At 36.1% G+C, this 72,089-nt stretch overlaps 3 protein-coding genes across 4 annotated transcripts; 2 read left to right on the top strand and 1 right to left on the bottom strand.

Annotated features, from left to right (window-relative positions):
• The first annotated feature begins 17,084 nt into the window (after positions 1-17,084).
• LOC140165851 (regulator of chromosome condensation-like) lies at positions 17,085-37,149 on the top strand. 2 transcript variants are annotated; one of them, XM_072189181.1, is made up of 9 exons: positions 17,085-17,189; positions 25,058-25,160; positions 25,481-25,668; positions 26,478-26,660; positions 27,620-27,839; positions 30,744-30,899; positions 31,996-32,109; positions 33,847-34,005; positions 34,797-37,148. In XM_072189181.1, exons 2-9 carry the CDS (start codon positions 25,079-25,081, stop codon positions 34,961-34,963), a joined length of 1,269 nt encoding a protein of 422 aa, XP_072045282.1. In that variant the 5' UTR covers positions 17,085-17,189; positions 25,058-25,078; the 3' UTR covers positions 34,964-37,148. The 2 variants fall into 2 exon arrangements, with proteins under 2 accessions (XP_072045282.1, XP_072045283.1); XM_072189182.1 differs by having other exon boundaries at positions 17,099-17,189; positions 25,038-25,160; positions 34,797-37,149.
• A 3,577-nt stretch (positions 37,150-40,726) lies between these two features.
• Positions 40,727-48,319, bottom strand: LOC140165850 (uncharacterized). The gene is made up of 4 exons (XM_072189180.1): positions 48,231-48,319; positions 46,630-46,778; positions 45,984-46,085; positions 40,727-43,486 (listed from the first exon to the last, which is right to left on the bottom strand). The coding sequence occupies exons 2-4, from the start codon at positions 46,712-46,714 to the stop codon at positions 43,014-43,016; spliced, it is 660 nt and encodes a 219-aa protein (XP_072045281.1). The 5' UTR covers positions 46,715-46,778; positions 48,231-48,319; the 3' UTR covers positions 40,727-43,013.
• Positions 48,320-50,113: 1,794 nt separating this feature from the next.
• On the top strand, positions 50,114-61,943 carry LOC140165849 (uncharacterized). The gene is made up of 3 exons (XM_072189178.1): positions 50,114-50,307; positions 59,275-59,473; positions 61,462-61,943. The coding sequence occupies exons 2-3, from the start codon at positions 59,455-59,457 to the stop codon at positions 61,869-61,871; spliced, it is 429 nt and encodes a 142-aa protein (XP_072045279.1). The 5' UTR covers positions 50,114-50,307; positions 59,275-59,454; the 3' UTR covers positions 61,872-61,943.
• Positions 61,944-72,089: the final 10,146 nt, after the last annotated feature.

The raw sequence follows: 72,089 nt of genomic DNA, 5'->3' as shown, positions 1-72,089 counted from the left end.
TATCCTTTGTTGACTCCAATCTTTGATAAAACTGTGAATAGGTCTCTGATGTGTTCTACCGAGTCAAAAGCTTTTTCGTAGTCTATATACCCATCGCATAGCTTCAACTGGTATTCATTTGCCCTTTGTATTAAAGCCATATTATAACATTTGCTGAGGAAGACGCCCTCACTGAATTTTTAAAATTCCTTTTTTACACGATTAAATTGTACTTTATTATACCAATATACCCTGCAAAAATCAAGACTCTAGATGCTGTAGTTTTGTCAAAATCCGAGATTTTGAATAAAACGCCGGATTCGGCGCTTTATTGTTACGATGGAATTATTAGTCGAACGCATACACGATGTTCATAACACACAGTACGTACACGGCGTGCGGGACGGTGATATACACAACAAAGGGTCGTACCACAACATGACCGAAGGAGTGGTACGTATTGGCGACATGTGCGCTGGTAGTAAATTCCAATTTTCTTTGCTTTGCCGTAGTTGTTCGGCTCAAAAATAAAAGGGATATATCTGACAGTAAAAGCTAACATTTTATGGCAAAGAAATGCTAATCTATTTTGTTTGAAAATGTTATAATATGGCTTTAAGATTCAATGCATGAAGGTGATCTGTAGTTAAGCAGCCCTCCCTGAATCCAGCCTGTTTTCTTGGTTGATTATAATCCAGTATTCTCATGATGTGGTTTTGTATTTGTACGCATGGGACAGTAAACCTATAAAACCTATAATTGGTCTGTTGTTTTTGATATCTGCTTTGTCTCCCTTCTTATGGAGCAGTATAACTTTAGCCTCTTTCAAATATTTTGATTTTTTGAAATTCGCAATGTAATGCACATTTTATGGCAAATGATTAAAAATTGATATTTTTGATATTTAACAGTACTCGAAGTAAACTTTATAAATCTGATGATTTATACTTAAAGTGTATGTATGTAGAAAAGCCAACGATCAATTGAAAATTTTGACCTTTCGTATTGAAGATATGGATTTTTTTCCCAAAACACCAAAAACAATTAGGTCTTTTTGGGAAAAATCCATATCTTTAATATGAAAGGTCAAAATTTTCAATCGCTCGTCGGCTTTTCCTCCCAGCTACATACACTTTAAGAATATATCATTAGATTTATAAAATTTACTTCGCAAATAATATAAGAGCATCATATAAATGAACTTATTATAGAATAAAAATGATCTAAATGCTTCTAAAGGCCTATAAAAGGTCCATAAAATTTTGTAACATTGTAACAACTTACCCCGCATGGTGTAACAACTTACCCGGTATGTAGACTATGCCATAGTCGATTTTTGATAAATAAAAAATACGTTATTAATCATGATGAACGCATTCAGTTGAACTCGAAATTATACTGATATTTATTACAGCAAAATACTAGTATAAAATGGTTATGAAAAAGTTTATATAATTATATTTGTGACAGTAAAGGTAAAGTATACGTAGGCTTATTATTGAATGCAACATATCATAATGGCATAACTATACTGGCACTTCAATACTGAACAATTCCAATTTTAGAATCTGCCAGTTTATTACAAGTTAAAAATCGTGGGAAGCTAACATACAGAGGGAGTACGGTGACTGAAAAGATGATCAGTTGTGAAAATCTATCAATTGTGTATAAATTAATTAAATCGGAGTTTTAAGCTTAAATGCAATATCCAGAGTATGCACAATCATGACAATGGGCAAGTGGACTACGGAGTAGTCTACCCGGTATGCGGTGTAAGTTGTTACAAAAAATTACCGTCATTAGTTAATTAGTAGTTAATTAATTGTTTGACCCAAGATGTTTGACCACAGACCCAAGATGGAGAGTTTGAGTTCTTTCATTGGAATTATATAGGGCAAGATGTAAATTTTTAACGTCCATCCCCGGTCTCCCCATATCAAAATGTGAAAAAATATCAAATTTTAATAATTTGTCATAAAATTTGTATTATATCGTGAATTTCAAAAATTATTTGATATCAGAAAGACATTCTTCGTATTCAGAATGCAATTGGATATGTCTGATGCACAGTGTGTGTCTGATGTGCTCTCATGTCCCACAAAAAATACTGTCGAAACGCTCAAAATGCTCATTCCAGATCCCTTAATTAAAAGTAAAATATGATTGAATGATACATGAACAATAAATGTATACAATATAATCACACAATCACAATTTTAACTAACCAGTGTTTATTATAATGCTCTGTTACAATGTTCTGGCCGGCTGATGTCCTTGTTCCCTTATCCTGCGAAGATCGCTGTTCGCGACGTCCCGAAAATCCTCGCACAGTTGACTATCTCCAAAATGTGCCATTTTCACCTTTCACACAATTTCTTCAGGAAAATAGGCCTGCTTTGGATTCTCCTGTATCCACTTACATTGACAGATGTGTTGTTTCATAAACCAGACTTCAGCAAGTCGACAGAAGAATATATATATATATTCCTTTACTGGAAGAGGTACGCACTTTGACGTATTCTAGATCTTCTCCGATATAACTGGATAGTAGTGCATTGACTATATGGACTGTAAGCACACTATTACTAGCCCACAACAACACTATAATACCGTGAAGAATTGTGTTTACATTTGTTTATATACCAAACATCAGAAAAAATACCATTATGAATAGCCAATTTGTACTATCCCAATATGTAACTTGGGAATTATGAACATTAAACTTTCACATTACATCATGTCCTGGGGGAATTCCAATATATATCATATCAATTTCACTTTACATTATCGGTGATTCCCCTAATGGTGCAATACACTGAACGTACGTTCTAGAGAACAGGGGATTCACAACAATCCAAAATTAGATATGATTCAATTTGTTTTGATCAACTTGATGCATGAGAGGGGTTTCCCATCTCTCATGAAATTAGCTTTATATTGTAAACAACGATGAATTATTACATTAAATTACTCAGGGCACATCACAATATGTTTTATATATGCAATATATTTTTTTGTATATGTCTTGTCCTGATTTGATTTTGAACTGTACATATCTTGGTAGAAGCCTGCATACACGTCTAATATTTCTTCTTTATGGTTGTGATGTTGCCATCCTTTTGTTTCATTTTACCTTTTCTTGCTGTTCAGTTTCGAAATCTGTTTTAGTCCGTTTCCGCTCATCAGGATGATTTCAATTTCTTCATTTCTTCCCTTTAACATTCTTTCTGCTTCTCTGCTGTCTCTTCTTTCTCAGTGTTTTAGCAAATTGTATTCAGTTTTTTGTAGGAGCGTTTTGTATGGGCGGCCGTGAGGGCCAAAAGGGTCTCAAAACTACACAAGGGTCTCAAAAGTACAATAAGGTCTCAAAAACACACAAAGGTCTCAGAAATAAACACACAGTAATGTCTCAATAGCACAATACGGTCTCAGAAACAGGGAAAGGTCTCAAATACAGAGAAAGGTCTCAAAAACAGAGAAAGGTCTCAGAAACAGAGAAAGGTCTCAAATACAGAGAAAGGTCTCAAATACAGAGAAAGGTCTCAAAAACAGAGAAAAGTCTCAAAAACAGAGAAAGGTATCAAATACAGAGAAAGGTATCAAAAACAGAGAAAGGTCTCAAAAACAGAGAAAGGTCTCAAAAACAGAGAAAGGTCTCAAACACAGAAAGGTCTCAAAAAAGAAAAGGTCTCAAAAACAGAGAAAGGTCTCAAATACAGAGAAAGGTCTCAAAAACAGAGAAAGGTCTCAAAAAAGCAGAGAAAGGTCTCAAAAACAGAGAAAGGTCTCAAAAACAGAGAAAGGTCTCAACTGAAACAGAAAAAGGTCTCAAAAACACGTTAAGGTCTCAAAAACACGTTATGGTCTCAAAAACACATTATGGTCTCAAAAACACGTTATGGTCTCAAAAACACGTTATGGTCTCAAAACACGTTATGGTCTCAAAAACACGTTATGGTCTCAAAAACACATTATGGTCTCAAAAACACGTCATGGTCCCAAAAACACGTTATGGTCTCAAAAATACGTCAAGGTCTCAAACCAGGTATTACAACCGACCGTTATATGTGCAGTACCGCATGCAGTACTATACTGCAAACATCAGCAAGCGAAACTACACATTCCTTCACGCACTTCCGCATGAGGAACTACATATCCCAACTTGCATTTCCGCATGCGGTGATGCAGGTCGGGATGTGCAGTTCCGCATGGGGGAACTGCAATATTTTTGGTGTATTTCCGCATGGGGAATTTCGGTATATAGGCCTATGGATGGGTCATTTTGTTTTCAAAATGTTCTTAATTTCTTTTGGAAAAAAGACCAACTTTGCATCACTGCAGCCAAAATGTTTCTCAAATTGCTTGCGGTTGTAAGTTGTAAAAACTAAGACAATTTGTGTTAGACAATTTGTGTTAGATTTGGCCAAAACTTTTGTCCAAATTTCTTACAAAATTACAAGTTGGACTTAAAAAGTCTTGTCATATAATGCGATTGAAAAGAAATTTTGCATATTTGAACACGTTCCGAACGTTTTCCTACACCTTTTAGGGTGTAATATAGAAACGTTGCCCAAAATATATGTGCCAAACATTGCTTACTCCCCCCTCCCCCACCCTTTCGACCTGCCAAAAATTACTTGACCCGCCCTTTCGACCTGCCAAAAAATGCTCCCCCCTTTGACATGCCAAAAATCTTTGCGTCCCCTATAATTCACCACCCCGGCCCCGGGGTACAATTTATTGCACCACCCCTGACAAGTTCAGGCGCCTAGAGGTGTAAATTATGAATTGAATAGAAATTTAGTATGAAATGGGTCTATTGAGAAGATTTATCAATTTTGTCCAGGTATTTGGAACATGGGATCACTCAGGGTCCACCCAATATCCATGTTGGTATATCACTGTGGAGGATGAATCTTATTCAAAAATTGAGTTTTATTGGAATTCAGCAGCAGGCATTGCATTCACTAATTTGGACATTTTCAAAACAACTTGCACCTCCCCTCATCAAAACAAAACTTCACTGAAACCCTCAGTTTTTGGCAAAAATCAATGCCTGTTTTACACCACAGAAAAAAAGTCTTCTTTGTGCAAGGGGTAAATGTGAAAGATAAAAAGCATCACAAAGAGAATATTTTGAGGCAGTTTCACCCCTGCCATTAAAAAAGCTCAACAATTAACTTGTTTAATATTGATCAGCCCTTACACCAGTCACCATGAAAACAAACACATAGATAGGCCTACATGTTAAATTGTATTCTTATTTATAGTCACTTTATTTTTCTAAACACACACAAGTATTCCAACATGTGGTCAGTATACATGTATGATTCAAACAAAAATACACAAAGTTGTAAAACCTAAAGCATGTGTTACATTTTTAGAATTATTAATAAATTTGTAGTTTAAAATTATCAAATTTTACTAGCAGTGCCCGTATTATTTTGAATATGCATAATTAACATTAAAAGTTGGGTTGTTTGTCTGTCACTTTTTAATTGATTTAAGGAATATCAACAAGGAATTACAAGAATCATAACAAAGCAGCCATGCTTTTAAATAAGTTATATTTTGGCTTTAGGTTTAGGTATAAACGTTTTAATAACATTAAAATGTCGGGTTATATAAAGGTCATGATAACGTTTTAAAACGTTTTTTTATGAAAACACACTACGACAATATTTTTAAATGTTTTCAAAAAATGTTATTGTAAACTATTTTTTCAAACATTTTTGCCAAATATTGTGTCAATACTTAAATAACATTATGTTAAAATATTTGAACCCAGCAAACACAGAAATGTTCTTAAAATGTTTTTTTTCAAAACCTTTTAATAACATTTAAATGTCGGGTTATATAAAGGTCATGAAAACGTTTTTAAAACGTTATTGAAAATATTTTGGGCAAACATTTTTCGCAAAATATTTTTCAACTAATATAACATTCTGTTTAGAATGTTTTGTATCAAGTTTTCAAGAATGTTTTTGGAATGTTATTAAGGTTGGTCTGAACCCTGGAATTATGGAAACTTTCGGGCCTCATAACTTCTAAATTGTTGGTCTAAATAAAGTATATAAAAGTATACATATTTAGAATGGCAAAGACTTGATAAATTCATCTGTGAGGTCAAATTTGGGCCAAAATGGCACTTTTGGCCCAAAATCCCAAAAATAATGGTTTTGGCACTTCTTTTTGTGCACGGTTTCTTGGGCCAAAATTTTTTTGAAACTAATTTTTAAAAACTAGATCAAAATATCTGGGACCCGTTTTTTCATTTTTTTGAATTTCGACTAACTTTGAGAAATTTGCGCCAAAAATGGTCAAAAATGCTAATTTTTCAAAAAAATCATAAAAAAGCCCGATTTTGGCACAAATTTCAAATATTTTTGGTGAAATTGGTCAAAATTCAAAAAATGAAAAAACGGGTCCTAGATATTTTGATCTAGTTTTAAAAATTAGTTTCAAACAAATTTTGGCCCAAGAATTTTTTTGTTATGGTGCACAAAAAAGATGCAGTTTTGACGTTTCGCGCCGTACTGAATCATCATCTACAACGCGTGCTAGGCAATGGTCTTCTTTTTTTCTTCTTTCTTTTTTTTTTTAAATATTATTATTTTTATTTATTTTTTGCTTGCTATCTTCTGAAGATAGCAATTTTGAATCAACTTCGTCATTTTAACATTTCTTTATAGCTTTGCATTCGGTCTAGTGCCGATTTTTATACCAAAACAAAATGTGGCAAGACATGCCGTAATTTGCTCGATTCTGGTGCCGGTGTCTATAGAGCTCCTGCTTTGATTTACATGGGTAATATTAAAATTGAAATATCTCAAGAACCGAATACCGTATGACGCTGAAAAAAACTTTGAAACAAAGCTTTTACATTTCTTTATCTGTTTTATGTCATTTTGGTGTTTGTCGGATTCGTGTGATTTTGCTATCAACTGCAGAAAGCTCAAATTTAAATGCTCGTTGGTTGTCGTTTTTGTCTGCTAAACGAGATAAAGGGTACATACCACAAAAAAGCTTTCCAGAGATTTTACGTGCTAAATAGGGGTCGCGTTTTGGCCATAAGTCGAGTTACGTCCAACTTTGAAATATATATATTTGATATCATCTTAACTAGAACAAAATCTGCATAACATATCTGAAAATGACAACACATGTTAGGTCCGACTAATTTTTGAGAAAATTAGTACTATATAAAAAGGCCACATTTCCCCGTGTTTACATCATATAACTGCGTTCTGACCTTGTTCGTAAATATCACTCAAATTTTAGCATTTTCTTTTTAAATTTGTAGAGATCACATTCACAAGTTCTTGTAAAACACGATTTTCAACACTAAAATTGTTAATATTGTACCAATTTGCTAGAATTTGTATGCGAAGTTTGGGACTATAGGCGTTAATTTGGGACTATATGAGATTCTAAATGCTAGGCCTATCTTCAGTAGATATAGCGAAAAAAAATCCTAAAACGCGCACGGTTACTCTGCGCGAATAAAAAAAGAAATCGGCATTCGGCCTATATGCCGCGCTATTTAAAAAAAAAAAAAAGGGGGGGCAAGAGGTAAAAATAGAGAAACAGGCAGATGCGGAAAGTGATGAGTCTGTAATATCGCTTTAAACTTTCTGATCGGGACTGATGTATTAGAAAAAAACAACTCGCCGCTACATGATGAAGTACACATTTAGAAAATAATGTAAAACATTACTTCTAGAGTAGAAAGATGCAATGAATCGGGATGAGATTCTAAATGCTATCTTCAGTAGATATAGCGAAAAAATCCTAAAACGCGCACGGTTACTCTGCCCGAATTAAAAATCGGCATTCGGTCTATATGCCGCGCTATTAATTTAAAAAAAAAGGGGGGGGGGGTGAGTTAAAAATAGAGAAACAGGCAGATAATAATCTCTGCTTTATAAGTGCCGTTTTAAATTTTGGTCAGCTTCGTCATTTTTACATTTCTTTATAGCTCTGCAGTCGGCCTAATGCCGATTTTCTCTGAGCGCGCAACCCCGTTCAATGCAGTTTTGCCGTTTCTCGCCGTACTGAATCATCATCTACAACGCGTGCTAGGCAATGGGTTACAAAACGTGTTAGGTATTTTTTTTTTTATTTTTATTATTATTTTATTTTTTTTTGGTTGCTATCTTCTGAAGATAGCAATTTTGGTCAGCTTCGTCATTTTAACATTTCTTTATAGCTTTGCATTCGGTCTAGTGCCGATTTTTATACCAAAAGAAAATGTGGCGAGACATGCCGTAATTTGCTCGATTCTGGTGCCGGTGTCTATAGAGCTCCTGCTTTGATTTACATGGGTAATATTAAAATTGAAATATCTCAAGAACCGAATACCGTATGACGCTGAAAAAACTTTGAAACAAAGCTTTTACATTTCTTTATCTGTTTTATGTCATTTTGGTGTTTGTCGGATTCGTGTGATTTTGCTATCAACTGCAGAAAGCTCAAATTTAAATGCTCGTTGGTTGTCGTTTTGTCTGCTAAACGAGATAAAGGGTACATACCACAAAAAGCTTTCCATAGACTTTACGTGCTAAATAGGGATCGCGTTTTGGCCATAAGTCGAGTTACGTCCAACTTTGAAATATATATGGTCATTTTCACGGTAAAGGGTGTAACTTTGGATTTTTAACATTTTGATCCGTAGTGTTCTAATAAAGCCACAGAATTCCATGATTTTTGGCCACATAAGTCATCTAGTTAGCAGCTACCTTGGGTAGCATAATCATCTTTGGGAGTTACTGCGTTGAGTTTTAGTAGGCTTAAATGTACTTAATATTGCCATTTTGAAAAACTATAAAAAAACAGTAACATTTTTGTAAAACCCTGTGTTTTCTTCAGTTAGTTCATGGATACTTTTTCTTATCCTGAAAGTATGGTCATATGTTCAGTAAACACTGCCACATTAGATTTAATTGTGTACAGCCCTGTATTTTTGAGAACCGGACTTCGATATTTGTCGTTTCGGAGGCTTCATTTTCCGTTAACAATTGTTAACAAACTTTGTGGGTATAGCTTTGGTTCATAATTCTTGATTATTTCTTCACTTCTTCTTGATTCATAACAGTTGATATCTTTAAACTTGAAATGGGTAACAAATATTAGTCGATTTGCAAGCTTTTAAAATTTTTATAAAATCTTGACTTCAAAGAGCCGTTTTTTTCCGTTAACTTTTTTGAAGCCTCCGAAACAAACTGTTCAGCTAGCTTGGGCAAATATAAATAAAAGAGCTCATCCAATCTATTTATCAAAATGTAGCAAAGTAGATCCTCAAGTCACTTGTTTTTAAATCGTGGAGATATATATCACCGTTTGAAAATGGGACCCAATACAAACTTTCCGTTAACACTTGAAGCCTCCGAAACAAATGAAGCCTCCGAAACAACAATAAGATTAATTATCATCTTTGCACGTCTAAATGGTGTGTTCCATATTGATATCTGCATTGTTATTGTTACTTGATATGTGCAGAATGTCATAAATTTATAAAAAAATGATATTATGGTTAATGTTTGAAAACCTGTTTCGGAGGCTTCACATGCAAGTTAACACCATACTTAACAAATGGGTGAAAAAAAATAATGTGTGATTAATCTACAATATCTGCTGCATAGAATCATTAATTCAATACACACAAGAAAATAACAGCTTAGATGATCCCAACAGTGTTGTTTTCAAAAAAACTACTTCTGCAATGTTTAACCATTGTTAACATGAAGCCTCGAAACAAAAAAATGACTTGCTGTGATAATTTAAATTTTGTCACAACTGAAATTCAATACTTAGATGCAAAGCATGAAAATTAGTAATTGTGATATTTTTAAACTATTTTTTCATGTCAACTTGTAGTAGTTAGCCAAATATTTTACTTTTATGATCACCAGTGTTGTTAACTGAAGCCTCCGAAACACAAATCGCTTGAATTGCCAATTCTAAAAATAACTCCAATTTCTGTGAAACTTGGCTGGCAGGTTCCTTTCATCAAGTAGTATTTGTACATGAAGTTAGACATTCAAATTATTTTAGGAACCCAATTAAAACTTAAAAAATATGTTTAAGGTTGGGAAATTTCCATTGTAAATGACACTTGATGTTAAAATTTTTCAAAACTGCAATTACAAACATAGCAAAACCTGGTATAATATTTAACTTATATCTGTAGACTTACTTTGGAATGGAATTTCACATGTATTCCAGCTTTCATGTCATAATTTTCTGAGCATATGTAAAATACATTTTTTCTTAGATTTTAACCAAAATGTTAAGGAAATGTCAAATTTTTATTAGAAATCAAAAGGTTTAAGCCTTGAAACATTATTTTACTGGAATTTAAGTTGCTTCTATGCATGATTTCAGTAAACAGAAACATATTTAAGTGGTTTGAAATTTTGACCCTAAAAATCAAAAGTTACACCCTTTACTGTGAAAATGACCATATTTGATATCATCTTAACTAGAACAAAATCTGCATAACATTTATGAAAATGACTACACATTTTAGGTCCGACTAATTTTTGAGAAAATTAGTGCTATATAAAAAGGCTACATTTTCCGTGTTTACATCATATCCGACTGCTAACCGCGTTCTGACCTCGTTCGTAAATATCGCTCAAATTTTAGCATTTTCTTTTTAAATTTGTAGAGATCACATTCACAAGTTCTTGTAAAACACGATTTTCAACACTAAAATTGTTAATATTGTACCAATTTGCTAGAATTTTTATTCGAAGTTTGGGACTATAATAGGCGTTAATTTGGGACTATATGAGATTATAAATGCTAGGCCTATCTAAGTAGATAGCCTATCTTCAGTAGATATAGCGAAAAAATCCTAAAACGCGCACGGTTACTCTGCGGGAATAAAAAAAAAGAAATCGGCATTCGGCCTATATGCCGCGCTATTTAAAAGAAAGGGGGAGAAAATGTAAAGTGTTAGAGAAATATGCAGATGTGTATATTTATGAGTCTTTAATATCGCTTTAAACTTTCTGATCGGGACTGATGTATTAGAAAGAAACAACTCGCCGCTACATGATGAAGTACAAATTTAGAAAATAATTTAAAACATTACTTCTAGAGTAGAAAGATGCAATGAATCGGGATGAGATTCTAAATGCTATCTTCAGTAGATATAGCGAAAAAATCCTAAAACGCGCACGGTTACTCTGCCCGAATTAAAAATCGGCATTCGGCCTATATGCCGCGCTATTAATAAAAAAAAAAAGGGGGGGAGAGTTAAAAATAGAGAAACAGGCAGATAATAATCTCTGCTTTATAAGTGCCGTTTTAAATTTTGGTAAGCTTCGTCATTTTTACATTTCTTTATAGCTCTGCAGTCGGCCTAATGCCGATTTTCTCTGAGCGCGCAACCCCGTTCAATGCAGTTTTGCCGTTTCTCGCCGTACTGAATCATCATCTACAACGCGTGCTAGACAATGGGTTTTTTTTTCTTCTTCCTTTAAAAATTTTTTTTTTTTAATATTATTATTTTTTATTTATTTTTTTTGGTTGCTATCTTCTGAAGATAGCAATTTTGGTCAGCTTCGTCATTTTAACATTTCTTTATAGCTTTGCATTCGGTCTAGTGCCGATGTTTATACCAAAAGAAAATGTGGCGAGACATGCCGTAATTTGCTCGATTCTGGTACCGTTGTCTATAGAGCTCCTGCTTTGATTTACATGGGTAATATTAAAATTGAAATATCTCAAGAACCGAATACCGTATGACGCTGAAAAAAACTTTGAAACAAAGCTTTTACATTTCTTTATCTGTTTTATGTCATTTTGGTGTTTGTCGGATTCGTGTGATTTTGCTATCAACTGCAGAAAGCTCAAATTTAAATGCTCGTTGGTTGTCGTTTTTGTCTGCTAAACGAGATAAAGGGTACATACCACAAAAAAGCTTTCCATAGACTTTACGTGCTAAATAGGGATCGCGTTTTGGCCATAAGTCGAGTTACGTCCAACTTTGAAATATATATTTGATATCATCTTAACTAGAACAAAATCTGCATAACATTTCTGAAAATGACTACACATTTTAGGTCCGACTAATTTTTGAGAAAATTAGTGCTATATAAAAAGGCTACATTTTCCGTGTTTACATCATATCCGACTGCTAACCGCGTTCTGACCTCGTTCGTAAATATCGCTCAAATTTTAGCATTTTCTTTTTAAATTTGTAGAGATCACATTCACAAGTTCTTGTAAAACACGATTTTCAACACTAAAATTGTTAATATTGTACCAATTTGCTAGAATTTTTATGCGAAGTTTGGGACTATAATAGGCGTTAATTTGGGACTATATGAGATTCTAAATGCTAGGCCTATCTAAGTAGATAGCCTATCTTCAGTAGATATAGCGAAAAAAATCCTAAAACGCGCACGGTTACTCTGCGGGAATAAAAAAAGAAATCGGCATTCGGCCTATATGCCGCGCTATTTAAAAAAAAAAAAGGGGGCAAGAGGTAAAAATAGAGAAACAGGCAGATGCGGAAAGTGATGAGTCTTTAATATCGCTTTAAACTTTCTGATCGGGACTGATGTATTAGAAAGAAACAACTCGCCGCTACATGATGAAGTACAAATTTAGAGAAAATAATTTAAAACATTACTTCTAGAGTAGAAAGATGCAATGAATCGGGATGAGATTCTAAATGCTATCTTCAGTAGATATAGCGAAAAAATCCTAAAACGCGCACGGTTACTCTGCCCGAATTAAAATCGGCATTCGGCCTATATGCCGCGCTATTAATAAAAAAAAGGGGGAGAGTTAAAAATAGAGAAACAGGCAGATAATAATCTCTGCTTTATAAGTGCCGTTTTAAATTTTGGTCAGCTTCGTCATTTTTACATTTCTTTATAGCTCTGCAGTCGGCCTAATGCCGATTTTCTCTGAGCGCGCAACCCCGTTCAATGCAGTTTTGCCGTTTCTCGCCGTACTGAATCATCATCTACAACGCGTGCTAGACAATGGGTTTTTTTTTCTTCTTCCTTTTTAAATTTTTTTTTTTTAAATATTATTATTTTTTATTTATTTTTTTTGGTTGCTATCTTCTGAAGATAGCAATTTTGAGTCAACTTCGTCATTTTAACATTTCTTTATAGCTTTGCATTCGGTCTAGTGCCGATGTTTATACCAAAAGAAAATGTGGCGAGACATGCTGTAATTTGCTCGATTCTGGTGCCGGTGTCTATAGAGCTCCTGCTTTGATTTACATGGGTAATATTAAAATTGAAATATCTCAAGAACCGAATACCGTATGACGCTGAAAAAAACTTTGAAACAAAGCTTTTACATTTCTTTATCTGGTTTATGTCATTTTGGTGTTTGTCGGATTCGTGTGATTTTGCTATCAACTGTAGAAAGCTCAAATTTAAATGCTCGTTGGTTGTCGTTTTTGTCTGCTAAACGAGATAAAGGGAAAAGGGTACATACCACAAAAAAGCTTTCCAGAGACTTTACGTGCTAAATAGGGATCGCGTTTTGGCCATAAGTCGAGTTACGTCCAATTTTGAAATATATATTTGATATCATCTTAACTAGAACAAAATCTGCATAACATTTCTGAAAATGACTACACATTCAGGTCCGACTAATTTTTGAGAAAATTAGTGCTATATAAAAAGGCCACATTTTCCGTGTTTACATCATATCCGACTGCTAACCGCGTTCTGACCTCGTTCATAAATATCACTCAAATTTTAGCATTTTCTTTTTAAATTTGTAGAGATCACATTCACAAGTTCTTGTAAAACACGATTTTCAACACTAAAATTGTTAATATTGTACCAATTTGCTAGAATTTTTATGCGAAGTTTGGGACTATAATAGGCGTTAATTTGGGACTATATGAGATTCTAAATGCTAGGCCTATCTAAGAAGATAGCCTATCTTCAGTAGATATAGCGAAAAAAATCCTAAAACGCGCACGGTTACTCTGCGCGAATAAAAAAAGAAATCGGCATTCGGCCTATATGCCGCGCTATTTAAAAAAAAAAAAAAAAAAATGGGGGGGGCAAGAGGTAAAAATAGAGAAACAGGCAGATGCGGAAAGTGATGAGTCTGTAATATCGCTTTAAACTTTCTGATCGGGACTGATGTATTAGAAAGAAACAACTCGCCGCTACATGATGAAGTACAAATTTAGAGAAAATAATGTAAAACATTACTTCTAGAGTAGAAAGATGCAATGAATCGGGATGAGATTCTAAATGCTATCTTCAGTAGATATAGCGAAAAAAATCCTAAAACGCGCACGGTTACTCTGCCCGAATTAAAATCGGCATTCGGCCTATATGCCGCGCTATTAAAAAAAAAAAAAAGGGGGGAGAGTTAAAATAGAGAAACAGGCAGATAATAATCTCTGCTTTATATAAGTGCCGTTTTAAATTTTGGTCAGCTTCGTCATTTTACATTTCTTTATAGTTCTGCAGTCGGCCTAATGCCGATTTTCTCTGAGCGCGCAACCCCGTTCAATGCAGTTTTGCCGTTTCTCGCCGTACTGAATCATCATCTACAACGCGTGCTAGGCAATGGGTTTTTTCTTCTTCCTTTTTTAAATTTTTTTTTAAATATTATTTTTTTTTAAATTTTTTGGTTGCTATCTTCTGAAGATAGCAATTTTGGTCAGCTTCGTCATTTTAACATTTCTTTATAGCTTTGCATTCGGTCTAGTGCCGATTTTTATACCAAAAGAAAATGTGGCGAGACATGCCGTAATTTGCTCGATTCTGGTGCCGGTGTCTATAGAGCTCCTGCATTGATTTACATGGGTAATTATAAAATTGAAATATCTCAAGATCCGAATAAAAAATGACGCTGAAAAAAACTTTGAAATAAAGCTTTTACATTTCTTTATCTGTTTTATGTCATTTTGGTGTTTGTCGGATTCGTGTGATTTTGCTATCAACTGCAGAAAGCTCAAATTTAAACGCTCGTTGGTTGTCGTTTTTGTCTGCTAAAGCAGATAAAGGGTACATACCACAAAAAAGCTTTCCAGAGACTTTACGCGTTTTGGCCATAAGTCGAGTTACGTCCAACTTTGAAATATATATTTGATATCATCTTAACTAGAACAAAATCTGCATAACATTTCTGAAAATGACTACACATTTTAGGTCCGACTAATTTTTGAGAAAATTAGTGATATAGGCCTATAAAAGGGCCACTTTTCCCGTGTTTACATCATATCCGACTGCTAACCGCGTTCTGACCTCGTTCGTAAATATCACTCAAATTTTAGCATTTTCTTTTTAAATTTGTAGAGATCACATTCACAAGTTCTTGTAAAACACGATTACCAATTTGCTAGAATTTTTATGCGAAGTTTGGGACTATTATAATAGGCGTGATAAACTTTTACCGGAAACCGCTTCACAGGCGGATTTAGTGGCTTCTCTAATTCTGTGGTGGTATATGAACCATAAAGCGATATTTTATAGAATCATGTTGTGCTATCTTCTGAAGATCAAATTAAAATTTCAAATGTTGCTACATTTTGTTTTGGTTTATAATTTTAATTGCATGTGTTTTTTGTTCTACCTACTGAATACTAGTATAGGCCTATAGCTGAAATAAAATGCAAGCCTATGTTTTCATAGTCCCCTGCGCGAGATATATATTTTCGAATCGAATTAGGCCTACTGGTGCTAGGTATATCTACATATAGAATCAAATTAAAATTTCAAATGTTGCGACATTTTGTTTTGGTTTAATTTGGGACTATAGGCGTTAATTTGGGACTATTATGAGATTCTAAATGCTAGGCCTATCTTCAGTATAGCGAAAAATATCCTAAAACGCGCACGGTTAGGCTACTCTGCGCGAATAAAAAAAAATCGGCATTCGGCTACCTAGGCCTATATGCCGCGCTATTTAAAAAAAAAAGGGGGAAGAGGTAACAATAGAAAAACAGGCAGATGCGGAAAGTGATGAGTCTGTAATATCGCTTTAAACTTTCTGATCGGGACTGATGTATTAGAAAGAAAAAACTCGCCGCTACATGATGAAGTAAAAATTTAGAGAAAATAATGTAAAACATTACTTCTAGAGTTTTTGGCTAGTAAAAATGAAAAAATGTACCCTTTTTGGACTCGTAGTTTACCAAAAATTTGAAAAGGTACCCCAAAAAAGTTGTTCAGTGTCAGGAAACTACCCTTATTCTTGAAAATCAGTGTTTTTTAGACCCTAAATGCGCCACTCGCGTAACTTGCCTTGTCTAACTTGCCTTGTCTAACTTGCCTTGTCTAAAAATACACCCCCTTTTCCTTGCTTTTTTTGGTCACCTCAAGTGTTCCCTTCATTTTAGTCAATCAGATTTTTTTAATAGGCCCTATCAAACAAAAGCTAACACTTCCCCTAAAAAAACTTTTCGTCACTAGGTCAACAGATAACGCAATGCAATGTTATAGCAAGTCGAATGTGGAACTATGAAATCTGTTGAAAACTACCTATCCAGGCACATTTTTTGACCAAAATGTAGGTTTTAAAAGTCAAAACCTCAAGCGTTCCTTACAATGTTTTTCAAACTTTATGTTATTAAATGAAAAGGCACACTTTTATTGTCCATATACTAGCGTCACTAGAATGAATTGCAAAATTGCAAAAGTTACTATTTTCGCCTGTTTTGTCATACGGTACGGTAATGAACTAGGGCCTATATGACTTTTAAAGAAAAAGCGCTTACAAATTTATAGTGTAAGAAATTTGATTATAACTTTTTTCACTTTAGCCTATGGCCTAACATTTCAAAATAGTGCATTTCAAAATGCATTTCAATTCAAAATTCAAAAATAAATTTACCAAGTAGGCTATTATAGGCCTAGGCCCTCGGGTCTTTTTTTTTTTTTTTTTTTTTTTGACGGACATAGGATGTAAAGTTGTAACTTTCTATATCAATTTGTTTGAATTGTTGTGTATAAATGCCCAACAAGAAAAAAGAAAAAGGAAACAGAAAGAATGAAAGATAGCAAAAAAGATAATTATTAAGAAAATGTGGTAGGCCTATTAAAGCGGTAAACTGACTGTCATGACTGTACACATCTGACGCGGGCTGTAAATGCTGAACAGTGATATCGCATATCGCCCATCACTAATTTGAAATAGCGGTTTTTGGAAAACGTGGGTGCATTGAGCGGAAACTATTTTAAACTTAAGCTTAACATTTTCTTGTATTTTGTGTAAGTTATTTCATTGCCAAATATCTGTAAATGATATGTAGTATTTACTGGGAAGATTGTTAATGAAAACTAAAATGCTTTGAGCGCCGCATACTTGTAAAGCTTTCATGAAGAAGTTTACATGCAGGTTTGCAACGTCCAACGACGAGACAAGCATTGCAAGGCTGTTGAATTCGCAACTCATGAACTTATTATACATTTGGATATGCATTATGCACTTAGAAATTCGATCATGTCAAATGTTAATATGAATTCATAACAAATGACAAAATTAGTCCTTAGGAACAGACTGACATGACTGGGGAAAATAAAGGTGAATCCTGAGAATGTGAACTTCCAAATTTATTTCATTTTTTTTGGACACACTTCCATAGACGTTCGCCTTTCGTATCTCTTTCCTTGTTGGAAAGGTATAACGTTGCGGAGATAGGAACATGTACGAAGATCCGGGACCTACTCTGCCATGTTTGGCTGAGTAACGGTACATGAACACGGTCCTTTGTGCGGTTTTGTGCCTATGTAAATCAGTCATTGTGTAAAGCTGTGTTTATACCCATGGGTTACTCATCATCAGACTGAATCATTGTCGCTAACTACACAAGTTATGTGTACAATTTTAGAGAACGTTGACCGACAGAGGGTGCCAATATAGGCCTACGTGTCGCTTTCGAAAAACAGCGAATCGTGCGCATGCTCAGCAGGCAAATACGACGGCAATTTAGTGCACTGATCATGCGTGCGATTCAGGTTTCTGCAAAAGCGATTGAGTATAAATTCATCTTTAGAAATGACCGGCAATTGTGTGTTCTCAAGGGGGTTTTATCATGTTAGTGACCTGACACACATTTGTATAAGCCCTTTCGCAATTAAAACTGCGCATGTGCAGAAACAAAGTCGCCAAATAAATATAGCGATAAACACAACGAGGCTACTGTACATTTTCAATGGGGTGAACTTTGACGTTTCCGTAAAAACGTTTTGTACTGGAATTTCGCTGACAGTTTGGTCTTTACAGGGAAATTTATATTTGTATTTCACAGGAAATATTAACATATGTAGGAATGAATAAAAAAATGTTTTACAAAAATATGTTTTTGAAGGAAGTGCAAAGTTCGCCGCCATTGGAAATGCACTGCAGCCTCCTCGTGTTTATCTCCATAAAATCGGCAAATATTACCCACAATGCATCACGATTCTGAATTTGCGAAAGGGCTTATTGGTTCGATCAAGCATTGAAATGCTGCCACTTTTTGTATTGGATCGTTCAAGCATCTCCAACAAATTTTTGGATGTAAGTGCCTCTGGCCCTAGTAGAAGTAAAAAACGGATACTATGGCCAGAGTTCTAGGGCTACACTTCCATGGCATCGCCATTGGCAATTACTTCAAACATTCTCCTTCGACACAATGATGATGTTCAACTCCCAGCAGTGTTCGAAATAAGCACTTATCCTCTTGTCCTCTTGTCCAAAAATTACTGGGGACAACCATATTTAACTGTGTACTTATCCCCTGGACAACCACTATTTGGATTCTTTGCACTCAAAAACATGACTTTTATGTTTTTGGGACAACCAAAATGTTTTGAGGACAAGCAGAATTCATGCTTTAGTTGTCCTCAGGACAACCTCCATATTTTCCTTATTTCAAACACTGACTCCCAGTGTTATCACTTAACATTGACTAGATGTGTACGCATGATCGTTACCAATTTCAGGAAAAAGGCTTAAAGGGGGTTATTTTTAAACTATGTTCGTGAACATAAAATCATGTTCGCGATATTTAAAAAATACATGAATAGGGTTGTTTTTGTCTTTTTGATGACGGATCATGACAGTGTACTCAAAATTTAACAAATAGGGTATATTATTGTGAATCATTCATGAGAATGTTGAAATCCCTAGAAATCTTGCCATTTCTCACTTGCTCAAATCACTCCCGGATTTCACTTTTGTTTCAGTTTGGTTCCGGGGTTCATTAAATTATTTGCACCCGGGTTTTGCACTGATTGCGTTACTAGGGACTTACCCAGCTTGGCCGCTGTGTTCTTTGGTGTGTGTTCTGTTAAAAAAGAGTGCTTTTATAAAAGTGTACTTAAAATGTAAAAATAGGGTAGGGCCTACCGTACCTAATTTTTAAGGCTAATTTGTATCCGTTTTTGTGTAAAATAGGGGTACCGGTAACAAATGCTGAAAATGTTCTTGAAACCGTGCAAAATAGGGGGTATTTTTGACTTGGGAACGATCATGCGTTACGCCTTTGAATTGGCAGTGACAACACCAGGGTTCAACTTCAGCAAGTCAAAGTCAAATGTCAATGCATGATTATTAGGGTGCATCAAACGCCCCTCATGTCAACCAATTTTTTTGTACCTAGTCTTAAAATATGCCATTTGTCATAAAAATAACCTATACCAAATTTAAATTCATTCCGATGTCGTCTTCTGGGTCCACCGTGAGCCTAAACTTTGAGCGTTATATCCTGCACTATGCATCACAATAGCCATAAGGCAGCTATTCTAATACACAGATTTTCGGTGCAAAATAATGGCTGCTATGTGCTTTACTTCTGGATTTGAGTATTTTGGGGAATGTTGGGTCCTTTTTCAGTCCCAAATCATATTATAAGGATGTGATACTTGTTTGGGACAATGACAGTGTTACAAAAATTTAATAGCTGCTCTATGTATCAACATTTTAAATCGAACATTGCTGCCGTTTAATATATATATATATCTAGACTTAAGATTAGGTTACAGTACATAAGCCGGTGTGTGGGCAGAGTAGGCCTATTAAAATTTGCCAGTTCATATGCAAAATTTCTGTTAGTTGTCATATAATTTACGCTTACGCAGCTGGGTTGGGCATGCATCTTTTACCTGTACTGCTTGACAACCTAAAGATATTTAAGATCCTCCTTGAAGGTGGATCTCACAAGAGATGACAAGATCGTTGAACTGTGTATACATGATGTTTCTGAGTGGTCAGAAATCCATCAAACCCACCATTAAATTAACAGCAATCAGAAGCACTTCATAAGGCAAGATGAATGGCCAAATTGTTGTACTCCATCAAAATCTCCACACAGGATCACATTCTACAGCTTCCACAAGGCACAGGGACAACAAAACATAAGCTGCCCAAGCTAAGAGACTTTCTCATATACAGCTCAAGGTGGATTGACTTGTAGTGTTGTTGCTGACCACAGAATGACCTTACCTGTACAGCACCTATGGCATATGAACATGCAAATGCTGCAGTGTGTCTCAGAACACAGTCTGAAGCAACATCTCTGGGAACTAACTGAAGAGATGGTCTCATTTACACTCTTCAGTTCCGACAGAGGAGAATAAGCAAGCACTGCCTAGCAAACTGCATGCAGTTAAACCTTGGGAAGTAATGGTTGCACCATGTAACATAATTATTTTGGTACTGGCTTTGGAAACCGAAGTTCCCTGAAAATATTGATCCATCAACAGTCCTGGCTGATTAGCAAAAAGGGACATTTTCACCAATTATTAAAATGCTATGATAAGAGTTCGTTGCAGAGAATGTAGACAACTGGCTACACTCTGACTGCTTCAGTCCTCAATCCTCATTCAATGTTGGACTGATGGTGCCATCATTGTAATCAATGATCCTGTTGATCATGAGTAAGCTCAGAAACTGAGATACATCAAAATGTTCCACAGATTGTTAAGCATGACGGGAAAAAGATGCCCAACCTGCGTAAGCGTAAATTATATGACAGCTAACACAATGTTTGCACATGAACTGGGTTAATATCTTATTTTCATCATTGTGGTAAGTTTTTCTGATAGTATTAACTTTGTTATCTGGGGAAATTGCATACAATAACACATGCCCTGTGTTTACTGGGTTTTTGTAACCTATTTCAAGTCTAGATACGCAAATGGCAGCAATATGTCTAATTTAACATATTGACACATAGGGCAGCTATAAAAGTTTTGTAACATTGCATTGTCCTAACAGGTGTGACATCCTTATACTATATGATTTGGGACTGTAAAAGGGCCCAGCATTACCACAAGTACCCAAATCCAGAAGTAAAGCACATGGCAGCCATTATTATGTACCGAAAATCTGTGTATTATAATAGCTGCCTTATGGCCATTGTTCTGCCTAGTGTAGGATATCACGCCCAAAGTTTAGGCTCATGGTGGACCCAGAAGACGACTTCCGATTGAATTTAAATTTTGTGTAGGTTATTAATTTGACTAATGGCATATTTTAAGACTAGGTACAAAAAATTCGGTTGACATGAGGGGCGTTTGATGCACCTAATGATTATGAATGCTATGATGGGTAAAATATATAATTCTCGATCATGAGAGCCAACTTGGGTGCGTATATGCGTCAAACATAAAATACTTACTTCCATGACTACGCAAGACCACACGCTTACAGAAGTTACAGAGCAAGCACACACAGAGTTTTGATAATTGTCCAATCACACTTTGAATATGGTCGTCGCCAGGCAAGGTCGAGGTTCGGTCAAGCGATTGTGTTATTCCACAAAAAGTATGCTGATGCAACAGTACGGTACACAGTAGGGTGCATCTATAGCCCCCCTATTTTTAAAATGTTAACCCTGATTTTTGTCCATAGCATAAATGTGTTCCACTATCAAAATAAATACCTCGCACAAAATTTCATTGAAATCGGACCTCGACCTATGGGGCCACCGCCACCGGCCATCAGAACATTTATGATAAGCTATATCACAATTTCATAAGGTAGCTATTTTGCCTCATATACTTTGTGTGGCTAATTATAGCTGCCGTATTCTCAATACTGCTAAGTGCATCAATTTAAAGAGTTTAGACCATTTCCAAAACATTTGCATATTTTATTGTAAATGGCAGCTATGTTTGCAGTCTTGATTGCTGTATCAAGTAATAGCTGCCTTAATGTAAAAGAGTTTTACAATCCTAAAATGCTATTTTCAGCACTCACTATTAGTATTACATTCATTAAGAAGTTCAGTGCTTCTTGAGGAGTCTGGTTTTAATCATCAGTGTTAGATTTGCGCTTTCGGAGATTTGGTTCGTTATTGCGGCTTAATTCAACAACTTGTAGTGCTTTCCTGTTCTTGCTGCATCCAAGAAGTCCGCGCTAAGCTTTCTGCACAGTCATTGATAACATTGCATGATGTTGGCAAAGGATTCTTGATATGCTGGAGAATTTGACCATGTATTAACATCTTCAGTGAGAAAGTCAGTGTTTATTTGCAGTATGTGGATAGTGAACCATGAGTCCTCATTGACCAAGTCTCCAAGAGATGTTGCAGCGATGATGTTGGTTGGAAACTCAGGCTTTCCAAGGCTAATCCAATCCGCTGCTAAGATGTACTGCAGGTTTAACTGCAAGGAGTTTATCAGCAAGTGCACGCCGCTCATCTGTGGGCACTATATCACTAAACAGTGCAAGGGGCATCATCTCTCCTGTCAAGTACTTGCACTTGAAGAAATAACTGGATTAACAGCCTCATACATGAGCAACTTGTGAAACAGATTGAGGTCATGCCATATGGGGCATCAGCAGCTGAAGTGCAGGTCAACCACCACAAACTGTAGATCAGAGTGGCGAAGATAACAAATTCTCTCACTTTCGGCACTTGATGGACGGCTCTTATGGTACCTTGTGGCAGCTGTGAAATCTGGGCTCCAAGCAAACAGATCTTTATTGAGTAAAGTAGCTTTGCCATCCACCTGGCTTTGTGGAGAGCTCCAGGTTGCTTGGATTTATTTGACATTACTGCATCATCGCTTTCTAAGAAGAGGATCCTCGACAAACTCAAGATATAATCATCTTTCTGCTCTGAATGTCATTTATATCTTTGTTGACCTTTGACCTTATTTCGTTGACCTTTGACCTCTGTTGACATTGAACTCTGTTGACCTTTGACCCTCATCTGAATATCCAAGAAACAAATCCCACAGCAGAGTGTTAAAGTTAAGTTTCATATGGCCCTCTTCTTTCCATTTATACATTGCATGCAATATATAGGGTGTTTTTAGAGTGCAAAGTTCACTTTACTACACGTTTCAATGGACAAGCCCATTTTCGGACTTCAAGCCTGTGGTGGCCCCATAAGACAAACTCCGAATTAAATAAAATTTGGTAGGGATTAGTTTTAGGACAAGTGGAACATGTTAAGGCTATGGACAAAAATAATGCAAACTATGGGGGCTATAGATGCACCCTTGTACACAGACATGACAGAACTTCAGAAGGGTGTTCATGCTCAATCCGTCCAATTTTATATCAAACTTGGTTTGGTGATTGGTCATGGTAGCCTGATGTGCTGTATAGTTTTGTTCATTGTTGTGTCATGTTATTTGCATATTTATGAATATTAATGAGCTTATTTCAATATTTTGCCTAAATTTTCATTAATCCACTCTGCAGCTTGAACACAATAACCGATCAACTTCATTATTATGTTTTCAGGGTTATTAGGAGTTAAGAAAACCTAATAATGATAATATTGGATGGCTTATTTCGCATGATACCATAACATATCGGATTCGTCATACAAATATCGAACTCGCCGTTGGCTCGTACGATATTTTTATGACTCATTCGATATGTTATGGTATCATGCTCAGCCATCCAATATATCAAACTTGGTTTGGTGATTGGTCATGGTAGCTTGATGCGCTGTATAGTTTTGTGTCATATTTGCTTACATTTTCATTAATCCACTCTGCAGCTTTTAAATGTTATAACCGATCAACTTCAAACTGGATTTGGTGATTGGATATGGTGGCCTGGGGTGCTGTATAGGTGTGGTTTACACACCTTTGTGTGGGGGCCACCTTAATTACTAACCGCGTAATTCTAGTTATTTATGGTTTTGATTCTTTGCTCCAACATTTAAAGTTTTTTAGGTTAATTTCACTTGGCCTGAGCTAAAGTAACCGAAAAATCAATAACAAAATTCAGTTTCCACCTTTGGTAGTTTTACAAGTAGCATCTATGTGCTAACATAGCCTGCAAGTGTTGGCGATTTTTAAAAAAAAATAAAAAAAATTGATTTATTTGATTTAAATCGGATTTTTTTGATTTTTTTAATTCCAAGAACTGCTATACCCCATGATAAAGTCAAAAGAAACCAGTGTAATGCTATACATATATGCACAATCCTATCATGTATTTACAAAAAGTCAAAATGCATTTTTAGATGTGAAAATTTCACAGAAAAAATGTGGTAAAATCATGGGAAAAAACCTGTTGAATTCTGCACCTTGAAAATGATTTTTTAGCAATAGATAAAATGACATCATAGAGGTATTTAATTGTACCCAAAAGGTGTAGAAGCATTACAAATGAAGTAAAACAGTCAATTCAAGGAAGAAATTAACTTAAATTTATCAAGTTGATTTAAATCAGTGATTTAAAAAAAAAAAATTTGATTTAAATCGTGATTTAAATCAATTGATTTAAATCACGATTTAAATCAATTGATTTAAATCGTGATTTAAATCAATTGATTTAAATCGCGCCAACCCTGCTGCAAGTGGTCGAGTCGAACTCGAAAGCCTATATAAAGGGCTCGGATAGCGATGTTTTCTGTTCTTTTCACATATTTTTTGTGGGACCTACTGTCCTGCCAGTGCTGAGCCTCCCCCAAAAAAAAAAAAAAAAGATTACTTACACATTTGGGTGTGTAAAACACTCCCTACACGGCTGGCTGCCTAAGCCCTTGGATCAGAAGAACATTCCTCGTATTCAGAATGCAATTTGGTGTGTCTGATGTGCTCTCATGTCCCGCAAAAAATGCTGTGGAAATGTCGCTATCCAATCCCTTTTAATGTTAATTGTAGCCTTTGTGTTTGTTCCACAGACTTGATCATCAATTGTAATCATGCCACCTAAGAGGAAATCAGCAGGAAGACCTCCCAAGAGCCAAGTTGCTGTCAATGGTGCAGCTACCAAAAAAGTCAAAGGTAAAGATGTTGACCACTGTTAGTAAACAATGATCCATTTTGGACAAATCATATCTTGACTGTATGCCCGACCCCCAACTCAACACAAAAGTTGACAACCATGAGAGTCACAAAATTGGGCAGGGGTGTAGTACCCCCTTAACGTCATGGTCTTGAACTCCAACAATGAAATACAACTGAATAATGAATTTAGAGTCACCTCATCACTCATGAATAATAAAGAGTCACCTCATTACTCAAAAAATATGTGACTGGAAACTTAACATCAATTTTGTTTAGCCTAATATACTGAAAGTGTCGTGACATTTTTCTGTTCACAGTAAACCACCCATCACACTGCACTGAGCCTGGAGTGGTATTGACAGTAGGGGAAGGAGATGTAGGACAGCTTGGACACGGTGACGAGATGTTACAAAGAATGAAACCTAGAGTAGTAGCTGATCTTCCCATGTGTATATCGGTGGTTGCTGGAGGAATGCACACAGTTTGTCTTACAACCGATGGTGAAGTAGGTTCAATGGGGTTGCTAAGATAGGGTGGGATGGGGGAATCCGGAATGGGAAGAATGAAGCTCGGAGTAGTATAGCTGATCTTTCTATGTGTATATCGGTGGTTGCTGAAGGAATCCACACAGTGTGTCTTACAACCGGTAGCAAAGATGGGGGAGGGGGCAGAAATGAAATCCAGTGTAATACCTTATCGCCCTCTTCTATTGGTGGTTGCTGAAGGAATGGGCTCAAAAAGAAACTTAAAATTCTTCACATGTATTGGTTATACATTGTATCTTGAAATTATGTCCATCAAAATGAACCAAAATTATAGGCCTGCACCTGTAGGATTACTTAAATACTCTACTCTACTGACATGTTAATATCAAAAATATATGTGTAATATTCTGGTTAAAGACTAAAAGAGAATGCTAAAGAAATGCTTTTCAATACAAATATTACGGTACTTTAAATAGTAAGAATTTCAAATGAATGACCAAATGTGTACCACGTAACACTTTACACACACACATACAGCATCAAGTAGTCTGGTAACCTTTTTGTAGGTGTGTTGTCATCATGGTTGAGTGGCGGGAATGTGGGAATTCTCCACACTGTTCATTCATTCAATATTATCACTGATTCTCACCAATGTTCTGGTGATGACTGATGAGTAAAAAAGTTCATAACAAATGATGTTTTGTACTGGGTTGACTTTCGCCTGAATTATTTTTTTTGTTGCATTATATAATAGTCATAATTGCATAAAGCTTCCATTGTTCCCAGAATAATAGCCAAATATGCCATTTGATCTTTTGTTTGATTTCAGGTGTACACCTTTGGTTGCAATGATGAGGGTGCGTTAGGTCGTCCCATCACAGATGAAGACACAGAACCATTCTCACCTGGAAAAGTGCCGTTAGCAGACAAGATTATTCAGATCAGTGCTGGCGATTCACATACTGCTGCACTCACAGATGAAGGAAAGGTGTTCTTGTGGGGAACATTTAGGGTAAATATCACCTTTTGTTATATTTGTTCAACTTTTAAGCGACGGAAATTATTCGGTTCTTGTTAATGTGCGCAACAATAAAGTCGCAACTTCAATTCACATGCGGCAGTTTCGCATTACGCATTCAATCGGTAAATGGAAAGCAAAATTAAACTTCTACGCTACTCCGATTTGGTACAATGTACACTCGCCAAAGCGCTTTCACCAGCTCTACCAGCGTCTTCACTTCAGAGGATGTTATTGCTCTCAAGATTTGTTGAATTGCTATTAAGTAATGTTGAAATACATCCGATGATGTCACAGGTTTAAACGACGTCAAGCAAGATGTTGTGGCACCCCTTGATTCCGGGGGAGGGTGGTGTCAGTCACTCAGGATGTTTTCCCCAGACTGCTGAGTCAAGGTCTAACCCTCTGTCAAGGTTCAGTCTGGGTCTGTTCTAATATGAATTGCTTCCAAGACCCTACAAAAAAGTCTTTTGACTCCCACGTCAACACTTTTCAAGTTTTCCCTATCATGGGACGGCGAGTTAGTGCAGCGGTAGTTCCCTCGCTTTGCACCACTGAGGTCACGGGTTCAAGCCCCGGCGCGGCCCAAGGACTCATGTGCACTTGGTTTATCCCGATTCCATGCTCGCTCTGGCAGGTATTCTCCGGGAACTCCGGTTTCCTCCTGCTTTCAAAAAATCGGTGATTAGTTGGTTATCAAAAACTTCCTTCACCCAATGGAATTTGGGGAGCTGCACAGATAATTGGTGGATGTTACAATCTAAGTGTGGATAGGTCTGCGCCTGAGGTTCGGCTGCAACTGGCCTAGATGATGCGATTTGATTGTGATGATTCACCATGGCAGCGAAATTACAGCGCTTTGAATCCTTCAAGATCTAGCTGGAAAAAGGCGCTATATACAAGTTCAGGTTACTGTGACTTTTTCAATAAATTGATTCTTTTGTTCTCTGCAGGATGGTACAGGTGCATTTGGCTTAACCAGTTATGGCCAAACCAGCAAACAACCGCTGCATATACGTTTAGAAGCACCTGTAATCCAGATAGCATCTGGCGATGACCATTTATGCATGCTGACCATTGATGGGGACTTGCTGACCATGGGATGTGGTGAGCAAGGACAGCTTGGTCGTGTGGCAGAGATACATGCAGTGAGAGGTGGACGTAAAGGACCAGGTAGGTGGTTGGGGGGTGGGGGGGAATAGTGAACAACAAAGTTGTAATATTGATTGGGTCAGGTTCTCTTATGAATGTTGTTTATTACTTGTTAGTTTAAGGGGTATTACACCCTGGCCAATTTTGTGCCTATTTTTGCATTTTTCTCAAAATAATAGCGCATTAGTGACAAGTAAGATATGTATATTATAGGGGCAAGGACTACAACTACGGCACTGAAAATTCAGCAACTCAAGGCAAGTAGTTATTGATTTATTGATCAAATATTTGTTTTCCCTCAATTTTGACTGTAACTCCACAACAGTTGTCTGTGCTGAAATAAAATTTCCAGTGCAGTAGTTGTAGTCCTTGCCCCTATAATGTACATATCTTACTTGTCACCAATGCGCTATAATTTTTGAGAAAAATGCAACAATAGGCAAAAAATTAGCCATAATTGAGAACAAAGTGCATCATGGGTAATATCACGGTGTAAACAACCCAATCTCTCACATAGATAGCTGTACGTGTCAATGAACTATGACTCATCAGAAATTCTCATGATTTTACTTTTCATTAACAATATTGGTAGTTCTCACCAGGCTCAACATGTACTGTGTGTTTGTTTTGTGCAAGTGCCGTGAAGACATTACAAGGAATTAATGTTTTGCAAAACACATGCAAACTGCCAGGTGCAAATTGCAAAATCCACCCCATTGAAATACATACCAATCAATGTCCCAGTATTACCCACAGTGCACCTTTTGTCTGAATGATCAAAGTGACTTGCAGGATTGAGGTAATCAGCTGAGACAAATCGACTGTTTAGTGCCAGAAGTGGGTAAGTGCAATAGCTGCCATGTGTAAATTAGTACAATATACCATGTGTAAATTGCCAAATGTTCACAAGGCAGCTATTGCACTTACCCACTTGTGGCACTGAGCATTCGAAATGTGAGCTGTCATGATCACTTGGCATGCAATTTCTTTGATATCTCAAAAATGAAGCATGTGCTAACATGTCGATACACAACATGAGAATGACATCTTGAAATCCAAAGAAATCTTTCCTGTTCATGTTTGCTATTTTTAATTTAATATTTTTGGGTGTAATACACCCACAAGCCTCAGCACACTTTAAGGAGCACACGGTTTGGGGTGAAGTAAAATCACAGGTGTGTGTTTAACTATTTGTGACCGTACACCACAAATGAGCCGTAAATTTGGCCCCGGTCAATTTAGTTTTATTTAAAATGGTATATCATTTGACTTCAAACGATATCCAGAAGCAGGGTTATGGTTTGTTGAACTTTGCTCCTTCAACAAAATAGTACCTTTTTTCGGTTCTACATGTGTCTCTTTTTCCACATTGCTGGTAATAAATATCAAACAGTCATAATTCGTGGTCATTTCAAATCATCCCAAGTCAACGAGGTTCAGGATATGTCCTCTCATTGTTAATTGTTGGTTATACATTAGACCAAATAAAAAAATAAACATGTTTCACGTCCCCTCCCGCTTCCTTTTTGAGGTTTCTTCAATTATATTTTTTATTTTTTGAAATTCAGTTATAACTTTTCAAAAAATATGTCTAGGAAGCAGGGTTCACAGTTTATCGCGTTTTCGCGTCCAGGACGCTTTTTGAACTCACTGGACCCGGAAAAAGTAAGATTATGTAACCTGAATGGGTCCAGCAGGCTGTTCTTGGACCCGGAAAAAATCCCATCCAAGAAATAGAAAATGTCATCATAGATCGTCATTGTGCGATAACCCAGCTCTCAATCGGCTCACAGCACATTTTTAAACAACTTTTCATTCATAAATTACATACATGTACAATTACAAATATCGCTGCAACATGATACACACCTCATCGCTATTTCATGCACAGATATTTGATCAGTGATACGAGGGGAACTGTGGAAGAGGTTGACTTGCGATATTTTTTTCGGATCGTGCAAATATTATGTTACAATAATACTGTCAACAAAACAGGGTCAATTCCTGGTGACATCGCTGAAAACACGCTTTTTGCGGTAGTTGTATATTTCAACCGAGCAAATATAACAAAATAACCAAATAATTAGATGATTAAAGTAGTGCATGTTATTAGGTAGTAATTGTAGTTCTTTATGTGAAAGTCGGCCGATCACGGAAAGTCGTCTTTTTACCCAGTAATTTGACTCGACTTTGGTAAGTTTTGGGTGCCGAATTCGGCATACTTTCATATTTATCTGTTTCTGTTTCTGTTACGGTAACTTCCCTTGGGAAACTCAAGTCGTTTGCGCCAGTACTGAAAATACATTTCCGGGTGTTTCTGAAGTTTCGTACATAAGTACAATTTGGACCCACAAAAATCAATTTGGGACCCGCAAATTTCAACTAAATGGGATCTGAATGGGTCCAGCATAAAAAGGTGGACCTGGTTATTTGAGAGCAAACTGTGAACCCTGCTAGGAAGTATAGATGCTTTCTATAGTCTTGCTAATATATAAGAAACACTTTTGGATGGTTTTGAGATAATTAGAGGGGGCCTACCTCTCAGAACAACAAATAAAAAGAGGCCTCCTCCTTTTTTCAGGCATTATTGTACGTGTGTACGCTAAAACAGCTCTAATTATGGGTATTTACACTGATTTCACTGAGAAACAATAGATTATTGATTGGTTTAAAAGGTGTTTGACTAGCGCTATCATCAGCAAAATGAGATACATGTCGCACCAACTTGAGGTAGCTTTGAATACTACCTTCATGCACATTTTACACTAACTCAGAATACAATTTGGGACATTTACGGCTCATTCATTGTGTATGGTCACATTTTTCCAGATGCACATCACACATGGAGCACAACACATAATTTCACTCTATGGAATTCTTAGAATTTTTTAAAAACACATGTATATTTCTATTTGTCCTTGACAGCCATTTTGTTAGAACCAAGCAGAGTTCACTGTAAGCGAATTCGAGGTCGAGGTAAACCGCTATTCGATGGTGTCTGGTGCTCGTCATACTGTACCTTCGCTAGAACCAGAGATGGGGATATATATGCATGGGGGCTCAACAACTATCATCACATAGGTGAGATACGGTTTCATTGCAAAAACTTTGCAAAGCAGATCCAAAAGCTTCCCGTCCACAGAGCTGATGGCCATTCCAACTTGGGATTTAAGCTGCCAGCGAAGAGTATGCCTACGAGAAGTGTCTTAGCTAGCCACCTGTCTGCCCTTTATTTTAGTTGGGGAGTTTGCTCCTGGGTCGGGCGAAATTAATACTTTTGACAGATGCTGCATTATAATTGTAGGTGTTGAGAGTTTGCTATTGAACTTTTTAGTAAACCAGATTCGCAAATCAAAGCCTTTATTCAACACTTATTTAATTTGAACTCCCAATGGTCTGTAGAAGCCTGGTATTACCAGGCTTCTGGTAAATGTGTTAAAGGTCAAATTAGGATGGGCAAGTTTATTCAAATGACGGGCAAACCTCAATTTCTATCAAAGGCCGTGCCTACAAGTACCAAGTATGAGAGGGTCCACTGTCTGGCCTAGCAAGTCAAATGTCAGAAAGATTTTTAAAATATCAAAGTTATGATGGTAATTATTTTGAAAGAATTATTAATCTAAATTTTTGAAAGAAACAGGAATTTTTGGAAGATGCGGCAAAGCTTGCATGGCATTTTGATTCAGTAACTAATGACGTCCAAGGACATGAAGCAGTCTACCCACTACCAACCGCCCTTTAAATATGCCCCTGATATGTATTGTATCTTCTTGAATTGGCGAACAATACTTGATCAGGAAGGGTTGTGCTGATGCAATTTTGAAGACGCATGCAGGCATGAGAATTTTCAGTTTAAAAACTGAATTCAGTTTTTTTTATAGTCAAAATTTCCTCAACTTTATTTAATTTCAGCCTGTTTTTGGTACTTTTTGCCCAATTTCACGCGCATTTTCAGTTTTTTCAGTTTTTTTTAGGAAAGTGCAGTCTCATGCCTGCGCATGTCAATTTAACTCGACTTATGAAAATGGATGGATGTCATTTGACCTTGTTTTGGATCATAGTCATTTATGAGGTATTGAATTTGAATGATAATATTTTGCTTATAAATCAAACATCTAAATTACTTGTATCCTGTTGTATGTATTTAATAACTATTTTATTTTGTTTATATTTGCAGGTTTAACAAACCGAGAACCCCATTATATGCCCAATGCAATAGAATCTTTCTCCAATATCAAAGTAGATTCAGTCGCTGGTGGTCAACATCATACGGTTCTCTTAGATACAGAAGGTATGTACTATATATTGTTATGTTCAAAACAATACTACATAATCCAAGTTAGGCCAAGAAAATATAAACATGAGTATATCCTCCACTGACTTAACTATGAAAAGAGGCAACAACGAGATCTGATTGCGTTCGCCTGCGACCGCGAGCATGCACAGCCAGCAGTGACAAATGAGTTATGACCCCGAATCTTTGAGAACCGGAAGTGATCCCTAATTACCTTTGACCCATAAAAATATTACATAGTGCTTAGGATGTCATAAGGAATATTCCTGGTGAATTTCAGCTTAATTGGAACTTATACATGGATTTTGATTTTTTTAAAATTTATGATTGACCTTTTGACCCCTTAATGACCTTTTGACCTCAATGGAAAAAAAAACCTAATGTACACCGACAAAATGCATTGTTCCAATTTTAATTAAAAAATTCTACTATGTTTAGTTGTCGAGATAAAAATTCTTGAAGTTATTTAACTAAAAACAGAAAGTGACCCCTTAATGACCTTTGACCCCCAAAATAAAAATACCATGCATACATCAGGTAACACTGATTCATGTATGATGGTTATATTACTCTGGTCTGTTTACATTTTGAAATAAAAATTTTTTAAACATTTTTGATAATTTTGGTTTTTGACCGGAAGTAACCCCTTAATGACCTTTGACCCCAAAACTGTAGACATCCTAAAGACCCTGGCTAGTAGCGATGCATATGTGCTAATGGCGACTCTCTGCTATGTAATTTGTAAAGACAGTGATTTTTTGAATATTTTTTACACATTTTTCTTACTTTTACCGGAAGTGACCCCTTAATGACCTTTGATCCCAATTCTGTGAAGGACTTTTAGACACTGGTAATAGGCGATGCATGTGTGCAAGTGACGTCACGGGGCTATGTAAAATGTGGAAGAAGAAGCATTTTTAGTGAAAATCACGGTTTTGGCCACTGACCGGAAGTGGATGACATTTGATCGGAAGTTCATCATGTGACATCTGTGGCACCACCCAATAGTCCTAGTGACTAGTGTAGCATGTGGCTACGATGGCTGATTGAATGATGTTGACAGAAAGAAGAAACAAGAAAGAAGAAAGAACGCGGAAAAAAGAATGCACAGCGCCGATAGCGGCTGTGCAAAGAGACTTTTTAAAGTCTCTTTGTTGCATATTAAAATATGTAAATTAAATATGTTGATTAAACTGGCGCTCAAATAGATTTTATGTATGGGAAAAAAGGTCAAATTTTAAAATTAAAAGCCAGAAATTCACTTTAGTTTTAATGCCATACAGGAGCTTTGATAACATGCACTGAACTCACAGGATGATAATTTTCTTCAAATATCCGTGCACTACAAACGCCAAAGTGGAGCACGTGTGGCCGAGTGGATAAGGCGCCCGACTCATAATCCATAGTTTGCGAGTTCGAGCCCCGCTCGTGCCAACGTGTCCTTGTGTTGTGTTGTCTTACGTGTTGTGTCCTTGGGCAAGGCACTTTATCCTCATTGCCTACTGGGGGTGGGTGGGGGTTGGATTGGATGTTTGTATAATAGTTGTTTGTTTCAATGTTGCAATATTGGCGCTGATTAAGCTGCTGCCTGCAAATTGCATTGTGTCCGCTTAGGTGTGTTTAATGTACAATTCTAGCAATTTGACCTGCGGGTCACGATTAGAGTTTGAAATAAAACCTTCCTTTTTTTTTTTTACAGTTTTAATGTTAATACAAATGTTTATTTCCCACCAGGAAAAGTGTACTCATTAGGCAGAGTGGACTATGGCAGACTAGGACTAGGAGAACAGACCAAGGAATCCAACGTACCTGCTCTTATAACAGACTTAGCGGATAAACATGTCACTAGTATAGGATGTGGTACTTCTGTTAGTCTAGCATGTACTAAACAAGGTGAGTAGTATGGACTCTACGCTACACACTATTTTGCAAAGTCCTTTCACAGTGATCGACCGATCGAGTAAAAAAGAACTTGGGCATTTCTGCGTCATTCGATGCTACGCAGATTGATCGGTAAATGAGGTTCTGACATGATGATGATGTGATTCAATTAGCCAATTGGAACCCAACTTCATGTTTACGCCATAAACTTACGCCAAATCAGGCAGTGCTAAAGTTCTTTGCAAAATAGTATAGTGGGGCATACCATGGAATCCCATCTCATTTCACTTAACTTAAACTTCATGTAGCTTCGTAAGTCTCAGAAATGAATAGTAACTTGACACATCGTAAATCTGTTTTACTTAATTGATCTACGATTAGTACCGTTTACATCTAGTAATAGGTATTCATAGTGGTTACTTAGAGTTCCTTATCTTATTGTTCCTATATATTTTATTTTATTTTATTTTATTTTCCTTTCCTTTCCTTTTCTTTCCTTTCCTTTCCTTTCCTTTCTTTTCCTTTCTTTTCCTACTTTTTTTCCTTCATTCTTCCTTTGCAGTAATTGTAGTGATGACCTTTTGCGTGTCATGCCCTCCTTTGCGTCACACTAAGCGTCGCAAGTTGCACTTTTCGCTCGTACCTGGGTTCATGCGGTCCTTTGTTTTCCGGCACGCAAAAGGTTATCTCTTCATACTTGACAAAAGTCTGTTGCTGAAAATGTGTGTAATTTTGTTTGCTTTGCAATTAAATCATGTGGTTTGACACCAGATATTTTGCTTGGACTATACTCTTTACTTCAGGTGAAGCATACGCATGGGGAATGGGAAGCAGCTTCCAGTTGGGAACAGGTGATGAAGATGATGCGGACACACCCGTCCTCATGGAAGGCAAACAGCTGCAAAACAGACGTGTTATATATGTAGGAGCTGGAGGACAACACACAGTACTACTCGCTGTAGATAAATGATGACCACCAGTATTTTAATATCACATATGTATTAAAATTCAATTATCTTCTCATACTGTAAGTGAATTTTTGAAGTGAGTTATAGCAACATTCCAAGTGTTTCAACTATTAAGGGCTGCTGAACAGGCTTAGGCCTAAAAACAAAAATTGTTTGATCCAATCAAACAATTTTTGTTAGGCCTTAGATAAAAGTATTTCCTTTTCAAGATAAGCCACATTTTTAAAATCCCACAAAAAAATTGAATTATGGGGGAATAATGCTGCAGTCGACAGTGAAAAACAATAAATTTAAGTTCAGAACCTTTGCTGGCCATATGTCGAAATCAATTTTAGGAACAAACATGATTGTTACTCCGAGACAAGAGTGATTCTTGAAAATTAGATATTTTGAGGTTGCCAATATTTGGTCAATGATTCAAAATCTGTGTATATCAATGAGACACTGATAATCATGTTATATTTTTAAAATAATGGAAGAAAGTTACCCTGTAAAAAGTTCTCGAGCTGGTTAGAAAGCATTTATGTAGCTGAGAAAATTATGTAATTATGGCATACTGTAAAAATTTGTTAATAAGCACATGTGCCTATTAACAAGTTGCTCGGACAAGAACAAATTTGTAGAGTAGTTTGTTCAACTTTTTCATTTTTTTCTCCTTTTAATTTTAAAGAAAAAAAAGTTTAACAAACTACATTGTGCCCTAAAATTTCTTCTTGTCTGAGCAACTCGTTAATGGGCACATATGCTTATTACGAATTATACTGTATTGTTGAAGAGACAGGCTGTGAAATGGTACATGCGTGAATTATCGAAAGTATTATTTAGATATCAAAGTTCAAAAGTATTTCGGTGTATGTGCATGTATTTGAATGTTTGCTGCCTCAACAGCTCAACACAAAAACCTCAGTATTGATGTACTAGGGACTTAACCAACATATCATAACTGTAACCTTGTACTTTGCATGCTTCGCTTGAGGTCAGGTTGAGACTGTTATGTAAAGTTCATTGTTACAAACAAACTTGGTGTTAAGTTCACATTGAATGAGTCATGCGGAGATGCATTGTGTTGGGCTACAGACTATGCTCCATTATTGTTGTAAAATATGTTCCATGTGAATGCTTTTTATGACAGCAAAATAAAGTTGACAGGTGTTGTTACATGTGGGTTATTCTAGTTGATACCCCTGTACCCCCTGTATGGAAGATGTGACCATAATCTCCCACACAGGGGGTAGATTTTAAATGGAATCGTCCATCCAGGTAATATAATTTGAAATTCACACTCTCTATGAGAAATATTAAGGTCATGGACTCTTGTCTTCCATGGGGATGCATGGATTTCAACAGGAATAGCATAATTGCTGGCATGCCAAGTTGAAACATGAAAATTCAACTCTGACATTATATCAATGATAATGGTGATGATGATGCAAACTTATCAAATACCTTTCACCGATTTGTGCTTGATTTTGCTGTTGGTTTTTTCCCAATTATTAATGTACAAAAAATCAGGCAGCATCTAATTTTTATTGCTTTAATGCACTGTTAGGTATTTCCGGATGTCGCACACAAAGAAGCATTCAATATTTTGTTGCCATATATGGAGCATGAGCTGGACCCTACTGTCATTTGCTGGAAATATTTATACTCGGAGTTACAGTTTCCTGCCTGAATTTTGATTGGTCTTGATTCTTGCAACTTAAGGCCAAGTTAAAAAGACATGTTTCTCGTCCGGGTTTTCAAAAAAAGGAGGAGGGCTTTTATTTGTAATCAAAAAAAGTGTATTTAGCCCTGTATTTAGCATATAGAATAATGCCTGAAGGAGGCGGCCTTTTTATTTTATTGTTCTGGTAGGTAAGGCCCTTCTAATGATCAGTGAACCTTCCAGAAGCGTTTCTTGTATATTAGGGAGGCTATAGAAAGCATCTCAACTTTCCAGACATCATGTCCTCAAAAGTTAAACTGAATTAAAAGAAAAATAAATAAATAAATTTGAAGCGGTCTCAAAAAAGGAAGCAGGAGGGGACGAGAAACATGTTTTATGTTTTACTTGGCCTAATATGGCAGGAATCAATGGATTCTTGCAAATAATATACTGGCTGGATTGGGTTAAGGTGGTACTACACCCCTTGATAAATTTGGACTATTTTTGCATTTTCTCAAAAATAATAAGACACTGGTAACAAAAGTTATGTGTATTATAGGGGCAAGGAATCCAATTACTACACTGGAATTTCAGTAACTCAAGACAAGCGGTACATTATTTATGATAAGAAAAGAGGTACAGCTTTAGAATGTACCTCATTTCTTAACATATAATGAACCACTTGTCTAGAATCACTGAATTTTCAGTGAAGTAATTGGATTCCTTGCCCCAAATATACATAACTTTTATTACCAGTGTGTAGTTATTTTTTGAGAAAAATGCAAAATTAGTCACAAAATTCATCAGGGGGTGTAGTACCACCTTAAATCATTCATAATACATAACAACAGTTTTAGTGTGTTGGTGAGTTCCAGATCCAAAGTACTGTGATGTGGTAATTTTCACAAGCGTTTCAGTTGTTATATCGCAAATTTAAGACACAAATGTGAAATTTTGTCATGATAACATTGACGAGGCATTATTTTTGCAGAGTTGAAATCCATACACCCGTTACGGTTACCGTAATCTTTCACTCAAGGAGAGAGAATTTCAAATGGGGTTACCTGCATGGGAGACTCCATTTGAAATATACACCTGTGTGGGAGATGAAGGTCATGGCTTCCATAGGAGGGGGGGTATGGATTTCAACTGGAAGAGCCTGTAGCAGGGACGTTAATATTCTGGAAATGTGCTTGAAAATTCGGAAAAGGGCCCATGAAAAAATTGGGAATTTTTTCAGTAAGGTATTTCAGCATAAAAAATCATGAGGAGGGGGTAACTCCCCTTTATCCCCTGCCCTATAGACGAATCTGACGAGCCACATTCCTACATCTCACTGGCGGCCTTCCATCCATTTTACGTGACGCCAGTATCATAGGCGTGCAGCATTTACCTCTCTGTGATGCGGCGCAAGTGCTACGCGCTCCGATGCGCTTGCGATAGTGGGCGTTTTGGATTGCAATCCAAACGAACTAAGCTAGTTTGGCGCGGATGGCCCCCAGCTATGGCCGACTTAATCCTCAGGAAATGCACTGTATATGAGAATCAATTTGCAAATATTTGTTGGAAGTTTTAACTCTTGATTTGCTACAAAATGAAAAAGAAGCAGGACATATTCCAGTACTGAACCAGTTGCTACATACCTCTTAAATTATCCCATGTAATTTGGTCACTATTATGTATATCAGAAATGTGCACTACTACTGTATTTCCTTATAGTGGTTTGACATAGTGTTTTCCTGTTAAGAAGGTCACATTTTGTTTTATTTAATATCTGCCTTATGAAACACATTGGGCTGTTCCGGTTACAATCCACACACCCTATGGAAGATGTGACCTTAATCTTCCACACAGGGACTGTGAATGGAGTTACCTAATGGGCGACTCCATGTGAAATTGACACCCCCTCCGGAGATTAAGGCAATGTCTTCCATAGAGGCTGTATGGATTTCAATTGGAATGGATTACTGTACGATGCATCTGTATATTCCGAGCGTCATTAAGCAACATACAACACACAAGATTTGCAGATATATGTATGGAGGATTTTTTGGTGTTAGTGTAAATTAGGTGTCATTTTAATACTTTCAGTCATATGCCTTTAATAGCAATGTTGTTTAAATTTTAATATATGTGCCTTGGTCTTATGTAAAAACAAAGTTTTATGAAGAGTAACTGTAAAGGTCGTATGATACAAATCGAACTTTTTTTTCATTGTAAAAAAAACATGAAATTTTGTATATGAATGTTGTTGACCTGTAATATAAAATCCTTTCTCTTTGCAGCTTTTATAGTATCATGTAAAAATGGGGAGTTTTTGTATATTGGTTTTTGTCAAAAATGTTGTGACCAAAATTGACAAGGTAATCAATGGTACATTTTTGTAAGCATTTAAGCTTGAAATGGACTTTTCCAGTTGAAATCCATACACCCCCTATGGAAGACATGATCTTAATCTTGTGTTACCTGAATGGGTGATTCCAGATGAAATCTACACCCCCTCTGTGAGAGATCAAGGTTGTGTCTTCCATAAGGGGTGGATGGGTTTCAACTGTAATGAACCTTTGAACAATGCACACTGAACAGTCATGTAACAGTGCTCGGTTATGGTCAGATAATTTTGTTAATAAATCAAAACATTTGTTTTGGCCCACTTTTATTGCCACCCACGCCAGAGGCCTGCAGAGGGTTTCATAATAAAGAATCAAAATTATTTTGTAAAACTTTTAACATGAAATGTTCATCAAATGAATTAATTTGTTCTGTCGTCTCCTAAATATGATTTATTTTGTTATTTGGTGTTCAACACTACATATTACTGTGATACAATTGCTGAAAAGTTGAGTTACATCAGTAAATGTGCAAGGAAAAATGTGATAATGATTTTTTGTTGTTGCTAAAAATGTGTTTAACTACAAAGACCAGTACATGGTATAAGTGAATGTGATTGGATGTTTTTAACACTCGTGTAAATGCATTGTACTTATTGTGTAAAATGGATGTAACAAAGTTGAGTAATTGTAACATAAGTTCACTTCAGCATTTTATATTTTGAATTTGAAATAAAGAAATTTAAGTGTATAATATATTGCATGTCAAGTAGTATTATCATTGTCTGTTGGCCATTGTTTAATAAAATGGGCTATTCCAGTTGAAATCCATACACCCCTAAATATCCCCTATGGAAATCATGACCTTAATCTCTCACATGGGGTGTAGATTTAGAATGGAGTACCCTTTCGGTTAAGGGGGTACTACACCCCTGGCCAATTTTGTGCCTGTTTTTGCATTTTTCTCAAAACTTATAGCACATTGGTGACAAGTAAAATGTGTATATTATAGGGGCAAGGACTACAACAACTGCACTGGAAATTCAGCAACTCAAAGCAAGTAGTTATTGATTTATTGATCAAATATTGGTTTTCCTCATTTTTGACTGTAACTCCACAACTGTTGTCTGTGCTGAAATAAAATTTCCAGTGCAGTAGTTGTAGTCCTTGCCCCTATAATATACATATCTATCTTGTCCCTAATGCGCTATGATTTTTGAGGAAAATGCAATAATAGGCACAAAATTGGGCAGGGGTGTAGAACCCCCTTAACCCCATTTGAAATTCACACCCTGATTAAGGTTATGTCTGCCATAGGGTGTGTGTGGATTTCAACTTGAGTATATCTTGATTGACAAGTTGAGATCCCAATACCATATCTCCGATATATTTATTATGCCAGGCAAAATTGCCAAGATCATTCGTGGTTTATCTTTGTTTAAACAAATTGCTAAAAATTACAATTTTGTATCCACAAATGGCAAAATTGTAATATATGTTTACTTCATAATCTATTGAAAAAACAATTTTTAATTGATAAAAATGCACTTGGAAATCAAAAGGCCCAATTGTGCTTTTTTGTCAGGTCATCTATATAATTATTATAATTTTATTGCCAGTTACAAAACATCAAAATTGGAAGCCACTTTCCATGGGACTTGGGAGAGCATTCCACAACCAGTTCTGTGTCACTGGATTAAGATACTTGGTCCATAACTTCCGTTTTGTATATTTTTGTTTTATTTCTAGGATTTTTACTACACAAATTAATGTTAAAACATCTTGTTTACTTGCTTATGGCAAAAGACTTGTAGTCGGATTCAAATCTAGAAGTATAATGCCTTGTTGAAACGGTAAATTTGTACATTGTGTAAATTGATCTTTATGAATCAATAATACACAACCTATGTGGCCCCATACATGAACCTGATATCCCCCAATTTCACAATTTTTGAGTTTTGGTCATGGACGAATAGAGTAACACTCTATCTGTCTTTGCTGAAAAAGCCAATAGCGTGGATAACCAAACTTTATATACACCAGGCACAAAAAGAAACTCGTCAGTTATATTCATCCTTGCTGTTCAATAACTTGATAATTTTGGATTATTCTGAAATATACATTTTGTTAATTGGACTTTTCTTTCTCATTTGACACCCTGTTCGTGAACATTGAGCAAGAATTGACCAAGATATGCGCCTCAAACTCTCAAACCCCAAAATGAAAAGTTGCAATTTTAACGATTCAATTGTGCCTGTTACACTCTGTGTTTTATTGATTGACCCGTGGTGCTTGTGTGCAATACAACGATGCGTTCCCATTGAAAATCGTTGAAAATGCAACTTTTGATTTTGGGGTCTGAAGCTTTGGAGGCGCATATATTGGTCAATTCTTGCTCGTTTTTCACGAACAGGGTGTCAAATGAGAAAGCAAAGTCCAATTAACAAAATGTATATTTCAGAATAATCCAAAATTATCAAGTTATTGAACAGCAAGGATGAATATAACTGACGAGTTTCTTTTTGTGCCTGGTGTATATAGAGGGCAGTATTATTTTTCTCACATAGGTTCAGGTAGGTTCATGCACGAGTAAAACTTCTAATTGATTTTTCTCAGTTTAGTGTCTGTGTGGGATATCAGGTTCATGCATGGGGACATGGCATCCCAGGCATAGCATAGGCCAGTGATTATAGTTACAGGCCTCTCATAGGCCTTCAGTGATTAACTGAACGAATCAAATCAAATTTAATTCCGAAATTTGATCTTGAAAGTTAAAATGTATCACTCCGTATAGCACGCCGTCCCAGTGCTACATTACATTAACTTGTTATGCATTAACTGCCATTTTGCAGGTTGATGGTAAACAATCTGAAACGTTCTTACACATTATGCACTCTAAGAAAAATGGTTTAAAGTTAAACGGTTCATGAGTTGTCCTGTATGTAGAACCTTAATGGTTCGATGAACTGAAAAGGATTCTGGAAGGGCTAGAAAGAACCCATGATTTTAGACCTGAATAAGGTTCTGGAAAGGCCAGAAAGATCCATTTTGGGTTCTCTTAATTTTCAAGAACCTTTTAAATCGTTACATCACTGGAAGCATGCAAAGAAAGCGTGTAGACAAGTCTTCCGTGTCATGCAGAAGTACATGAAGTCACACTTCAAGTCAGGCATATGGCAAAATAATCACGACGATGGCTGTCCAAATTGGTCTCCAACTCCATTCACCATAAAAGCTTTTCCAACATTGTTCAAAAACAGATCCTCACCAATTTCCTATATTATATATATACTGCGCTCAAAAAGTATTTGTACTACACTTTAATAAGACAAAAACACTTACCAAATGAAGTAGTCGTTAGAATAATTTTGTTTTGCGTATTTTGATACCCCATTCGGCACAATACGACAAAGATTTGTCAAAAGTTAGCCTTTCAACAAACAAGGCTTTGCCTGGAGTGTTGATCTGTCACGCTGTAATGAGCCTGTTACAAAAGGTGGTGGGAATCGCTCTGACGGAAGAAACATCTCAAATATGTCACTTTTGAAATGTTCTCTTTTTCCAAATCGCATCGTGCCGAATGAGGTGTCAAAATACGCAGAACAAAATGATCCATCTATTGATTACTTTCTGGTAATTTAGGTTTAGTGTCTTAAGATATTGCTTATTTTAAGTGTACGGATAATTTGTATGCGCAGTAGCCTATATCATACCTGTTGCACATGCAGGAAAACGCATTGTTTTTATATTCTGAGACATGCGTGCGTTTGATTGTGTTCTTGGATTGGAAGAAAGTACTATTATATTTGTATATCTACAGGAAGTAGTATTATTCTATGTACAAATTTCATAATTTATAGGTTCATAAAATTAAATATTTTACCAATGTATGTACATGTTACGGCCTAAAAAAATGTTTGATTGGCGTAACATGAAAAAAAAATTATGGTAGATCGGTCGGCAAGTCTAGGGTCGGGCCTATTTTTAGGGTCGGTCGGGTTACGCCAATCAAACAACTTTTTTTAGGCCTAATAGTAATTCAAATTGTGTTATTTTTTCACTACACCAGTAATGGTATCAATCAATGCCTGGAGCTGAAGGCTGTGCATGTTGGTTCCTAGTAGACGATCCTCCATAACTAGTGTCAGTTGGCTCAGGCATAGACGTCGGACAACCATATGCTGGGTATGGCGGTGGCAATGGGGCGGCAATGCCAGTCGCTGTGGGTGCTGATGCGGCAGGGTACGCTGGTGGCGGTCCTTGTGGGTAGGAAATCGTTGAAACCTGATCGTAAGTGGGTGGTGGTGGTGGGTATCCACTTGATGACGACCAAGCACTATTTGGGTATTGATGGAGAGGATACTGACCAGGTGGCTGTGGACGAGTTCGTATGGGTCGAGTTCGCTTGGGTTGACCTGAAGTAGCGGTCGTGGTTTGTACACTTGTAACGCGAACTCTGCCTCTTTGATGTTTTTTGCATAAGAAGATAAGAAGCGTGAGGCCAACTGCTAATCCTATAAATATTAGCAGGATTACCCACCACGAAACAGCTGAAAGGAAAAGAAGAAATCATATTAATTTATAATAATGAATTTGAAATCATTATTATTTTATGTTTAATCAACAGGTTGTATACGCATTATCAGCCACTGTTGACACAAAATAGAATGTTCGTATTATCGCCCAAGACAAGCTTACTATAAGCATTTTGTTCGAGCCTGGTCCCATCAGGACCCAAGCGTGTGTCCGCTCGGAACCGACTGGTTAAACAAAGTGATAAACAACAGTAGCATGCGCTTTGCATATATCACTGTTTAATATCATGGTTAGCCCTTATAGGCCTAGTATAAAAATAACGTCTTTGCTAGTTTCTCAGCAGGTGGTATGTGTTCTTGGCCACAATACAAATGTTTCTTTAAGGGCTGGGGTATGAACGTTTGGACAGTATTTATTGTGGGACAATAGAGCACATCAGACATATCGAATTGCATTCTGAATACGAAGAATGTCCTTCTGATATCAAATAATTTTGATTTTTTGAAATTCGCAATACACATTTTATGGCAAATGATTAAAGATTGATATTTTTGATATTTAACAGTACTCGAAGTAAACTTTATAAATTTGACGATTTATACTTTAAGTGTATGTAGGTGGAATGAAAAGCCGACGATCAATTTTAAATTTTGACCTTTCGTATTGAAGATATGAATTTTTTTCCCAAAACACCAAAACAAATTAGGTCTTTTTGGGAAAAAAATCCATATCTTCAATATGAAAGGTCAAAATTTTCAATTGATCGTCGGCTTTTCGTCCCAGCTACATATCAAAAATGTGAAAAATATCAAATTTTAATAATTTGTCATTAAATTTGTATTATTTGTAAAATACTGTCGAAACGCTCAAAACGCTCATTCCAGATCCCTTAATACTAGAAACCATAAACATTTTAAGTACAGCATGGACATCTATTGAACTACGGCACTCGTGGTACTAATTTATACAGATTGTTCTCATTTTAAGGGATGTGGTATGAACGTTTGGACAGTATTTATTGTGGGACATTAGAGCACATTAGATTTTTTGAAATTCGCAATGTAATACACATTTTGTGGCAAATGATTAAAAATTAATATTTTTGATATTTAACAGTACTCGAAGTAAACTTTATAAATCTGATGATTTATACTTAAAGTGTATGTAGGTGGGATGAAAAGCCGATGATCAATTGAAATTTTGACCTTTCGTATTGAAGATATGGATTTTTTCCCAAAACACCAAAAAAATTAGGTCTTTTGGGAAAAAATCCATATCTTCAATATGAAAGGTCAAATTTTTCAATTGACCGTCGGCTTTTCCTCCCTGCTACATACACTTTAAGAATATATCATTTGATTTATATAATTTACTTCGAGGACTGTTATATATCAAAAATTTGAAAAATATCAAATTTTTATAATTTGTCATAAAATTTGTATTATATTGTGATTTTAAAAAATGAAAATTATTTGATATCAGAAAGACATGCTTCGTATTCAGAATGCAATTCGATAGGTCTGAGGTGCTCTCATGTCCCACAAAAAATACTGTCGAAACGCAATAAACGCTCATTTTAGATCCCTTAATTTATTTGGACACTTTCTGCTTTTAGTTAACCTTGAGTGGTACCCATCAGTTTTTGATGTTTATTAAAGGCTTATTCGAAAATCGTAAAAATCATTCAGTTTTTGCACCTTTCTTAAAGTAGCACAGATATGCTAACATAGCCTGCTAGCATGGTTAAGCCGTACATAATAAAGACAAAACAGGACTGTATATAATTAGACAAATGTTAAGAAATTATCTAAGGGCTGAACTTTGTCAATATTGCCATTTTCGTCATTTTTTTACCAATTTGTTCATATCAAAAATGGCTTATCCTTCACTTTTAAGCAATTTATGTACATTTTTATTATTTTACACTTTCGCTTGGATCACTGAAATGTGGACAATCGTTGTAATTGAACTAATGTGTTAGTATAAGATTTAAACAGAGTTGGATTTAATGCGGAGTTAATGAGAAATTCGTGTTATCTCATCAATTGGTATACAGGTTATGGTTATTTTTTGTTTGATTTGTTCGGGTTTTTGACAACCCTGGATAACCCAAGAAAGCCTCTATTGAAGCTTATTTCCATTGGGGTCCATTTGAACACCGGGACGGGTTGGGAACAGTCTGGGGTTAACACCCTACTCTTTTCGAAACTGGCTGCGAGATACAATGGCTGTCTGCACACGGGACCGACGGCTTAACGTCCCCTCCGAAGGACGGAGTAGTAGTACTTTCATGATTCATTTACCCAATTCTAAATGAACCATGGGGAGAGCGGAAGTCTGAATTTAATCTTCAGAGGTTACCAAGTCAATATCCCAGCAAATCGCCACCGCCGGGAATTGAACCCGGGACCTCATGCACTAAAGTACCCTAACCATTGCGCCACGCTCTCACAATAGTCATAGCTTAAGAATACTTATTATATTAATATTATTGTTATTTAGCTCTCTTACCAAGGCGAGTCCCTGAGCTGTATCCATAGTAGTTGTAATAGTTGTTATAGCTGTAGTAGCTGTACCTATAATAACTATAGGAGCCAGAACGAGACCGATATGCTGCAAATTAGAAGGGAAACAAGAAAGACCGTCAGATATTTGCTAAAGAACTGTATAATAACAGCAGTGTGGTATATAATGAGTGGGAATTTCAGTACTATAGCCACAAAAAAAAGTTTATTCCCAAAATTTAGAAAATTTCAGTTGATTCCGATTTTGCGTTTGCGAGCTGAGTTATGCATGATTATATGACTACACTGCTCCATAGACAATGTGTTGCAATTTCGTTCTGGTGTACCAGAACGTAATTCAAATTTTCATGACATTTTGCTGAACGAATCTGCAATAGGCTATAGAGTATTTTATGTGAAACACAAATAATATAATACGAGGACTACACAATAAAGGATGCCAACCCGAGATAAAAGTAATTAAACAAAGGAAAGTTCAGGTGAGCTTGTATTATTGAGAAGGCGAAGAAATCAGAACCGGTGGGAATCGAACCAGTGCACTCAAGAGTTCCGGACTATGAATTATGCATTATGGTTTGTCGTCATTTTTGGATTGTGACTTTTCAAATTAGAACACGATATCCATTATTTACCTGCTTTAGCGGAGCGACTGTAAAACACAAAGACAGATACAACTGCAGTACATACGGCACACCACGGCTTCAACCAGAAATCCATTGCAAATGTTGAGTGTTTCCGAGTGCAATGAAATCCATAATAGTAGTGGCTGAGTGGTTACTATCTATTTTATATAAAAATGTAAATTAAGCAATGTTATTATAAATCTGTTTGTCTCGAAATTGTAGTTGCATCTATAAGTTTGGTGGGGTTTTCTTCTTGTTGTTTATGATACGATTGCAAACCCACTTAGCTTCCCAGCAAACACAAAACGTTTTCGACATCATTCGCAAAAGGTTATAAAAGGTTGTCAGAAAATGTTTAAATGTCGGGTTTAATATATAGAGGATATATTAAGGGTATAAAACCTTTTCATAACATTAAAAAAACATTTTTTGATAATCTACTGCCCAGCAAACACAAACTGTTTTACAGAAAACGTTTAAATGTCGGGTTATATAAAGGGTATAAAACGTTGTAATAACATTCCAAAAACATTTTTGAAAACTTGATACAAAACATTTTGGGGTTGAAATAATATTCTGCGAAAAATGTTTGCCCAAAATATTTGCAATAACGTTTTAAAAACGTTCTCATGACCTTTACATAACCCGACATTTAAATGTTATTAAAACGTTTTGAAAAATACATTTTAAGAACATTTCTCTGTTTGCTGGGTGCAAATATTTTAACATAAATTATATAAGTGTTGACAAAATATTTGTTTGCAAAAATAGTTTATAATAACATGTTGAACACATTTTTAAAATATTATTCTTTTGTGTTTTCATACAAAACGTTTTAAAACGTTTTCATGACCTTTATATAACCCGACATTTTAATGTTATTAACACGTTTTTACCTAAACCAAAAGCCAAAATATAACATATTTAAAACGTTTTTAAAACGTTTTTGTGTTTGCTGGGTTGTCACAACGGAGGCAGGGGGTAATGACCATCAGGACGTGCCGCAAACATGGATATCATTTTCGGCCTTTTAGTATATATCAATTACCCACTTTTTTAAAAATAATTTTGGTATATGGACGGGTCCTTTTTTCAACATTTTCCCATTTTTTTCCCGGAAAGTAGCCCAATTTTGCCTTAATCTAGCCAAAATGTCTTTGCCCAAATTTGTGGGAAAACTAAGACAAATTGGGGAAAATTTGGCCGAAAATTTGACTTTTTATATATCGATGGGTTCAAATTTCTTAAAATTGGTATTATCGGGTCCACTTCTAAATTCCTAGCTGCACACCCCTACAACCAAATTTGACTACTCCCCCGAGGCGCACATTCCCTCAGCGATAAATTCATCTGATTTGCAACAAATTTTGAGTAAAATGATTACATGTATAAGCGAATTCCGAGGGAATTTCAGGGACACATTAAATATACTGGTTACATAAAATACCTCATAATATTATGCGGCATCATTTTACATGGTGATCGATATTTTTTTCTGGTCGCATATTATAATAATTAATATACTATAGCCTAAGTTATATGAACTGATTGCTATTCAATAAAAATACTACAATATCTTTTTTAACAGTATTATCAATACATCACCTCACCTCTTTTTTCCGGCTATATCAGGAATCGAATGATACCAATCTACCTATTCCAAAAACGATCAGGTGAATTCGCGTAAAAACATGGCAGTGCAATTAAAAATGCTATAGTATTGATCTTAATGATAGCACTCAACGAGCAATAGCCATACAGTTACTATGGTAACGGGACGCTATCTCCCTTACTGGAAGGCAACAAGTCATTTTTGACCAATAAACTGGTTTGTTCTTTCCTAAGCAGGATCAACCGATCCAGCTGATTGGTCAGATCACACTCGCTCTTCTGTTGCGACTAAGGTATAGATTCAGTTTATGGCGTACACCTGTTGATGAGGTTTGCTTGTGCTCTTTTATTAATTTCAGGTTCGTCGACTTGGCAGAAAAGAAATATAAAAATGTTAATCATGTTAATTAATTGTGGCTTCCATCATGGTGTATTGAATTCAATTGCTTCTAAAATTATTCTAAATTTAGAGTGGTAAAATATCATAAATTAATAAAGTATTAGGCTAATTGAAATATGCAGGCATAATTTTTATCAAATACAATACATGTGTAAACGGGATATAAAACTGCCCTTTGATATTCATGATATTGGAATGGGTTTATCCGCTAACATAAACACAGTGCATGTAAAAAATTTTACCTGATGATACCTGAGTTTTGGGCTTTTTAGAAATGTCGATTTAATTTTTTTTCGATGGGGCAGAAGACCACACATTTTCTTTATAATAATAATAATAATAATAATAATAATAATAATAATAATAATAATAATAATAATAATTATAATTATAATAATAATAATAATAATAATAATAATAATAATAATAATAATAATAATAATAATAATATAATGATAATGATAATAATAATAATAATAATAATAATAATAATAATAATAAATATAATAATAGTATAATAATAATAATAATAATAATAATAATAATAATCATAATAATAATAATAATAATAATAATGATAATTATAATAATAATAATAATAATAATAATAATAATAATAATAATAATAATAATAATAATATTAATCATAGGCCTAGATAATAATAATAACAATAATAATAATAATAATAATAACTCATAACAGGTTATCGCTGATTACTGCGGCCCATGTCATTCCATTATTTCCATATAAACCATTAAACAACGTATCAGGGTCATTTGCAGCTTAGAAGCGCACGCCCTAGTCAATCCACAATTGACCTTCGCAACCAGGATCAGCTCCCCGAGTTTCGTACGGATTACAAGCTTGCTACATGTTGCACGAGAGCGTACTAATGTAATGTTCATGTTTGCTCCGAATCTTGTTCATATGTTTATGCGTGAATTTTTTATATGCACGACATTCATCCAAATGAACAAGACAGATTTATTGATTAACGTATCGAAATGATAAAAAAAAAATTATAAAAATTAGGGCCAATATTATGATTGTGCTGTTTCACTGTCTGCAACTTTTGATAAGTGATAAGCAGTTTATAACGTGTTGTTATCTGCCTACTGATCTAAGCCCTCTGCTTGTATATATTTCCCCCAGTGCAAGCCTTATTTCCTCGCTATATATTAATGCTCTGCGTGCTAGCCATGCGCTTCAACGGAAAAAGTTCAAGTTTTGAAATATTTTCTCAAAATATCAAGAGCTATCTTAAGAACTACTGAACCAATACTAGGCTTGTTTGTACTCATGTTAATGCATTTTTCATGCTGATTCCAAATATGGTCATAAAAATTTACATATCTGAAATTTTTTGAATTAAAAAAAAAAATTGAAACTTGTTGTCTGCAGTCGACACCCGCGTGAAGAGAGTTAACCCCCTTCCTTGGCCTAATAATAAGCTATTGAGTCATTATTCGAACTTAGAAATAGACACACGTACAAGTTTACGTCTGTATTTTTTTAACTTGCATTCTTAATATTAAACCAAGTGTATTCTTTATTTAATCTACTAAATGACATTTGGAATTTGAGACAGTCCTACTCATCATGATCTTCAGCATTTATACCAATGTCTGCACTGCCATACCGTGAAGAGGAAAATACGTCTAATACGGCAAACTTTGTAAGTGCAACTTTTTGATTATTTTAAGGGATATAAATGTCATTGTGTTTTGTGGCTATGAATAAGTAATAGTTTGCTATAAGACGATTTGTTTGGCCATTATACGAACAAATATAGCCAAGGCCCTTCACAATTAATTCTTAGTTTACTGTTTAATAATTTTATTTTAAAGGCACGAAGTAACTTTTAATAATTATTAATTACTTATTATTTTCTTTATTTTGAAAGGAGTGGTCACAGCTCAATGTCAACAGAACATTTGGCACTGCGGATTGATTGCAATGATTGATTTTATACATCAATAATAATGCAGGGGTATATTCTTATAGTTAAGATGATCAAATTAGTAAGAAAGTAGCAAATTAATCCCGGAAATTAATGTAATTAAAATGTCATAAAATCAAATAACTAAATATTTAAAGGAAGGTGACCTGATATATTTGGGAAATCGAATTCTTTAAAACTTATATGTATAACGTAAACTGTCGTCCCTTTCATACATTCATGCAAAAAGAACACGTAAATGTAAATGTGACTAATTCCTAATGGAATTACTGACATTTATACAATGTGATACTGGTATAAACCCACTGCATGGTTCCGCCATATACAGTGTTTTTATTAATGATAATCATCATGATCATGTAAGAAATTGATATCAAATATAAGATCCTATTTTTCTCATTAACATATTGAAATTAGGAGTTCCAAATCGGTGTATTTCCGAAGATATCACCAAAAACGGTTGAATTAGTCTCAAATGTGGTATACCACAGTTAAGACTAATTTTACACTTTTTTGATGATTTCTCCGGAAATACACCGATTTGGAACACCTAATATGTTAATGAGAAAAATATGAGCTTTCATTTGATACCAAAATCTGCATTTTGATAGTGTAAAGTGGGGGGATGAGGCTGTCAATCAGGTTACCTTTAACAGTAAATTCAAAATCAATTGTGAAGGGCCTTATCTTTGCTTTTTTACGGGAAGGGGTCCCAAATAATGTTTATTGCCTAAATTATAAAAGGGGAGAAGTATAACTTTTAATGATTAATTATTAATTACTTATTATTTTCATAATTATGTCATTGCCCGGATTAAATATTTGTACCTCCATTTGGCACAACATCGCGGGGGATGGGGGGTATAAAACCCCCAATATTTTGCTCTGGGATGGTCCATACAATCATCCCCCAATGTTGACCCCTGTATGCTACAATGCAAGAAATTGAAAGATTGTGAAAATGGGTCCATTTTTGGCCAAAATGACCAAAATCACTAAAAACATGCATTTTACTTATGAATTCCAAGAGGTCATAGGTCAAAAACCATAGGTCACAGAAAAATGTTATGATTGACTTGTTTGATTGAAAAATCTATCTTAGTAAATTAATATGCATTCCATAAGTCATTTGTCAATAAATTTCCTATGTAAAAATTGCGTTTTTTGGTCAAAACTTCACAAAAATCACCAAAAAAATGGCATTATTACCCATAAATTAAACATATTGAAATAAGCGATGATTTTGTATACATATTTTAAATATCCTTGCGACATGTGTTCTGCACACCAAAATATGAAGTTTCTACTCCATTTAGTTTTCAAATAATAGCTAGTTAGAATAAATTATGCCATTTTTAGGTAAAAAAATCCTTAAATAGCATGACCATTGCCATGGAAACAGAATAGAACTCGCGGGTAACCAATTTTACAACATGGCAGAAAAGATTCTCCAGACTCTTCTGAGCATTTGAAACATCTATCCAACGATGCGAAAAATGTCATGGTGCTGGTCCCTATACCGCATGAGTGGAACATTGCCTAATTTACATAAATCCAACATGGCCGCTTATAAAGGGATACAATTTCAAGTTCAATTTTTTTTATGGCGAACAATTTGGCACCATTTTTGTCATGATTTAGGTTTTGACTAATATGAAGCTCATAGGCCTACTCTTAGAAAAAAAAAGGGTGCAACTTATAGAACCTTTTTTGTCCCTTATAGCACAAAAGTTCTATATAGCCAAAGTAGTAGTTATTACTATTATTAAGTATTTTGGGTAAAGAATAACAAAAATAAAATTTGACGGAAATCGTACTTTATGGCTTTAACTATAGTTGCGTGGTAACCAACTATTTTTAATTACTTGTCATAATTATTTATCAGTTTCTGGGGGAGCGTCTGGGTACATTTATTTCTGTATATTATAATACCGGGATGGGTATAATATACATTACTTGTGAATGTGAATAATTTATGGACAATTTCCTTTTACGTATTCTGTGACTTTCTAATAACTTTCTGCTCGCAGCAATCTTTCAATAAATTCAGTTTTGTAAAGTTCAAATCGTCATTCTATATTTTGTATTTAGAAACATCATGCTTTATTACAGGGCTGTCCCCCAGGCAAATTTTAAATGGTTATCCAACAAACGCTTGCCCCTATCTCGATCTCTGATCTCGATGTGCCTAAAAAACCTCGCACTTGAACGATATTAATCATTAAATAGGCCGAATGACCAGATGACTTAATCAACACAACAAAACGAAAACGGAAATGTGAGTGAGAGAAGTGTCAGCTGCACTGTGTGTCAGCTGTGTATAGGTTAAGGTTATGTGATTAAGATTCCATGTCCACTACCTTACTTTATAATCGTGTCTTGTCAAGCTGCTAGTGAGTCGATATCTTGCAAAGATGTTGTTGACAATATAGACATTAAAAACAAACAAACAAACAAAAACAAACAAACAAATACAAACAAACAAACAAACAAGCAAACAAAAAACATGATTGGCTGATGGCACTATGAAACCGGGTATGAAACATGTCTTCCAGTACGAGTAGTCATGTATAACCCGCAGGGACCTTGTATGGAGGGACTGGAAACGGCTTCCACCCATGCGAGTTGCTCAGTGGCGTACCGTGGCCGCTCCTACCCCGGAGGGCTGAAGAAAATTAAATTTTGCCGCCCCTCCCTCGACAGCCCGAAAAGGTTGACCCAATTTTTCGGTGGTTTGAAAAAGTGAAGAAAAAAAAAAGAAAAAAAAAGGGATTATAAGCAACACATTTTGATGTATAGTACCATTTTTTCACAATTTTTATACTTTTTCAAATTTTTCCGCCCTTTTTTCTTTACTAATTATTGTTGCCGCCCCTTTGTTTTGGCCGCCCCTTCTTCTTCCGCCGCCCCTGCTTTTACCCCGGGGGTTCGCGCCCCAAAGCCCCCCCCAAATACACGCATGTTGCTGGTTTACAAATTATCCTAAGTTGAGCATGAATAAGGCCGTGTAAAATTAATATTTTGGTTCTCGTCCCTCCCTCCTCAATTTCTGGGATTTGTCAGATTTTTTTTTTTTTAGAATTTTCAATTTTTTTATTTTAGACTTTGGAATGATTTATGAAATTAAATAAGTTTATTAGAGAACAAGCATCACTTCCAAGTCTTTTTGTGGTACTCTAAGGGGTTTATCCCTCAGAATCTCACATTTGAAAAAAAAAAAAGGGCCTCATCGTTTCCTCGAGCACTGTTGGAGAAGACCGAAAACTACTGACAATGCTAATTTTACATTGAAAAAAAAAAAAAAAAAAAAAAAGAAACCCTCCCTCCCTCATCAATTCATGAAAATCCTCTGGACGAACCAAAACATTAATTTTATACGGCCTAATGTACGATATCGCATCCACCATCATCTGTAAATAATAAAATTCAAACATCGCGCCCTCGGCGCAACTCGCATACAATCGAAGGTCGTAAAAGATAATCTGATAAGGGCTGTGCAATAATTATGAGCCCTGGGGAGGGTAAAATGGGGGGGGCAAGAAATTTTGGCGAGCCAAAAGGGGGGGGCAAGCAATTTTTGGCAAGCTGAGAGGGGGGGCAAGTGATTTTTGGCACACATTCATGGGGCGCCTTTTTAATAAAACGCTCTAAAAGGCTTAGGAAAACAGTACGGAAACGCTTAAATATGCAAATTTTCCTGCTCGCTGCGCTCGCAACAGGTATATAGACCATTTAAGGTTTGTAAATTGGGATCCCAAAAATTTGGCATGCGCAAGGGGGGGCAAAGAATTTTTGGCGGGCCGAGAGGGGGGGGGAAGCGATTTTTGGAAGGCCGAGAGGGGGGCAAGCGATTTTGGCGAGCCGTTTGAAATTTTACCCCGGGGGCTCATAATTATTGCACAGCCCCTAACAATAGCTTGACAATAGCTATCGATAACCCGTTTCCAGTCCCTTTATACACAGTCCCTGGTATAACCAATCAAGACGTCTAAAATTAGCATCAATTGACACGTTCGACACTCCGGATGAATCTATTTGCGGACACGTTCTCATTATAGAGAACGAATTTGGAGAAAACCTTCTGATAATTACCAGAGAAGATGTAATAAAGAGGAGGGTCAACAGAATTATATCCTTGAGATAATCCCGTAGGTAATCCTGTCGCATCTATTCATAGTCCTTTATTCTCAAGTAGTTAAATATCCACTTGAAATATCCTATGATTTTATGTGTGTGACCGCCCATGGTTGACCGATTTTCACTTCAGAATTAGAAATATTTCCAATCAGTCACCTACCTGGACAACCGATTCTTTAGAAATGCTTAGTCGCGCTAAAAGTCGATCGATACATGTTAAAATCAGCACAATTCAGAGATACACCTTTTTGCTATGAAATTAATTTTCTTGGTCAAATATAAAGCAATATTTTTTTTTTCTTCAGTAATGTCAGTTAAAAACTTGGTGCTTGGATATACATTTATTTTAAATCCTGGTGTTAAAATTAAGCATCAAATTGTATCTTTTAGTGTGATATTTTTGATTTTTATAGGCCTTGAGTTCGCCTGCGAGCTTTTTACGGAATTGATTTTTAGCGTCTCAAACTAATATAGTTTGCTAAAGAAAGATATTTCCCACCTCTGTAAAGCACATCGTGTGGGTCTATATATTATAGTTTTGTCAGATTTTGCGTTTTATTTTACCATTTTTCCCTTCATGCTCAGAAAATGTCAAATTCGTTGCTTTTATCTCGTGCGCAACCAGCAGAAATGGTCGATATTTTCATTGTTGTCATCCAGGGCAATTTTCCATTGAAAAGCAAAGATCATGAAGATTAGCGATTTGGTAGCCCAAATCCCCAATTGGGTTTTCTGGTAAATGAGGTGAATTTTAAAAATTTGCTCCCGTGATAGCCTGCAATTTCAATTTAGGCCTATATGGATTCCATGATTATGAAAACCATTTTGTCTGTCTGTGTGTTTGTTTACCTAGGTTAGTCCGTATTAAGAGACGCACGCTTGAGGTTCATGAAAATCCACGGTCCAAACCTAGAAAAATTAGCGTGTTATTATAGGGGATTTTAATCTTGTGTCCCTCCTATCTCCATGTGAATTTTGTGTGCCCCCCCCCCCCCCCCCCCCCATCGCGGGTTGCAATTTTCATTACACCCTTCAGACTTGTGTTCGAGTTTCTGTAGAGATTCATCAGTGTTCGGGTTTGTTTTTAATTTGACATGTAGGCCTATATATAGGCCCGAACCATATTTTGTCATAATTAAGCGCTATACCTAAATGTATAGCTATGCTATATATTATTATGTAATATCATGTACATGTAGGCCTATAGGGTGGGGTGGGTGCAGAGGTGTGTGAGGTGGGCACTGGGTAGTGGGGGTGTATGTAGGGAAACTTTGGTGTGGTAATCAACACACTTTAACCATGACTTTCAATGCAAGGTTTATTGTTGCCACAAATGTTTTTTTTTTCCTTAAGGTTATTTAATAAGTTTTATAAACTTCCATGTTTAACCTGGTATTGTTTTGGCTGCTTCATTAGGGCCTATGACTTTCGGTGGGTTTCCAAAAGCAGTTTCAAACAAACACAAACAAAAGGCACCATACCCAGTCACCTTCATGACAATTGAAACACTACGTCAAGTATTAACATCCAAGTAATTCAAGCAATTTTAAATAATTGCTTGAACAGGTTTTTGTTTAAAAACAAAAACCTGTTTAAGTTAACAATGAAAATGAATGGTTCTTATAAGGCACAATCTCTGATGAGGAACTCAAAGCGCGTAAAGCACGAAATTTACAAACAAACATAAAAACAATCAATTTATAAAGATGTTTAAAAACAAAAACCTGTTTATAGTTAACAATGATAATGAACGGTTCTTATAAGCCACAATCTCTGATGGTTCTTATAAGGACAATCTATTTCTGGCGTTTAAATAACGAAAGTCTGGGGCGTTACGCCGGGGCGTTACGAAGGTTATTTCTTTGGAAGTGTGTTCCAAACAGTTTGCTTGATCATAAAACATACAGCGTAATATAATGTTTTGTAAAAGAAAGTTTTGTTTAAAATATTGCCCAATTGCATGTAAGCCTTCGGGCAAAGTTGGTTTGAGGAGAAGCAAATTTCAACACATTGGTCCGAATCACTCACGTGATGATGAAATATCCTCATCGTGCTATAAACATGATCAGTATAGGAGCGCCTGGGAATTTCGTTGCAAAATTGAAGTTCTGGCAACACTGTATCATGCCGGTATTCCTATTAAACCCAGGGATATCGATCCACAATGCTAGTATTATTAGCCTTATAGTTCACGCGTTGATTTTGAAAAAATTTCAGCCGGTGAAAAAATGGTGAAATCAAAACGTAAATTCTGACAAAACTATGATATATCGCTCACGGTGATGTGCGTTAGAAAGTTGGGAAAAATCCTTCATTAGCGAACTATATTACTTTGAAAAGCTAAAAGGTTGATCCAAGAAAAGGCTCGCGGGCAGAGTTTAAGCCTATCAAAATCGAAAATCTTACACGAAATGACTGAATTTCACGCCTAAGTTTAACACTAGGATTTGAAAAAAAAAATAAGTATCAAGCACTACAATTTGACCTGACATTTACTGAAAAAATAAAAATGATTGCATTTCATTTGGCCGAGAAAATTAATTTTACATTGAAAAGGTGTAACTCAAAATTTAGCTCGTTTCAACACCAAATTCGATCGTTTGTATTGCCACATTAAATGACTGAGTGAGCCTTGCTAAACAAAAGAATCTGTTGTCCAGGTTGCTAACTGCAATGTTTCTATAGAGAATTTGTTGAAAAGTATGAAACGCATGTGTTAAGGACCTGCTGCTTGGATGGAATACCACATGTGGATAATACAAGAAAGAAATCGAGTGCTGTACAATTTCCCCCCCAAATCCGCCCTTTTTTGTAAATAATATAAATTTCTAAAGAAGAAATTTTTAGGATTTTTTAGAGAGGTGATGATTGTTGATCATTTCTATTTTATTATTTTATGTATTTTCCTGTCATTTCCGGCAAACCTAATAAAGATATTCTGATAATTGAAAACATTCTTTATCATAAATAATAGAGGCTGAAAGTGGCAACAAGCAGCAAAAATTATAATTTGCCATGGAACTTCAGTCATATTTTATCCGAAATCTGACAAGATGTCAGGGTCTGCATGCATGGTGTGCATGGCATGATGACATGCACACACTGACCTATCCCTAAAAGCAGTTAGCTGCAACTTGTGTATCACACCCATCCCGGGTTCAAACCCTATTGTGGTATTCTATTGTAAAGCAGCTAAATAGGGTGATTCATCATTTACTTTGAATGAGCCGTCTCACACATATTTTGTTTGAGGATAGCTTGATCTACCTCCTCTTTATTACATCTTCTCTGTATTAATTACAAACACTCGCTGAGCAGCAAGACCTTCCCTGTAAGCTTTTAATCCGATAAGCTGATTATCTATTTGTTTTCATGAATTGGAAGACATTCTTTGATGTATTACTGGGCTCATTCATCTGAAATTACTGGAGCGTGAGCCACCCAGGCTGATGGCTCAGCATAGTATTTTATTGTCAGAAGGTTTTCTCCAAATTCATTTCCTAATGTACAGTTTAGAAATGTCTTGCATGGAGACAGACGTAATTAGATGTCTTGCAAAACTGTATCGAATATATCCATATATATATATATATATGTGTAGGGGTGTGTTGACACCCCCTATGCCTTAGCTTAGTCATTGTAATTACTTTACATGCAGACTGTAACCCTGCATGATTCGTGCTTCATAATATTGCGACTTAAACTTTGCATAATATTATGTATATATAGTTCAAAGCTGTTCAAGACTATACACAGATTTTGAACTTAACCGCTTACTCTTTCTGACTCACGAGGAGTGTACCATATCCCGTCCTGCTGTCAATATAGAACCTAAATTTGTTTGTCATGCCAAACGTTAAGGGATCTAAAATGAGCGTTTATTGCGTTTCGACAGTATTTTTGTGGGACATGAGAGCACCTCAGACCTATCGAATTGCATTCTGAATACGAAGCATGTCTTTCTGATATCAAATAATTTTCATTTTTGAAAATCACAATATAATACAAATTTTATGACAAATTATAAAAATTGATATTTTTCAAATTTTGATATATAACAGTCCTCGAAGTAAATTATATAAATCTAATGATATATTCTTAAAGTGTATGTAGCAGGAGGAAAAGCCGACGGTCAATTGAAAATTTGGACCTTTCATATTGAAGATATAGATTTTTTCCCAAAAAGACCTAATTTTTTTGGTGTTTTGGGAAAAAATCCATATCTTCAATACGAAAGGTCAAAATTTTCAATTGATCGTCGGCATTTCATCCCACCTACATACACGTTAAGTATAAATCATCAGATTTATAAAGTTTACTTCGAGTACTGTTAAATATCAAAAATATCAATTTTAATGATTTGCCATAAAATGTGTATTAAATTGCGAATTTCAAAAATCAAAATTATTTGATATCAGAAGGACATTCTTCGTATTCAGAATGCAATTCGATATGTCTGATGTGCTCATATGTCCCAAAATAAATACTGTCCAAACGTTCATACCCCAGCCCTTAAGATTCTGATATAATATTTTGTCTTCACAGACTTCAGGCATACAAACAATGGACCTACTGCGCCATACACCGCCCATTGAAGACTTCTGAACAAACGGTTATACGGATACCCGATGAAGGCACCTGTTATCGACAAGTCATTCACCTGTCCTGAGAAGCTTGACATTATTTTTCCGGATATCGTGCCTTGTTTATCCGGATATTGTTGCTATGTCTATGATGTTTCATTGTAAGTATAGGCCTATAGTAAATATACTGTAAAATGTTAATGGGCTATTCCAGAAAATAGATGCACACCCCCTATAGAGGAGTTCGGATTTCCGGACTTTTTGTCCAGTCGTGAATGTTGGAAATCCAGACTTTTAAAGTGTCCAAAGGCAAAAAATCCGGCAGAAAAATAGCTCAAAATCAGATTTGAGTGCCTTTTTTAGACATTTCTGTGACTTTTTCTTAATTTAATTGAATTTTCAAGCTTTTTCAAGTGATATTGGCAACTGGAATTCCAGTCGTTTTCAGAAAGCAGACTTTGAAATCCGGACCTTTTTTTTATATTGAAAAGTTACTCCTCTATAGGGGGTGTGCACTTATTTTCTGGAATAGCCCAATTAGCAATCGTTGGGCAATATTTTTTGTAGCCCTTCAAAATCAAACACTGGTAAGTATCGCGTGTCTTTCCTGAAAATACAATCTAAGACATGTCCTGTGAAACCGGTCTTGAGACGCTTCTCCGGTTTCACAAGTCATGTCTTTCACCTCAAAATTTAAGACCCAAAGTCATGTGTCCATGAAAGACATGCACGTCTCTATAGAATGGAAGACGCGTCGACGTAATATATGGTTTGAAACAACTCAATTGCTACAGGACATGTCTCTATTGAGCACATGTGTCTGTGTCTTCAGGCAAGACATGTGTATATAATAATACAGAAGAGGCAAAAAGACAGAAATGTTTGGCGTTATGAATTAGATAGTTGACAGGAAGTTATGAGGAGTTGTTATTTGATTTGTTGTTGGGTGCATGTTATCGATATTGATGAACATGGTGGGTGTATAGCGCGAAAATGTCAGGTTAACTGAGTATAGATATTTGGATTATGAACTTAGCGGATGTGATCATCATTGAGCGCCAAATATGTCGAGGTCAAATGAGTATTGATTGTCGGATTGGTATGAAACTTGGTAGATGTGATTACAATTTTAATTGCGCTTTTGAGCTTTTTGTTACAATTAAGACACATTAGCACTCATTTAGCTTCAGTATGAAAAATCTTGAGCATTTCACGGTATCTCCCAGTATGACATGGCGGTATTACCACACACTACTTATCAGCATTTCAGGCATTTAAAAGCAAATAATTTTTATGAAACATGATCTTCGTGGCGTTGTCTTTTGTAAAGACATTTCTTGTAGTTTATCTGCAGACACAATCTAACAGACATAACTTTCAATATTATCATGCACGTGAGTCTGCAGTCTGCACCGCCACTTAAAGACCTATTCCGTGATTTGCTCATCCAAAATTTTGAGTCCAAGTTTTGAGATATTTTCTCAAAATATAAAGAGCTATCTTAAGAACCACTGAACCAATTAATACTAGGCTTGTTTGTACTCGTTTTTTAATAAATCAATGCATTCTTTTATCTAGCTTGTCGTCTGCAGTCGACAAAGAGTTAAGGAATCGGATAGTAACGTTTGCACAGTATTTTTTGTGGGACCTGAGAGCATCGCATCAGACACACCAAATTACATTCTAAATATATACAATCTCATTGACCTCATATTTGGTATTTAAGCCTAAAAAGTGCAAATCTTTATAAACTTATTCTGGCGTCACAAGGTGCTGGATTCACTATGCATCAAATATTTTCCAACCTTAATGGTCCTTTAATACAATGTCAAAAGAAATCTACGCCACTATTTTAAGCTATATTGCAAAGAAGCTAACTTTGGGATGCAAGAATAACTGTGGCAGTTTTTTGCAAGTCACTCTCACTAGTTCAACTCTGCATAAATCTATTAGAAATTGATTTTATTTCATTTCAAGCAAAATTCTTTCTTTTCCAAGAACTTAAATCTATAAGATTTACAAAAAGTTGAACTTGTAAAAAGTGACCTGCAAAAAAAGCTGCGAAAAATTACTTATGCATCCCCCACACCTTATACGGTATTCCTATAAATAAAAAAAGATAAATGCTTTTGCGTTCTTCTCTTTTCAGCACTTACAGACCTGTTCCCGTGGGCATTAGCCATCTTCACAGTTCTGGGACTAGTAGCTTGTTGTGCCTGGACTTATAAATGTTTTCAAAAATGTCACAGAGAATGCTGCACATTCAGGATATCTCGCCAAACGAATCCTATTGTCACGCCCATCAGAAGTCGACCAGACTCCATATCCGTTTATACTTTTTCACATGCTGGAGCGCCATCTAGATTTTCAAGAACATCGGGTCCTAGGATAAGTTTTGGCAAAGCTCCACCTTACGCAGATTTTGCAGACTTAACGCCCCCTCCAACATACAATGAAGCTATGGGGATTATAAATACGGAAATATGTGAATGTGTTGCCATGGAAACAGAACAACAACAAGAACACACAAGTTCATGTACACTACCTGTCAATGTATGATAGAACAAAAAATTGGCAAATAATGACTTGGATGTGCAAATAATTATTAAAATCTGTTTTACGACGATGCCTTAAAGTAGGTATATCACCCCAAAAATAAGCGCAGCAGAAACATGTTATTTGACGCTTTTAATTGAATCATCGTTATGAATGCTTCAAAAAACAAAAAACAGAATTAAAATCGGATAATGCAAAGTGATGTAACGTCAACTTGAAGATACCCGGAAATCGGGTGAAAACCTGCCACAAATTGCTATAAATGGCAAAATGGTAATTTTCGGGATTTGTAATGCTTATTCGGACACTTACTTGAAAAGGTAGCATTGATTTAAGTATCACAGATTAATTGCATATCTTTCCGGACTTCGTTAAAGAAAACAAGATTAAAAAATCTCTCCTCGAATAAATGTAATAAATCCACCAAATATACAATTTTAGCCATTTTGACCAATCTGCAGACAAATAAAAGCTTAAAAATGACTAAGTCCAGCTAATTAATATGCAAAAATAATGCCAACAGAGAACCGTACATGATATGAGGATGCGGTTTTTTTTGCACACATAAGTACCCAAAGTTCTTTCATTTGGTAACAAAAAATACACAAAAAGTCATTAATTATGCAAATTAGCTAATTACATCTAATTATATATTTATGCCATTCTTATGTTAATTAGGCATATGTAATTTTTACTTTTTCAATGTTTTATTTATGTTTTATTCATACAGCATGATTTTGTCAAATATGAACCTGCTGTGATGTTGAATAAAGAAACTGCAGTTAATTGCCTAAGTGCACCGAGTTTTCAATTGGTATAGGGAAGTGTTTCACTCATTGTCCAAGGAAAAAAATACATGATAACAAACACTGGTATTTCAGACCGGTGGTACTAGGTCCTCTATTTCCAGAGACCTATATTTATTGATTTATGGACGATCTAAAAAAATTCACAAAACAGGTCTTAACTCTTAAACTAGGCAGTGTTTAATTTCGGCGGAGTTGATAGTGATTTAGGAAATGTTTCACCTACCATATATTAAAAAGACAAATTATTGTGATCAATGAAACATAACGAGGAAATCGTTTGTTGACATGTATGTTTTCAAAAATTGGCCAACTTTGATCCGCGCGCTTTTTGATTCACTGTTATGTATGCGTGCACAGTATGACAGAATTATTGTGCAGCCACTGTGACATACCTACTTAAAGTGACTTGGGTCATGTGTAGGCCAATGTTAAAATCTCATCTGTTTTACGACGATGTGATGGGTCATGTGCAATATTAAAATCTGTTTTACGACGATGCCTTAAAGTGACTTGGGTCATGTGCAATCTGTTTTACGACGATGCCTTAAGGAATCGGATAGTAACTTTTCATGCTTTTTCACAGTATTTTTATGGGACCTGAGAGCAATTTGATGTGTCTCATGTGCTCTCATGTCCCACAAATAATACTATGCAAACGTTGCTATCCGATCCCTTAAAGTAACTTGGATGTGTAATATCAAAATCTGATTTACGACGATGGCCTTAAAGTTACTTGGATTATGCAATGTTAAAATCTGGTTTACGATGATGCATTAAGGTGACCTGGCTTGTGCAATGTTAAAATCTGGTTTACGATGATACATTAAGGTGACTTGGATTGTGCAATGTTAAAATCTGGTTTACAACGATGCATTAAGGTGACTTGGATTGTGCAATGTTAAAATCTGGTTTACAACGATGCATTAATGTGACTTGGATTGTGCAATGTTAAAATCTGGTTTACGACGATGCATTAAGGTGACTTGGATTGTGCAATGTTAAAATCTGGTTTACGACGATGCATTAAGGTGACCTGGATTGTGCAATGTTAAAATCTGGTTTACAACGATGCATTAAGGTGACTTGGATTGTGCAATGTTAAAATCTGGTTTACGATGTATTAAGGTGACTTGGATTGTGCAATGTTAAAATCTGGTTTACGACGATGTATTAAGGTGACTTGGATTGTGCAATGTTAAAATCTGGTTTACGACGATGCATTAAGGTGACATAGATTGTGCAATGTTAAAATCTGGTTTACGACGATGCATTAAGGTGACTTGGATTGTGCAATGTTAAAATCTGGTTTACAACGATGCATTAAGGTGACATAGATTGTGCAATGTTAAAATCTGGTTTACGACGATGCATTAAGGTGACTTGGATTGTGCAATGTTAAAATCTGGTTTACAACGATGCATTAAAGTGACTTGGATTGTGCAATATTAAAATAAGGTTTACAACGATGCATTAAAGTGACTTGGATTGTGCAATGTTAAAATCTGGTTTACGATGATACATTAAGGTGACTTGGATTGTGCAATGTTAAAATCTGGTTTACGACGATGCATTAAGGTGACATAGATTGTGCAATGTTAAAATCTGGTTTACGACGATGCATTAAGGTGACATGGATTGTGCAATATTAAAATAAGGTTTACAACGATGCATTAAAGTGACTTGGATTGTGCAATGTTAAAATCTGGTTTACGATGATACATTAAGGTGACTTGGATTGTGCAATGTTAAAATCTGGTTTACGATGATACATTAAGGTGACTTGGATTGTGCAATGTTAAAATCTGGTTTACGACGATGCATTAAGGTGACTTGGATTGTGCAATGTTAAAATCTGGTTTACGACGATGCATTAAGGTGACATAGATTGTGCAATGTTAAAATCTGGTTTACGACGATGCATTAAGGTGACTTGGATTGTGCAATGTTAAAATCTGGTTTACAACGATGCATTAAAGTGACTTGGATTGTGCAATATTAAAATAAGGTTTTCAACGATGCATTAAAGTGACTTGGATTGTGCAATGTTAAAATCTGGTTTACGACGATGCATTAAGGTGACTTGGATTGTGCAATGTTAAAATCTGGTTTACGACGATGTATTAAGGTGACTTGGATTGTGCAATGTTAAAATCTGGTTTACGACGATACCATATAAAAGTGACTTGGATTGTGCAATGTTAAAATCTGATTTACGACGATGCATAAAGGTGACCCTTTGCTGTCGAAAAATTGGATCTCGTTCATCATAAAAGATATTTATACACGAATGTAAAGATGCAATTATAATCACGATATGAGTGATAAATTGTGTCGCCCTTCACAAAGACTATTTATACCCAAGCCTTGAAATAAGCAGACGCCAGGAGCAGATTTGCCCTCGTAAAGCCATCAATAATTGCTCCTGGTCCTTGTAACATACACAAGAACCAGGAGCAACTTTCTAAAACTTGTGCTGGTACGATGTATTTTATATGTAGAAAAGTATATTTTTTGAAAATTGCTCCCGTTTATTTAAAAAATGATCCTGGTTCTGTAAAATCACAGTGAACCAGGAGCAATATTCAAAAGCAAATTGTTCCTGGTTCCAGTTCGATTATTTCAAGGATTGTTTATACCATTAATAAGCTGTTACATGTGATATTATATTAATGTTACTCGTATATACTTAAGGAATACAAGGGAAGCAAAGAAGCCTACAATGAGGGAGAGAGAAGGTGGGTCTTTCGTGAACTTGGTTAAATTTTAATTAAAATAATAAATATTGTGATCAATTCCATGATTTAATATACACATACAGGAAATGAATTTGGTCTGAAATAAAAGACAATTAACTGTGGTAAGCCAAATATGCAATTAATAAAAATTAATATAAAAAAAAAGGATGCGTCATAAATTGTTCTCTGGTCTGTCGCAATGGGAAAATGCAGGCAACTTAACGTCATAATCCAGGGTCTATTTCACTAAACTTTTAACTCTTCGTAACTCAAGTAACCGTCCGTTAAGTTACAAATACCCAATATAGGCATACTAGACGTAACTTTACGAAGGATCCCTGCAGTAAATCCCTATTACTTAATACGTATGAAGGGTACCGTCCTTCGTAAGCATGTAGTAGTTTAGTAGTCTTTTAGTGAAATGGAACTTAAGACTCGTCGTAAATGGATACATGTACTCTAACTCCATCAGCCGTTCAGTACACTAGCTTACACTGCGTACGTACCCTGACAGTTGACGAATGATGGCAGTCTACCACAGGTCTAGACTATAACGAAAGACAGAGATAAAAAGACTAAATCGCGTCTGACGTCAGGGCAAAGGCGCGCCGTGATTGGCTGCCGACCTGCGCAGTACGGTATTTTCTGTATAGTTGTCAGAATTTCAGACGCGAACTAGTCTTTTTATCTCTGTCTTTCATTATAATTCCAATCAGCCGTCTACACTTCGCATGTTCTGTGTTAGCTGACGACTGAGGGCAGCAGTCTACCACAGGTCTAGGATATGATGGAAGTTTAAGGCGCGACGCTGCTGATCATGCTGATGGCTGTAGTATATGTATCTTAGTTTTTGAAAGGTTTTATGATATCAAGACTTTATCACAGGTCTTGCGGTTCTTAAAAATACACATAATATAATTTATTATAATAGGCCTAGCCTTTAATAGGTTATGAATATATCACATAAGTTCGATTCTTAGATGTTCTTAGTTTCCCTTTTCCTTTTTTCTCATTGTGGCAGAAATCGTAAGGCCTTATATTTTCATATTTCCTCAGAAGAAATGTGAGTGCCAATTTGAATTTTTTTAAATCTCATAATCTGATTCTGAGGTGTCAAGAAGCCTTTTCAGATTCAGCGTCATTATAATGTAATAACGCGCAAAATCTACGCAAGCTGGTTGCTAACCAAGTTATCTACTATACTAAAATAACCAGCGAAGTCTGTCTGTCTGTCTGGTTGTCCGGCTATGCGTTTCGCCGCGCTTCGACGCATCAATCCGATATTTCGGATATGGATATGTATCGGGAAAAGCATGTTGACCGGGTGGTTTTTAAGGTCATCGGAGGTCAAGGTCAAAGGTCAAAATTCCAAACTTTGTCCGATCAGGCCCAAACTTGGTGGGTGGAATCCTTGATACGAGGGGAATATATGCGCGAAATAAAATTGAGGTCAGCCGAGGTCAAAAGGTCATTACGGAGGGGTCAAATTTCAGACTTTGTCCGATAGGGCTCAAACTTGGTGGGTGGCATCCTTGATAGGATGAGGGGAATATATGCGCGAAATAAAATTGAGGTCAGCCGAGGTCAAAAGGTCATTACGGAGGGGTCAAATTTCAGACTTTGTCCGATAGGGCTCAAACTTGGTGGGTGGCATCCTTGATACGAGGGGAATATATGTCCGAAATAAAAGCGCGGTCAACCAAGGTTAAAGGTCATCACGGAGGGTTCAAATTTCAATTTTTGTCTGATCGGGCTTAAACTTGGTGGATGGAATACTTGATATGAGGGGAACACGCAAAAAATATAATCAACGTCATCCAAGGTCAAAGGTCATCCAGGGGCTACATTTTAAACTTCGTCTGATTTGGCTTAAAATTGGTGAAAGTAATTCTCCATATCACAGAAGCATGAACAAAATCAAACCGAGGTTACTCGAGGGCGAAGGTCATATGGGGTCAGTATGCCCAATTGGGCTTAAAAGTGGTAAAAAGAGTCAAAAAGTCAAAAGGGGTCATCAGGGGTCAAATAGCATCGCTATAAGTTACTCTCACAGCTGCAAAGGTCAAAATTCCAAACTGTCCGATCGGGCTCAAACTTGGTGGTTGGAATCCTTGATACAGGGAAATGTATGTGTGAAACAAAAACGAGGTCAACCAAGGTCAAAGGTCATCACAGAGGGTCCAAATATCAATCTACTATACTAAAATAACCAGCGAAGTCTGTCTGTCTGTCTGGTTGTCCGGCTATGCGTTTCGCCGCGCTTCGACGCATTGATCCGATATTTTGGATATGGATAGGTATCGAGAAAAGCCTGTTGACCGGGTGGTTTTTGAAGGGCCCCTCGAGGTCAAAGGTCATCTAGGGGGGAAAATGTAAATGATTCCCTCAAAGGATAGCATTAAGCAGTCAAGTGCATAAGTTAACTGCATAAAAAGAAGTCCACCTGTCCAAGCTGTCAGAAAATTTCACAACACCTGTGACCAGTAAACACCGCAATGTCTACCCAGAATTCATTGCTGCAAATTCTTTTTAAATTTCAAACTTTGTCCGATCGGGCCCAAACTTGGTGGGTGGAATCCTTGATACGAGGGGAATATATGCGCGAAATAAAATCCGAGGTCAACCGAGGTCAAAGGTCATTACGGAGGGTTCAAATTTTAAACTTTGTCCGATCGGGCTCAAACTTGGTGGGTGGAATCATTGATACCAGGGGAATATATGCGCGAAATAAAATCCGAGGTCAAACGAGGTCAAAGGTCATTACGGAGGGTTCAAATTTCAAACTTTGTCCGATCGGGCTCAAACTTGGTGGGTGGAATCCTTGATACCAGGGGAATATATGCACGAAATAAAATTGACGTCAACCGAGGTCAAAGGTCATTACGGAGGGTTCAAATTTCAAACTTTGTCCGATCGGGCTCAAACTTGGTGGGTGGAATCCTTGATATGAGGGGAATACATAAAGGGCAAAGATCATATGACTCGAGGGCAAAGGTCATATGACTCGAGGGCAAAGGTCATATGGGGTCAGTATGCGGCTTAAAAGTGGTAGAAAGAATCCTCGATATGAGGAGAACATAAAAAAAACAAACATAAAAAGTCATCAGGGGTCAAATAGCATTGCCATCAGTTACTCTCACAGCAACGGGTGAACTAGTATAAAAAATAATAACTGCTCAGTGCCAGAAGTGGGTAAGTGCAATAGCTGCCATGTGAACATTTGGCAATTTACACACAGTACATATTGTACTCATCTACGCCGCATTGACTTCTGAATTCTGGCACTGAGCAGTCGAAATGGTCTCCTTTCTATGCATGTGCACAGTTCAATGCCCGGGGGGCACTCCAACTTTGGAGGTGACGCGTATGTAGGGCTGTTAAGACCCCTTTTTCAGCATCGCTGTCACCCAAAGACCCCATATTTTTTTACGAACACATGCTCGCTCCGCGCTCTGTCACCCGAAGACCCCCTATTTTTCCATTTGATCTGTCACCCAAAGACCCTTATAAGTTCAATTTGAACAGCAACTTTCATTTATCACTGATTTTGTTACTTATTTTGAAAAAATAAAGAAATTTAGAACTAGAAATTCGATTTTCGAGGTTTTTGTGGCGCTGTTTTAGTCTTACCCAAAGATTCCATTTAAAAAAAAGGTCATGTTCTCACCCAATGACCCCATATTTTTTACATTTTGCTTTCACCGAATGCCAAAAATCATGCTCTCACCCAATGACCCCATATTTTTTACATGTTGCTCTCACCGAATGCCCCTTAGTGCGAAAGCGCCAGCCCTACACCTATATCCATTTCAAATTGAAGTGCCCCCGGGGTTCAATGACCTCCATTTAAGAATCATATGCTCAAAATTTGACCTCAACTTGTGGAGCTTGTGGAGTATGAGGTTTTTGTACAGTGTACACCGAAAGAAAAGCAAAGGCCATATGTTTGTGTAAGTACTAACACGGGCAAGAGAACTGTGTCCTGATGACGCGAAAGAACATGTAAGGCTTCTACAAGTCAATTTTTGAATCGGCTATTTCTGAAGTTGTTCCTTCACCTTACATTTCAGTGTTTTCGCCTCTAAGCTATATCTCTGGTGCATCTTCCGTTTTATATCATTTGCACTCAATTATAATTTCCTGTGAGAGTGTATACAAGGAAAGGCGCTACACCAACCATATTATTATAGCTGACCATTCTGGAAAGCAATTAGGGCGGCGAAGCCAAATTTTAGTCCCCATTCAATGTTTTTGTCTTATTGTAGGGTGGGGGGGGGGGGGGGCAAAGTCAAATTCTCGCCCTCATTTGTAAATTTTTGTCCCATTTTTAGTCATTTTAAAGGGGCATTTCGTGATCCACAGCCTCATCCCCCACTTTTCTCAAAAAAGTTGAGATTTTTATATCACTGGAAACCTCTGGCTACATAATGTTTATGTACAAAATATTTCTTGCAGATTAATTCGTTTAGCAAAGATATCGTGAAATTTGAATTTCGTTCTGGTGCACCAGAACGAAATTACAACGCATTGTCTATGGAGCAGTGTAATACACATAATCATGCATAACTCGCGAACGCAAAATCGGAATCAACTGAAATTTTGGGAATAGGTTTTTTTCATGTATATCTAATGAAAAATGACATAAATAGAGTATGCTAGGATCACGAAATACTCCTTTAATGACACTTCACTCTTTACCGTCTAATTTTCATCCCTAAAAATCATCTGGGAGGAAATCCCCCGGCTCCCCTACAAACGAGAAACATGGTATACTGTCGGCCTATCTGGTTACCTGTATCATAGATTTTCAAGCTAACGATCATTTGAACATTTTGACTTTTATTAAGGATATACATTTTTTTCCAAATAAAAATTCCCTTTAAAAGGGAAAGCCAGCTTCAATGCAGCAGAGGTCTTGTAATTAGTTTGGGTGGAAGGCATTTTTAGGATCACGCTTTTTTAGGATCCATCATGTTTCATGACAGTCCACCAAACCATCAGACTGTCATGCACACAGAGAACATGCACACAGAAACAGCAAACCAAACATTAACTCCTATAACTTCCTGTCAACTCTTTAATTCATTACTCCAAATTGTTCTGTCTTTTCTGCCTTTTAGGCTACCCTTAGCTCATTATTAATATTAAGAAATACACTGCAGTTTTTAGTTAATTGGCTAAAAACTGCCATTCTACTTGCCTTATACATGCACATTAATGTTATATTAATTCGCAATGCATATACTTATAGCACATTATAAAATGTATAGACCACTTGACATGTGACGTCATTACCCGGCAGTATGCGCACGCATTATGGCACTTTCCATTGTTCTTTGCCCTGCATTGTGCGTGCGCATCGTAGTTTGCTCAGGGCGTGTGTATTTTAAATCTCCCACCACATTTCATATGGTACAAGAAAGCCATTGAACTGTGAAGCGGTTCGTTCGAGCAAATCGAAAGACCAATCCCTCGCCTTTGTTGATAAACATTGATGTCAAGTGGTCTATAAAGACTGATTACTCACTCCAATCTTATCTTTTAAACTTTTTGAATGTGTTGATTGTTAGTCCGATACTCCGACGAAGCTATGTCGAATTCTATAGTCTGCATTGTGTGTTTTCTCTTCAATCATTTTGTTGAATGCCATAATAATTATTTAATAATCAACGTGATCAAATAAAAAAGGTGGATTCACTTTAGTTATTTTATTTATAATTGATAGAATAATACAATAATTCATCTGTTTACCTATTTATAATACATGTCAAATGGGGGTATATTGTTCAATAGGTCTACATGTATAAATATGCCCATATCATAGATATGCCCTGAAATTGCATCGAATGTTTCCCGTTGAAAAGATAAAACTGATGTTTAAGATATCAATTATTTCATTAATGACATTTTGAGTCATTTTAATCTATAAAACGATACAGGATACTTAGTATAGGATATTTTTACTTTGACTTTTATTTAGCCTACGTCCATAAAGGTTTTAATCATGTTATCAATACACTCACATCTCATGCTGTGCTGATCTCCAGAAGGTCTGCAAATATAAATCTAAGAACGCCTGATAACAAGGATACTATCATTTTCTTTCGTTGATATGCTGTGGAAACTATTATAGGCCTGGCATATAACTTTTTATGTCACATTTTCTTCAAACCATAACTTTTAAAATTCTCACTCGTTTTCATTCGTTGAAACGGCAAAACATACTTTCCTTTTCTTACAAATCGAATAACAGGTCTTACTTATATTTTCACCATAAAAAGTTCCGCAAAGTATAATTCAAACCAACGATAGTACCCCGTAATCTCTTTAGCAATCAAAGACGATCTCCGAATTAGATAGCCAGCTCTTAGCTGGCGAAAAGACTTAAAAAATGTTCATCAAAAAATTTTCAATACGAAAGGTCAAAATTTTCAAATGATCGTCGGCTTATCCTCCCATCTATATCATTAGATTACTATAATATTAGAAGGACATTCCTCGTATTCAGAATGCAATGCGATATGTCTGATGTGCTCTAATGTCCCACAATAAATCTGTGCAAACGACGTTGCTATCCGATTTCTTATCCTATATTCGCGAATTCAAAATTATTATTTGATATCATCAGGGCATCTCTCGTATTCAGAATGCATTCAATTCATAATAATGCTTAAATT

The sequence above is a fragment of the Amphiura filiformis genome, chromosome 12, assembly GCF_039555335.1.
Source record: "Amphiura filiformis chromosome 12, Afil_fr2py, whole genome shotgun sequence".
Lineage (NCBI taxonomy): Eukaryota > Metazoa > Echinodermata > Ophiuroidea > Amphilepidida > Amphiuridae > Amphiura > Amphiura filiformis.
This window is presented reverse-complemented; position numbering and strand designations above follow the sequence as displayed.

Bases quoted from the DNA above. Each gene is read 5' to 3' on its own strand.
- LOC140165851 (XM_072189182.1), top strand. From the start codon at position 25,079: ATGCCACCTAAGAGGAAATCAGCAGGAAGACCTCCCAAGAGCCAAGTT. The intron at 27,840-30,743 runs GTAGGTGGTTGG...TGTCCTTGACAG, and splicing joins AGGTGGACGTAAAGGACCAG to CCATTTTGTTAGAACCAAGC. The intron at 30,900-31,995 runs GTGAGATACGGT...TTATATTTGCAG, and splicing joins CAACAACTATCATCACATAG to GTTTAACAAACCGAGAACCC.
- LOC140165850 (XM_072189180.1), bottom strand. From the start codon at position 46,714: ATGGATTTCTGGTTGAAGCCGTGGTGTGCCGTATGTACTGCAGTTGTA. The intron at 46,086-46,629 runs GTAAATAATGGA...TCTAATTTGCAG, and splicing joins CAGTCGCTCCGCTAAAGCAG to CATATCGGTCTCGTTCTGGC. The intron at 43,487-45,983 runs GTAAGAGAGCTA...TTTTCCTTTCAG, and splicing joins CAGCTCAGGGACTCGCCTTG to CTGTTTCGTGGTGGGTAATC.